Here is a 72,089-nt window from a genome sequence, read left to right on the forward strand (position 1 = left end):
GCTAGGCTGATAGTGCTGTCTCTTTTCTCTAAACTAAAACCAACCCACCCCCCCACACACCACCCCCACCCCCCCACACACCACCCCCACACACCACCCCCACCCCCCACCCCCCCCCCCCCCACACACCAACCCCACCCCCCACCACACACCACCCCCACCCCTCACCCCCACACACCACCCCCTCCACACACCGCCCCCACCCCCCCACCCCCCAAAAAAAACATGTCTACCGTCCCATTCAACGAAATATAATTATTTACTTTTTCCAGTGTCCGCCCCCTCCCAGAAAATTCTACCCCCGCCCCCGAAAATTTCAAGTACCCCCACCCCTCTCCGGGGAGGAAAAAGTCTGAAAGAAACACTGAAACCAACCCACCCCCCCCACACACCACCCCCCACACACCCCCCCCCACACCACCCCCCCCCCCCCCACACCACCCCTCCCCACCCCTCCACCACCCCCCACCCCCAAAAAAAACATGTCTACCGTCCCATTCAACGAAATATAATTATAAACTTTTTCCAGTGTCCGCCCCTCCCAGAAAATTCTACCCCCGCCCCCGAAAATTTCAAGTACCCCCACCCCTCTCCGGGGAGGAAAAAGTCTGAAAGAAACACTGAAACCAACCCACCCCCCCACAGACCACCCCCCACCCCCACCCCACCCCCCCCCCCCCCACACACCCCCCTCCACCCCCCCCCCCCCCCCCCCCAAAAAAAAAAACATGTCTACCGTCCCATTGCAAGAAAACCACTTTTTAGATTAGACACATTAATTAGGCGGTAATTTTATTATAGAGTATCGATGAGGAAATTTCTTTTGAGTTGGGGAGGGGGGGGGCTCAGACGTTCTTACGCGGGGGGTGGGGCTTCGCCCCTACCCAAAGAATTGTATGCAAGAAACTCTTCACGCAAACCATTTAGATTAGACAAAATCTCCTTTTTTTCAATGTTTACTTACGCGAGAATCAATGACGTCATTACATTACTGTGTGCACTCTCTGGTTTGAGATTATGTTCTACTCTACGCTAAATGTGTCGACGTCATATTTCGTTTTTCGAATTACTGTGCATGTTTTTAAATTGCTTGTGTTTTCTCTAGAGCGTTCGTGTCAGACAGAGCGTTCTTGTCAGACAGAGCGTTCTTGTCAGATAGACAGACAGCGAAACTATTATTATAGACGAGAAAAATGGCCCGTTGAGGAAGGGTACAACGGGCGCTAGGCTGATAGTGCTGTCTCTTTTCTCTAAACTAAAACCAACCCACCCCCCCACACACCACCCCCACCCCACCCCCACACACCAACCCCACCCCCACCCCCCACCACACACCACCCCCCACCCCTCACCCCCACACACCACCCCCTCCAACCACCGCCCCCACCCCCCACCCCCCCCAAAAAAAAACATGTCTACCGTCCCATTCAACGAAATATAATTATATACTTTTTCCAGTGTCCGCCCCCTCCCAGAAAATTCTACCCCCGCCCCCGAAAATTTCAAGTACCCCCACCCCTCTCCGGGGAGGAAAAAGTCTGAAAGAAACACTGAAACCAACCCACCCCCCCACACACCACCCCCACCCCCCCCCCACACACACCACCCCCCACCCCCACCCCCCCACACCACCCCTCCCCACCCCTCCACCACCCCCCACCCCCAAAAAAAACATGTCTACCGTCCCATTCAACGAAATATAATTATAAACTTTTTCCAGTGTCCGCCCCCTCCCAGAAAATTCTACCCCCGCCCCCGAAAATTTCAAGTACCCCCACCCCTCTCCGGGGAGGAAAAAGTCTGAAAGAAACACTGAAACCAACCCACCCCCCACACACCACCCCCCACCCCCACCCCCCACCCCCACCCCCCACCCCCACACACCACACCCCCCCACACCCCCCCCCCCCCCACCCCTCCACCCCCCCCCCCCCCCCCCAAAAAAAAAACATGTCTACCGTCCCATTGCAAGAAAACCACTTTTTAGATTAGACACATTTATTAGGCGGTAATTTTATTATAGAGTATCGATGAGGAAATTTCTTTTGAGTTGGGGAGGGGGGGGGGGGGCTCAGACGTTCTTACGCGGGGGGTGGGGCTTCGCCCCTACCCGAAGAATTGTATGCAAGAAACTCTTCACGCAAACCATTTAGATTAGACAACATTTCCTTTTTTTCAATGTTTACTTACGCGAGAATCAATGACGTCATTACATTACTGTGTGCACTCTCTGGTTTGAGATTATGTTCTACTCTACGCTAAATGTGTCGACGTCATATTTCGTTTTTCGAATTACTGTGCATGTTTTTAAATTGCTTGTGTTTTCTCTAGAGCGTTCTTGTCAGACAGAGCGTTCTTGTCAGACAGAGCGTTCTTGTCAGATAGACAGACAGCGAAACTATTATTATAGACGAGAAAAATGGCCCGTTGAGGAAGGGTACAACGGGCGCTAGGCTGATAGTGCTGTCTCTTTTCTCTAAACTAAAACCAACCCACCCCCCCCCCACACACCACCCCCACCCACCCCCACACACCACCCCCACCCCCACCCCCAACACACACCACCCCCACCCCTCACCCCCACACACCACCCCCTCCACACACCGCCCCCCCACCCCCCACCCCCCCAAAAAAACATGTCTACCGTCCCATTCAACGAAATATAATTATATACTTTTTCCAGTGTCCGCCCCCTCCCAGAAAATTCTACCCCCGCCCCCGAAAATTTCAAGTACCCCCACCCCTCTCCGGGGAGGAAAAAGTCTGAAAGAAACACTGAAACCAACCCACCCCCCCACACACCACCCCCCACCCCCCCCACACACCACCCCCCATCCCCCCCCACCCCCCACCCCACACACCACCCCCCCCCCCACCCCCTCCACCACCCCCCACCCCCCAAAAAAAAACATGTCTACCGTCCCATTCAACGAAATATAATTATATACTTTTTCCAGTGTCCGCCCCCCTCCCAGAAAATTCTACCCCCGCCCCCCGAAAATTTCAAGTACCCCCACCCCTCTCCGGGGAGGAAAAAGTCTGAAAGAAACACTGAAACCAACCCACCCCCCCACACACCACCCCCCACCCCCCCTCCCCACCCCTACACACCACCCCCCCACCCCTCCACCCCCCCCCCCCCCCAACCCCCCCAAACAAAAAAATATCTACCGTCCCATTGCAAGAAAACCACTTTTTAGATTAGACACATTAATTAGGCTGTAATTTTATTATAGAGTATCGATGAGGAAATTTCTTTTGAGTTGGGGAGGGGGGGGGGGGCTCAGACGTTCTTACGCGGGGGGTGGGGCTTCGCCCCTACCCGAAGAATTGTATGCAAGAAACTCTTCACGCAAACCATTTAGATTAGACAACATTTCCTTTTTTTCAATGTTTACGCGATAATCAATGACGTCATATTACTGTGTGCACTCTCTGGTTTGAGATTATGTTCTACTCTACGCTAAATGTGTCGACGTCATATTTCGTTTTTCGAATTACTGTGCATGTTTTTAAATTGCTTGTGTTTTCTCTAGAGCGTTCTTGTCAGACAGAGCGTTCTTGTCAGACAGAGCGTTCTTGTCAGATAGACAGACAGCGAAACTATTATTATAGACGAGAAAAATGGCCCGTTGAGGAAGGATACACCGGGCGCTAGGCTGATAGTGCTGTCTCTTTTCTCTAAACTAAAACCACCCCCCACCCCCACACCCCCCACCCACCCCCCACCCCCACACACACCACCCCCCACCCCCCACCCCCACACACACCACCCCCCACCCCCACACACCCCACCCCCCACCCACCCACACACCCCCCCCACCCCCCACCCCCACACACACCACCCCACACCCCCACACACCCCACCCCCCACCCACCCACACACCCCCCCACACCCCCCACCCCCCCCCCTCTAAAAAACATGTCTACCGTCCCATTCAACGAAATATAATTATTTACTTTTTCCAGTGTCCGCCCCCTCCCCGAAAATTCTACCCCCGCCCCCGAAAATTTCAAGTACCCTCACCCCTCTCCGTGGAGGACAAAGTCTGAAAGAAACACTGGTGTCGCGCATAGCCACTACGCGAACAATTGCATTAAAGAAATTGCAAGAAAACCACTTTTTAGATGAGACACATTAATTAGGCGGTAATTTTATTATAGAGTATCGATGAGGAAATTTCTTTTGAGTTGGGGAGAGGGGGGGGGGGGGGGGGGCTCAGACGTTCTTACGCGGGGGTGGGGCTTCGCCCCTACCCGAAGAATTGTATGAAAGAAACTTCACGCAAACCACTTAGATTAGACCAAATTAGACCAAATCAATGACGTCATATCAATGTGTGCACTATCCGGCTTGAGATTATTTTCTACTCTGTGCGCTAAATGTGTCGACGTCATACTTCGTTTTTCGAAATACTATGCATGTTTTTATTTTCCTTGTGTTTTCTCTAGAGCGTTCTTGTCAGATAGATAGATAGACAGACAGCGAAACTATTAGTATTAACGAGAAAAATGGCCCGTTGAGGAAGAATACACCGGGCGCTAGGTTGATAGTGCTGTCTCTTTTCTCTAAACTAAAACCAACCCACCCCCCCACACACACACACCACACCCCCCCACACCCACCCCACACACCAGCCCCCCCCCACCCCACCCACCGCCACCCACCCCCACCCCACCCCCACCCCCCAAAAAACATGTCTACCGTCCCATTCAACGAAATATAATTATATACTTTTTCCAGTGTTCGCCCCCTCCCCGAAAATTTTACCCCCGCCCCCGAAAATTTCAAGTACCCCCCACCGCTCTCCGGGGAGGAAAAAGTCTGAAAGAAACACTGGTGTCGCGCTTAGCCACTACGCGAAGAATTGCATTAAAGAAATTGCGAGAAAACCACTTTTTAGATTAGACACATTAATTAGGCGGTAATTTTATTATAGAGTATCGATGAGGAAACCACCGCCCCACCCATCCCCCACTCACACCTCCCCCCCCCACTCCCCACCCCCACCCCCCCACTCCCAAAAAAAACATGTCTACCGTCCTATTCAACGAAATATAATTATATACTTTTTCCAGTGTCCGCCCCCCCTCCCCGAAAATTCTAACCCCGCCCTCGAAAATTTCAATTACCCCCACCCCTCTCCGGGGAGGAAAAAGTCTGAAAGAAACACTGGTGTCGCGCTTAGCCACTACCCGAAGAATTGCATTAAAGAAATTGCAAGAAAACCACTTTTTAGATTAGACACATTAATTAGGCGGTAATTTTATTATAGAGTATCGATGAAGAAATTTCTTTTGAGTTGGGGAGGGGGGGGGCTCATACGTTCTTACGCGGGGGGTGGGGCTTCGCCCCTACCCGAAGAATTGTATGCAAGAAATTCTTCACGCAAACCATTAAGATTAGACAACATTTCCTTTTTATTCAATGTTAACGCGAAAATCAATGACGTCATATAACTGTGAGCACTCTCTGGGTTTGAGATTATTTTCTACTCTGTGCGCTAAATGTGTCGACGTCATACTTCGTTTTTCGAATTACTGTGCATGTTTTTATTTTCCTTGTCTTTTCTCTAGAGCGTTCTTGTCAGACAGATAGATAGATAGATAGAGAGACAGCGAAACTATTATTATAGATGTTTTTTCTAATATACCGAAAAGTATGTTTTTATACCAACTCTGATTTTAAAAACTTTCATTATGCTGTAAAACTTTAGCATTTATGATGACGATAAATTAAATTCTAATTATAGACAAAAACATTTTGTAAACACGAATAGTGTTAAACAATTTCATTATATTCTAAAGAATTTATTTATTTGTTCTGACATTTATAATTAAATGTGTAGATATATACATATTTATATTAAGAGAGTGATTATTTCCCCTATTTCACTTGTCTTAAATAATTTCCCAGGAATTATTATGTAAGAAATTTTTTTACAAGAATTTCAAAACAGATTGTGTTACGTTCATTGTTTTTGGTTGTAGTGTGTGTATATTTTTTGTTGTTGTTTAGATTGATATAATTTTTGTTTTGTCGGCCTACTTTGTGTGTTTTTTCTTATTTCATCAGAGTGCTACTTTCAATTTATTTTACATCATAGCGAAGTAATGACATACAGCTAGTAATTATATATATATATATATATATATATATATATATATATATATATATATATATATATATATATATATTTCCTTCTGAGCTTGTTCAGCTGTGATGTGAGTTTCCTTTTTTCTGGCGCTTTTTGTTTTACATAGAGCTGTAATAAAGCTGTTGTCAAGGCGTCTTTTTTTGGCGTCCTTCACTGAGTCTTCGACTATGGTTTCCTTCTTTTGACAGCAATGCCATAGCATGCATGGCATGGGTCCAAAATTGAATTCTGCTATCGTAGTAAGGTAGATAACAAAGATTTTAAGAACACATTCGCAGTAACTACCCTTTTCTACGCTCTTCTGTTACAGAATCCAATATATGAATTAATGGCCGACCATTGTTTTCAATTGAGGAAAAAATCTGCTGTTGATTTAGAAAGCATGAGCAACTATTCATAGATCTTGATTTAACTCTATTTAAAAAAAGAGAGAGAATGGAAGAACAGGGGTGTCCACGGTGTAAAACGACAAAATACAGAAACCCTTCACTTAAGTTGATGGTTAATATTTGCGGCCATTCTTTGTACGGACAAAGTTTCATTTTTATTTTTTATTTCATTGTTTTAGTTCTTTTTTTTTTTTAAGCATACAAAACAAAATTTTGAAAATTAGTTAAAAATTTCTTTAATTTGTATAATCAGACATGTTTTAAGACCCCCACAACATTAAACTTTTTAAAAACTATAACCTAGAATCTAAACTTAAGATCAGAACTAGAGTAAAGTTCCACAGCCTATCTCTGCCGATTTTCATCAGGCGAAAATACTGTATTATTCAGCTGCCATTCTACTGTAATATATACGAGTCATTTTGTATTCCTACGCATAGTATTTGAGATATTCATGTTTTAGTGACGAACATCTTTGCGATATTTTTTCCCCTGCGGCCACCTGCACCGGCTAGCGTAATGATCGTATTTTATATGTTTTAATCCAATTTTAATAACTAAAATACATATTTTACACTTTTAAGGGTGTTGATTGTATTATTAATTAATAGATTGCAAAACCAAATAAAAAACACTTCAATTAAATTTATTAACTGCACATCACGGATACCCAGTGATGACTCAAGGGATGCAATTATAATAATCATAACACAAGGGACGTAACAATCACTAACAAGACAAGACCCTAGCATTTGCTTAGACATGCTTGTATGTAGAGACATAAACTAGATCTAGTTCTAGAAGAAGTAGATGATCGAAATAATTTAAAACAACAGAAAAATGTATAAACTATACAGATTCTAGACTTAGCTTGAAATATAGAGCATCTAGATCTAGGCTAGTCTAGCTAAAGTCGTTGGTGACGCAGCGAGGTGAAACCACCCTAATCGTTACCCAAGCTGCGGCCACCCCCATTTCACCTCTCAGGTTGCTTCAATAGCCTTAGCTATACTATTTACAGGGCTCCGCATATGTGTATAAGCTATTTATAGTTAACCTAGTTATAAAAAGCTTTGATTGGTTGGTTTTAATCGTCTCATCCCGGACCTAGTTTTTTCCATTCGGGGGAACTCGGATCACCGGCTGACGTCATACCTAAACTTTAAAAACTTGTCTTCCAGAAGGAGAAAACAAACTTTCAATTTGCACCCCCCCCCCCCTTCCTCAAACTTTCTATTTGCACCCCCCCCCCCCCCCCTCAAACTCTTTCAATTTGTTTTTCCAACCCATTTTGGCGCCCCCTAAGGTTGGCGCCCGGGGACATGCCCCCCTCCCTCGCTACGCCTCTGCCAGCCTGGCCTCTGCAAACCAGCAGGCTTGTTGCATTGATTTAAATATAAACTCAAAACTATAATTTCTACAATTGATTTTGGCATCCGAAATTTCCTCAAGCAACTATCAAATAATCATTAGTACTAGGCCTATTGAATTTCAAACAATAAATAAATAGATCTAGATCTATTAGGTTGAAACTTAAAAACCCGCCAGGTTTAAAATTACTAATTATAATTTATGAAGTAGTGTAAAAACTCAGCAAATAGCTTGGTTTATCAAAATAGAATCAGATAGACTGAGTTCTCATTAATGTTTCTACAAACATTTTGTTATCGCTTTCTAAAAAAAAAAATCCAAGGCACAGTTTTTATTTCTCTCTTTTTCTAAATATCATTGCAATCATTTCACAAATGAAAAGAAAAAATATATTACACCTTTAGGTGTGTTGTAAAAAAAAATAAGTCACTCTTTTTAATGGGCACATTTCTTAATAGTGGAGGATATCCCATGTATCCTAACCCAGGATTTACATATTGACAGTCATCAACTATTCCATCCAACCACACTGTACATGTCACTCGATATTGATAGCAATTCTGACTGGGAATAGGAAGGCCTATGGGTTATTCCCAGCTGACTGGAAAAAATTTTAGTTTATAGTCCAGACTTCAAGGTAAAGTTAAGGATTGACCTAATATTATAGCAAATCCTTAATAAATTTCAAATTAAATTAATTCCTTATTTAAACCATTCCATTGCATTGCTAACATATCCATTATAAGTTAATCCAAATTTAAGGTCCAAGGAACTGAAATAATTGAGTTTAAAATAAATAATTTGACAAAAATGTGAAAAATGACTGGCAGTCATCAGTTTTTATTAAGCCTTTAGAGTACTGACAGTGTTTGGCTTCATAGAGATATAATAAACTAGCTTATACCTGTGCTTTGCCACCCTAACAAAATTGACACAACAGTCTAACAATGTCCACAAGGTGTACTGTAAACCGCAGACAAACGTTTTCTCAGGCATCCATGGCCATAGACAGCCCTCCTCATGCATGAAATGCTCGACTCACACCACCCCAGCAACGTTGACAAAGTGGCTATTTTGAACGTTGACTAGTCCAATAGAATCTAGTTATGTAAGTGGTAATGATTTGATTTAGACAAACACTTTGCCTTTCTCCCCAGATGTGAGAACTGTGTTGAGCTTTTGTTCGTGAAGGGTTCAGGCTCATGTCCTGATTGTGGTACAGCTCTGAGAAGACAAAACTTCCGGCTACAGATATTTGAAGATGCCATTGTGGAAAAGGAAATAGATATCAGAAAAAGGATTCTGAGAGAGTATGTAGTTCTATAGTTGAGAAAAGGTCAATTTATGCTAAATGTTCACTTTATGTTGCTGTTCAATTTTATTTTTCAGTATCTTAAAAATGTCCCTTTTTGACTGCACATATAAAGTCTAAAATGTGTACTTTATTTTGTTCCTGCTTTCTGGTGACAGGGCTTATTATACATGGATTTATAAAGCACTTCACTTTTGTATGTTAATTATATATTCCATTTTATTCAAAATTCATCTTTTATAATGTATATAAACTTAATGCAATCAAGTATAAGCTATTGTGTTGTTTTTCAGTTTTAATAAAAAGGAAGAAGATTTTCTCAACTTGAAGGAATATAATGATTACCTAGAGATGATAGAAACAATAGGTACTGTGCACCTTAACACTGTTTTATTTTACTGCTAGCCATACAACTGATACTTGACAATAGGTAACATACACCTTTAACATTCATTCTAGGTGCTTCATTTTACTGCTAGCCATAGAACATACTTTTAAGGGCTACAGGACATTACCCCCCTGGATATTTCCCCCCGGACATTTCCCCCCCCCCCCGTATTTACCCCCCGGAGCAATTACCCCCCTGTCAATTACCCCCCTGTCAATTACCCCCCGGGGAATTACCCCCCCCCCCCTCTCAAGTCAAAATCCTAACTAGAATTTTATACCTATATACTACTTTAATCCAAACCTTAAGAAAAAGACCAAAACCTAAGCATCCACCTTAGCCTGAAACTTCACACAAAACCAAAACCAAAGCTAGACACAACCCTAACCCTAACACTAGCTCTAACCCTAACCCTAGCCCTAAACCTAACCCTAATCTTAACCCTAACCCTAGCCCTAAACCTAGCCCTAATCCTAATCCTAGCCCTAACCCTAGCCCTAAACCTAACCCTAAACCTAGCCCTAACCCTGTCCGGGGGGGGGGGGGTAATGTCCTACTGGCCGGGGGGGGGGGGGGGGGGGGGGGGTAATTGACAGGGGGGTAATGTCGGGGGGGAAATATCCGGGGGGTAATTGACAGGGGGAAATGCCCGGGGGGGGGGGGGGGGGGGTAATGTCCTACTGGCCGGGGGGGGGGGGTAATTGACAGGGGGGTAATGTCGGGGGGGAAATATCCGGGGGGTAATTGACAGGGGGAAATGCCCTGTTCCCCTTTTAAGTCTGGTGTAACTCTTTGTGTTTTTTTGTACTTCAACAGTCAAAGTATGAGTCAATGAAGCATTTATGTGGTTTTATTGTGTGAAAATTTAGCTTTACAACTGCTACATTGATAGTGGATTTAAAATATCTTTTAAATGTCATTGGATGATATTTGCTTTCAGTTTATAACCTCAGCAACCATCAGGATGTTGATGCCACAAAGAGAATGATAGAACAATACAAGAAAGAGAACAAAGACCAAATCAGGAAAAACCAGTCTAAACTAGTAATATATTTTTTTACCCTAGTTGGTTTGCCTGTTCTGCAAACCCAGGCATGGTAGATTTGAATTTTCTCCCTTAGAAAATTGTTTCATGCACATCACCAAGATTCAGATACCAGTTTTATCCTTTTGCCTGCTGTTATTTATCAATACTATCATAGTAGTATTAGTAGTATTGGTCGTGTCTCGATTCTATTCTAATGAAAGTTGTTAATATAAAAAGGCAATGAAAATAGTGTTTACTTTCTATTTCACAGAGTAAAGATGAGGAGTACCTTGAAGCTCTGATTGAAAAAGAGCAGCACGATGCCACTGTGAGAAAGATAATGAGTGTGGAGGATGAGAAGAGAGAGAAGGCAGCTAAAAGAAAACACAAGGAAGCTTTGATTGATGATCTTGTAAGTTCTTTCCCTTGGCCTATCTTTCTTGTTTCTACTCTACCATAAATTGTATAATTCAGCTGAAAAATGAGTAACTGTAACCTTTATTTTATGCCAATAAAAAAATGATTCTAGCTTATGCTTCATCAATTTGGGCAATAGCAAAGTAAAAAAATGTATCCCAATTGTCCATGCAGTAAATTCTTTACTGATATATTTTACAATATGACTAAATAGTCTTTATCATGAATTTGTGGGTTATTTTCAGATGTTCTCCGACATGCCAGCCCATCTAATCATCAACACACACAGGGAAACCACTCAACATGAGGAAACAGAAGCAAAAATAGCTGCTGCTACAGCATTTTCTACAGGAATTAAAATTGTGAGTCATCCCCCTTGTTTACATAATTGATGTTTGAATACTGTGTACTAGAACCATAGAAAGATTTTAATTGTAAGCAAAATAGGATAAAATATTGTGCACTTGAGACAAGTTACCATCAGACTGATAATATTTTACACACTAAGTGTTGACCTTTATAACCATCACCACAATAGGCATGAAAAGTCTATGTAATTATAGTACATTTCTGAAAAAATATTTTTAAAAATATGGCAAGCACCTTATGTCACAAATATTAATCATGTCACAGATACTCCTTGTCAAATACTTCCCATGTAACCAAACATTTTCCTCTTGAACTTTTAGGGACATCAGAACGAGATAATTCCTTTAGTCAAGCAAGACCAAGGACAGTTGTACAGATATTGTCCAAACATAATGGACTGGTGCGGACCTGAGCCACCAACCATGGACGAGCTTTACACTGATGGGTATGTGTTTACAACTTGAAACCAATAGCAACAACAAATCTGCTTGCATGGCAACAGGGGGTTAGTCCTAGTGAAAGTGGGAACTGATAAGATATCAATTTTGGGATTTTAGTTATTTCTAATTTTTTATTTGTGTATGCATACACGTTTGTGTGGAAGTTTTTAAAAATCTAATTTTACAGTAATATTCTTTGAAAAGTAACAAACTTATAAGAATGGTAAAAAGGTGCTGGTTTTAAATTTATCAGAATGAGATTTTGGGTCATTTTTATAAAAAAAAAACTATCATTACTCAGGCATCATTGGCCAGATTCATAAAGAAATGTTGAAGTCATGTATTGGCCACATTAACTCATTTGCTACAAATACCAACTCCATTACTGCCATTTACCCATCATGTTTCTATCATTTTATTATCATCTTAAAGGGCTTCTATGCTATTTGTGCTTAATAAATATAGTACAAGAATGCATACAAAAATTTTCCCAAAAAAAACCTGGTTTCCAGCTTTTTTATCACTATTTTATTCCAAGTAATTTGTAGAAAATTTTTACGCAAGGTTGTTTTCATTATACATTACAAGAATCAGATACAGGATCTCTAGATATTTTAATTATTAGTAATGTTACTGAAGCACTCCATGGTGAATTCGAACCACATACTTGCATCATTAAATTAGCTCTAAATAATAAATACTGCTAGAAAACATAAAATATATATGTTCTTTGAGTTAAAACTTTTTTTATATTTTAATAATTACATTTTGTGGCTTTTTAATAAGTAGGCAAAACAATTCTTTTAAAAATAAATTCAAACAAAAGTTGTTATGGGTTGTCTCCCTTAGTTTAGGATCTTAGCAAAAAGTTGAACATTGAAGTTATAAATAACTTGAATACAGATGTGAAGTGTAGATTGTCGCAAATGTACTATTTTAACCATTCTATGGGCTTTGTGACATTATAATCAACAAAAGTTGTGCTTGATGTTATGACCAACATATGCCCTTAGGTGTTTTAACCAGCAGCATATGTTTTCATGTTTAAATCCATAATATAGGCTTCCTCCCTAGTTAGATGTGAACAAAATTACCTTTTTTAACAAAACCCTCATTCATCCATGGTTAAGCATGTATAACAAAAAAAAACTTTTTTCTGTACAGGTAGATGTTTAATAAATTAAAAACCCACCCTCCTCCCTCCCCAGCTACCTCAAGAACATCAGGTCAGCCAGTGATGCCGAGAGAGCTGGAGGATTCCGTGAGGCCCTAGCCTGCCACAGAGCCCTGCAGGATGCCTTGTGTGGGCTCTACAGCTTCCCTACTGTACCTTCTCCATCCAAGAAGCTGGCCCTGGGGTCTGCTGCCTCACACCCCCTCCCCATGGTGACATCCTGACAGCACGCTGTGTGTTAGAGCAACTGATCTGATGGGTAGAACCAGTCCAGCTTGGCCCCTCCCACCCAAGGATGTAACCACAGCATCAATCTAGTGTCAAACCAACATGGAGGAAATCTTTTGAGGAAGATCACAGAATAGTCTAAGCCAAGACTAGATATACTGATGGTCTTCTGTAAAATGACTATCTTTCCCACATAATTCTTCTATATGTATAGCATATCTGACATGTTTTCACAAGATCATGTCGAAATTGTACATAGGTCCAGTAGAAAAAAATTCAGCAAATGATTTGTATTTTTTGTTAGCATAAAATAAAAATGTGTTGATATAATTGAAGTTTTTTTTTAGTGTTCAATGAATGTCAGTATGCTTTTACAGGTCAGAAGTCATGAAGGTCAGTGGGTTATAAGTTCAAAACTTTGTAAAACCAGACTAATGGAGTGGAACATTAAAAACCAGACTATTGGTGTGGAACATTAAAAACCAGACAAATGTAGTGGAACTGTAAAAATCAGACAATCGTTGATGATAAATGTTTTATTTTAAGCATTGCACAGCCACAGATGAGACAACAATTATCATTGGATACTACAGACAACAAGCAATGTTTATCAACCAATAGTAACACAGGATCCTGGCTTTAACACAATAGACTACACAATACCCAATTGTACCAAACTACTTTTTGTAGCTTACATGGTAACCAATAAAAGAAATCCATTTGTACAGTAAAACTTTGTTCAATAGATGCAAGAATAACAAGTAAATGTAAAGAATTACTACACTAATTGTTCAAAATAAATCCTACATACAGTTAATAGAGCCTGTCTTATTTTTCATTTATTGAGAGAGAAAAAATTATTTAACTTTGGTTTCTACTGCTAATGTTACAAATGATTTATTAATTGTAAAGGTAATCTCAGCTTTGTGATACATAAACTATTTAATCTGTAATGTTTTGATCTACTGGCTGAAGATTTCAGCTGTTTACCCCAAACTACTAGAAATACAACAAAAATTTAAACAAGACGACAATGCTACATGGGTAGCAGTTTTAATAAGATAACATTGCTAGATGGGTAGCAGTTTAAACAAAACAAGACTGCTACATGGGTAGCAGAGTAAACAAGATAACAATGCTACATGGGTAGCAGTTAAGTACAGCGTCACAAAATATAACCTTTGGTGTACTTTTGAATTGTTGTATGCATTAACTCCATAGTATTTTTTGTGTTGAAAAACAATACAACAATTAGCAATTTGAATAGATAACAAACTAATTACCACATCATTATATATATTTACAAGAAAAGAAATTTTCTACATGAAATTTTTGGTAAAGAAATCACATAACCTACACACAGAATTAACTTTTACTGGACCATTAATTTTTTTTTCCTCAGCCTACAAAAAATAACCACCAGAAAACCACATTGGGAAAGGTTAGAAACTACACAGATATTTAGTAAACAAACCTGGCAAAAATTCCTTCAAATTTACAAATCAACTAGATTTTAAAATCATAAAAATACCCAAAAATATTTTTATTAGTTTGTTAAAGCATGAAAATGTCATTAAAATACTACAGAAAAGACCTCTACATATTGTATTTTATGTTAAATTCATAATCTCCCAAAAAATTTCTATAAATGTTGAGGCATTTGGTAATTCTCAATAAATTAGCATTATTTACCTCAACAATTTGTGTTCATTAAAAACTTTTAAATAAAAGTTTTGAAAAAAAATAATATCAAAAGAAAGGCTGCCAAACTTTTACATTCAAATTTAAAATATACATAAATCAGTTTGCTCAAAAACAACCAAGAATCGTAAAGTACATGAAACAAATTGCAGGAGTTGGAATATAATAAAGTATTAACACTCACAACAAACACGATTTTACTTTAAGTGTGGTAACAATCTTTTTTTTTCTTTTAACTTTATGGTTTAAGTTTTTTTTAAAACTAGACATATACTACATTACTGTTGAAACTCATGGGTTACAATCATTTTTAAATAATTCCATGCTAATTTAAAACTTCAGTTGAAAATTTCTTTTTATATTTTAAAACTAGCAAAAAAAAGTTAGCCTATTCTAATGAAAAAAAAATCTCAAAAATCTCTCACTAAAGAAAAAATAATGCGGGTTTAATGTTTTAGCAAGAGGAAAAAACAGCAATGCACCATACTTTGAACTATTACAATACAATTATTTAAATTATGTTGGAAATTTCCCTGGAAGTTAGAGACTAGTCTCCCTTGAGTTGAAGGTCAAGTATTTGTTCCTTCCCTTGAGTTGTTCTCTGGTTGCTGTCCCTTTACTGCTCTTCTTCTGTTACTGGTGTTTGAACGTCTTGCTGGTAACTATGAAACTCTCCAGATTTAATGCTTTGTGTATCATCGATCTGAAGATTTCAATTTTCATATTAACAGGATTTTTAAATAGCTTTTATCACTTTTTTTAAATACACATCTTATCTTAATAAATTTCCATGTGTTTATTTAAAAACGAGTTTCAAATATTGTGATAGGCAGGTGTTTTTATGTCATAGTTTGATCAGCTGAGAAACATTTTCTGCTGTTTGATAACACTTTTGGGGGGAAAACTTTACAAGTTCTGTGTGATTTAAATTGTTATCCAAGTTAGGTAGGGGGGGGGGGGGAAGATTAATAATTCTTGGCTGGTTTGATACCAGACCAAGCGGTGCACCAAACCTTAAACCATCCTGTTTGCTACAAACCACATATATGTAGTGAATAACATACAGAACAACAGGCACCAGCATTATATCAAATCTTAATAAACAACATTAACACTGAATCAAAGATAATAACTTTTTCATCTATTTATATGTAGACATACAAATGGAGTCGTCTACCAACCTGCTTGGTATATTTGTTGCTGTTTCCAGTCTCAGCAGGCTTGAGTCTAGTGTTCTCCTCATCGGATCGATTCATTTCGTCATTCTTTAAGTAGAAGTGGTAGCCGAGATTCAGCTCCGGGATGTCATAGAAGACGGTAATTAACAGAAGTAACATGGTGATGCCAATTAAAAGATAAACTGAGGAAAAAATGTAAACAAAAAATTTTCTAATATTCTAATAAGGTTAAGATAAAACTTTCAGTCAGCTGATGAAATGGAAGGCAGTTAGATTCAAATTAACTCAAACTTAACAAAAACCTGGCAGTAATACATTTCTTGTAAAAACAAAGTGAAATTATTTAACAAGAGATATCAATTAAATTTTAATTAAGTATATTCTTATAAGACTGTTAATCAACAATCTAATCAACAAAATTTACATACTCAGAATCAATATTCATATGATCAAAACAATTGACATACACGCCAGATAGGAAAAACACTAGACTGGTGTTAACAAAGAGAAAAAGATAGCTCATCATTTGATTAACTTTGTTTTTCAACTGTAAATATCATGGGCTGATGACACTTCTGCCAGCTCAGCATAAATCTGAAAGTCTGGGAACTGCTAAATTTTTGGGTAATTTGAGTATTTTTTTTATGTTATGTGGGCCTGTAGATTCTGTTTATGTAACATTGTGACAGGTTTATGTATCATAACATGGACTTATTAACTTCAGGACAAATGGTGTAACATTGGGGCAATTTCTTTTTAACTTTGTGGGTTGATATAACAGGAAAAGCCAGTTTTATGGAATATAACTTTATAATAATAATGTTATAATTTTATAACAGTTTTAAGTAATAATATAATAGTAAAATAATTTTAAAAGACATAAAAAAAAGAAACCTAGAAAACATTCAGCACTTTTACACAATTTAATTTTCAGCACAAACAATCTTTTCAAACCAGCTGTCACATCTAGATATATTAAAAAATCAATTTTTGTGTGTGAAGGAAAAATCAATACATATATGTGGAGGAAAGAGATCAGCTTCACAAAAATGTATACGAAAATTGAATGATTTGAGGCAGTGAATTCTAGAAAGGATTTTTTTTTAAACAATGTATGTCAGCCACATGTAAAAACAAAGTATGTAAAAATGTAGAAACTAGACGGACACAACCACTTACTCTACAAAAACCTAGTATGTTGCAGCTACTCTAGTAAAGACTTACATGTTGTAACTACTCTACAAAAGACTTACATGTGGTAGCTACTCTACAAAAGACTTACATGTGGTAGCTACTTTGTACAAAGCTCTATGGGGCTGGTCTGAGTTGTCACCTGTGAATAAAACATGAGTGATGAAACAACCAAAGTCTACCCTAAAATAATCATGAAATTTGTTGTCCACTTTCACACAGTTTAGCTTTTAATCATTGTTCATCAATTATGTGATTAGCTAGCTGTTGGGTCATTAGCTAGCTGTAAGGTCACTGGTCAGCTGTTTGGCCATTAGCTAGCTTTAAGGTCACTGGTCAGCTGTTAGGTCACTGTTGTTATGATGTAAGCTGTAAGGGCGCCTACCTGGAATGTAATCACCTAAGCCTATGGTAGAGAGTGATATGAAGCAGCACCTACCTGGAATGTAATCACCTAAGCCTATGGTAGAGAGTGATATGAAGCAGCACCTACCTGGAATTTAATAACCTAAGCCTATGGTAGAGAGTGATATGAAGCAGTACGTACCTGGAATGTAATCACCTAAGCCTATGGTAGAGAGTGATATGAAGCAGCACCTACCTGGAATGTAATCACCTAAGCCTTAGGTAGACAGTGATATGAAGCAGCACCTACCTGGAATGTAATCACCTAAGCCTATGGTAGACAGTGATATGAAGCAGCACCTACCAGGAATGTAATCACCTAAGCCTATGGTAGACAGTGATATGAAGCAGCACATACCTGGAATGTAATCACCTAAGCCTATGGTAGAGAGTGATATGAAGCAGCACCTACCAGGAATGTAATCACCTAAGCCTATGGTAGAGAGTGATATGAAGCAGCACGTACCTGGAATGTAATCACCTAAGCCTATGGTAGAGAGTGATATGAAGCAGCACCTACCTGGAATGTAATCACCTAAGCCTATGGTAGAGAGGGATATAACGCAGAACCTACCTGGAATGTAATCGCCTAAGCCTATGGTAGAGAGGGATATGAAGCAGCACCTACCTGGAATGTAATCACCTAAGCCTATGGTAGAGAGTGATATGAAGCAGCACATACCAGGAATGTAATCACCTAAGCCTATGGTAGAGAGTGATATGAAGCAGCACATACCAGGAATGTAATCACCTAAGCCTATGGTAGAGAGTGATATGAAGCAGCACATACCAGGAATGTAATCACCTAAGCCTATGGTAGACAGTGATATGAAGCAGCACCTACCTGGAATGTAATCGCCTAAGCCTATGGTAGAGAGTGATATGAAGCAGCACCTACCTGGAATGTAATCACCTAAGCCTATGGTAGAGAGTGATATGAAGCAGCACCTACCAGGAATGTAATCACCTAAGCCTATGGTAGAGAGTGATATGAAGCAGCACCTACCTGGAATGTAATCACCTAAGCCTATGGTAGAGAGTGATATGAAGCAGCACCTACCTGGAATGTAATCACCTAAGCCTATGGTAGAGAGGGATATAACCCAGCACCTACCTGGAATGTAATCACCTAAGCCTATGGTAGAGAGGGATATGAAGCAGCACGTACCTGGAATGTAATCACCTAAGCCTATGGTAGAGAGTGATATAAAGCAGCACCTACCTGGAATGTAATCACCTAAGCCTATGGTAGAGAGTGATATGAAGCAGCACCTACCTGGAATGTAATCACCTAAGCCTATGGTAGAGAGTGATATGAAGCAGCACCTACCTGGAATGTAATCACCTAAGCCTATGGTAGAGAGGGATATGAAGCAGCACCTACCAGGAATGTAATCACCTAAGCCTATGGTAGACAGTGATATGAAGCAGCACCTACCTGGAATGTAATCACCTAAGCCTATGGTAGAGAGTGATATGAAGCAGCACGTACCTGGAATGTAATCACCTAAGCCTATGGTAGAGAGTGATATGAAGCAGCACATACCTGGAATGTAATCACCTAAGCCTATGGTAGACAGTGATATGAAGCAGTACGTACCTGGAATGTAATCACCTAAGCCTATGGTAGAGAGTGATATGAAGCAGCACATACCAGGAATGTAATCACCTAAGCCTATGGTAGACAGTGATATGAAGCAGCACCTACCTGGAATGTAATCACCTAAGCCTATGGTAGAGAGTGATATGAAGCAGCACCTACCTGGAATGTAATCACCTAAGCCTATGGTAGAGAGAGATATGAAGCAGCACCTACCTGGAATGTAATCACCTAAGCCTATGGTAGAGAGGGATATGAAGCAGCACGTACCTGGAATGTAATCACCTAAGCCTATGGTAGACAGTGATATAAAGCAGCACCTACCTGGAATGTAATCACCTAAGCCTATGGTAGAGAGGGATATGAAGCAGCACGTACCTGGAATGTAATCACCTAAGCCTATGGTAGAGAGTGATATGAAGCAGCACCTACCTGGAATGTAATCACTTAAGCCTATGGTAGAGAGTGATATGAAGCAGCACCTACCTGGAATGTAATCACCTAAGCCTATGGTAGAGAGTGATATGAAGCAGCACCTACCTGGAATGTAATCACTTAAGCCTATGGTAGAGAGTGATATGAAGCAGCACCTACCTGGAATGTAATCACCTAAGCCTATGGTAGACAGTGATATGAAGCAGTACGTACCTGGAATGTAATCACCTAAGCCTATGGTAGAGAGTGATATGAAGCAGCACATACCAGGAATGTAATCACCTAAGCCTATGGTAGACAGTGATATGAAGCAGCACCTACCTGGAATGTAATCACCTAAGCCTATGGTAGAGAGAGATATGAAGCAGCACCTACCTGGAATGTAATCACCTAAGCCTATGGTAGACAGTGATATGAAGCAGCACGTACCTGGAATGTAATCACCTAAGCCTATGGTAGACAGTGATATAAAGCAGCACCTACCTGGAATGTAATCACCTAAGCCTATGGTAGAGAGGGATATGAAGCAGCACGTACCTGGAATGTAATCACCTAAGCCTATGGTAGACAGAGATATGAAGCAGCACCTACCTCGAATGTAATCACCTAAGCCTATGGTAGAGAGGGATATGAAGCAGCACGTACCTGGAATGTAATCACCTAAGCCTATGGTAGACAGAGATATGAAGCAGCACCTACCTGGAATGTAATCACCTAAGCCTATGGTAGAGAGGGATATGAAGCAGCACGTACCTGGAATGTAATCACCTAAGCCTATGGTAGACAGTGATATGAAGCAGCACCTACCTGGAATGTAATCACCTAAGCCTTAGGTAGACAGTGATATGAAGCAGCACCTACCTGGAATGTAATCACCTAAGCCTATGGTAGAGAGTGATATGAAGCAGCACCTACCTGGAATGTAATCACCTAAGCCTTAGGTAGACAGTGATATGAAGCAGCACATACCTGGAATGTAATCACCTAAGCCTATGGTAGAGAGTGATATGAAGCAGCACATACCTGGAATGTAATCACCTAAGCCTATGGTAGAGAGGGATATGAAGCAGCACCTACCTGGAATGTAATCACCTAAGCCTATGGTAGAGAGTGATATGAAGCAGCACCTACCAGGAATGTAATCACCTAAGCCTATGGTAGAGAGTGATATGAAGCAGTAGTAGAAAGCATCCAGGTAGTTCCAGTTGGGCTCCAGCACTGTGTAGATGCCAGCTGGGATTAACATGAAGAAGATGATGTGGATGCCCAGGATGATGCACAGGTGGAGTACCTGGATGTGGAACACCTGCAACAGAAGAGTACAGTTGTCTGGTACAGTTGGTTAAAGTTGGGCTGTCTGATACAGTTGGGTTAAAGTTGGACTGTCTGGTACAGTTGGTTAAAGTTGGGCTGTCTGATACAGTTGGGTTAAAGTTGGACTGTCTGGTACAGTTGGGTTAGAGTTGGGCTGTAAGGTACAGTTGGGTTAAAGTTGGGCTGTCTGATACAGTTGGGTTAAAGTTGGACTGTCTGGTACAGTTGGTTAAAGTTGGACTGTCTGGTACAGTTGGGTTAAAGTTGGACTGTCTGGTACAGTTGGTTAAAGTTGGGCTGTCTGATACAGTTGGGTTAGAGTTGGGCTGTCTGGTACAGTTGGGTTAAAGTTGGACTGTCTGGTACAGTTGGGTTAGAGTTGGGCTGTAAGGTACAGTTGGGTTAAATTTGTGTTGTCTGATACAGTTGGGCTGTCTGGTACAGTTGGGCTGTCTGGTACAGTTGGGTTTGAGTTGGATTGTCTGGAACGGTTGTTCTAAGGTGACCATAGCTACACTTGTGTAGAGGTTAATATGGCTACTGTGACATGGCTAGCTACCTTGTATAGATGGCCCAGCTTGCCGTAGAGCCAGTACAGCAGGTTCCGTGTGGGGATCATCAGCCTCTCCACACAGGCGGTAAACAGCACCAGTGTCAGGGGAATCCCCAGGATGGCAAAGAAAATACAGAAGGCTTTGCCAGCATCAGATAGGGGCGTCACCCGACCGTATCCTGGGGAAACAATAACTGATGTCAGTAAGCAAAGTTATAGTGGTGTCATGAACCACTTTACCTATAATGGTGACATGACCCACTTTACCTATAATGGTGACACGGTCCACCTTACCTATAGTAGTGACATGGCCCACCTTACCTATAATGGTGACATGGCCCACCTTACCTATAGTGATGTAATGCCCCACCTCACCTATGGTGGTGACATGGCCCACCTTACCTATATTAGTGACATGGCCCACCTTACCTATAGTGGTGACATGGCCCACCTTACCTATAGTAGTGACATGGCCCACCTTACCTATAATGGTGACATGGCCCACCTTACCTATAGTGATGTAATGCCCCACCTTACCTATATTAGTGACATGGCCCACCTTACCTATAGTGGTGACATGGCCCACCTTACCTATAGTAGTGACATGGCCCACCTTACCTATAATGGTGACATGGCCCACCTTACCTATAGTGATGTAATGCCCCACCTTACCTATAGTAGTGACATGGCCCACCTTACCTATAATGGTGACATGGCCCACCTTACCTATAGTGATGTAATGCCCCACCTCACCTATGGTGGTGACATGGCCCACCTTACCTATATTAGTGACATGGCCCACCTTACCTATAGTGATGTAATGCCCCACCTTACCTATAGTGGTGACATGGCCCACCTTACCTATAGTGATGTAATGCCCCACCTCACCTATGATGGTGACATGGCCCACCTTACCTATATTAGTGACATGGCCCACCTTACCTATAGTAGTGACATGGCCCACCTTACCTATAATGGTGACATGGCCCACCTTACCTATAGTGATGTAATGCCCCACCTCACCTATGGTGGTGACATGGCCCACCTTACCTATAGTAGTGACATGGCCCACCTTACCTATAATGGTGACATGGCCCACCTTACCTATAGTGATGTAATGCCCCACCTCACCTATGGTGGTGACATGGCCCACCTTACCTATAATGGTGACATGGCCCACCTTACCTATAGTGGTGACATGGCCCACCTTACCTATATTAGTGACATGGCCCACCTTACCTATAGTGGTGACATGGCCCACCTTACCTATAGTAGTGACATGGTCCACCTTACCTATAGTGGTGACATGGCCCACCTTACCTATAGTAGTGACATGGCCCACCTTACCTATAGTAGTGACATGGCCCACCTTACCTATAGTAGTGACATGGCCCACCTTACCTATAGTGGTGACATGCCCCACCTTACCTATAGTGATGTAATGCCCCACCTTACCTATAGTAGTGACATGGCCCACCTTACCTATAGTGGTGACATGGCCAAGCTCACCTATAGTAGTGACATGGCCCAGCTCACCTATAGTAGTGACATGGCCCAGCTCACCTATAGTAGTGACATGGCCCACCTTACCTATATTAGTGACATGGCCCACCTTACCTATAGTGGTGACATGGCCCACCTTACCTATAGTAGTGACATGGTCCACCTTACCTATAGTGGTGACATGCCCCACCTTACCTATAGTAGTGACATGGCCCACCTTACCTATATTAGTGACATGGCCCACCTTACCTATAGTGGTGACATGGCCCACCTTACCTATAGTAGTGACATGGTCCACCTTACCTATAGTGGTGACATGGCCCACCTTACCTATAGTAGTGACATGGCCCACCTTACCTATAGTAGTGACATGGCCCACCTTACCTATAGTAGTGACATGGCCCACCTTACCTATAGTGGTGACATGCCCCACCTTACCTATAGTGATGTAATGCCCCACCTTACCTATAGTAGTGACATGGCCCACCTTACCTATAGTAGTGACATGGCCCACCTTACCTATAGTAGTGACATGGCCCACCTTACATATAGTGGTGACATGGCCCACCTTACCTATAGTAGTGACATGGCCCACCTTACCTATATTAGTGACATGGCCCACCTTACCTATAGTGATGTAATGCCCCACCTTACCTATAGTAGTGACATGGTCCACCTTACCTATAGTGGTGACATGGCCCACCTTACCTATAGTGGTGACATGGCCCACCTTACCTATAGTAGTGACATGGTCCACCTTACCTATAGTGGTGACATGCCCCACCTTACCTATAGTGATGTAATGCCCCACCTTACCTATAGTAGTGACATGGCCCACCTCACCTATAGTAGTGACATGGCCCACCTTACCTATAGTGGTGACATGGCCCACCTTACCTATAGTGGTGACATGGCCCACCTTACCTATAGTAGTGACATGGTCCACCTTACCTATAGTGATGTAATGCCCCACCTTACCTATAGTAGTGACGACTGTACTGGCGAAGAACATGGCCTGGCCGAAGCTCCAGTTGGGCTCTGACTGGGAAACATTTTTGACTGCTGAGACTCCCCTATTGGCGGCGTGGACGATCTCCTCGATAAACTTCTCTAGCTCGGCGTCTGCAAGTAAAAACACATTCCTTTATACTTTATTACAAGGCCGCCTATCTAACATATCAGCTCTCTGTCAAACAAACGTACAACAAAAGCAATGGGGGGGGGCACTCCGGATATATATATATATATATATATATATATATATATATATATATATATATATATATATATATATATATATATATATATTACATGTGTGTGTATGTATATTTGTGTTTGCACGTTTCTAACGTCAATCTCATATTGACTATCCCATCAAAGAACAAAATCGTACATGACAAGACCGAACGAGGGAGGTAATAAAAGAACGCTGACTCAGGTTGCGACAGATGTTGAAATGTACACAGTTAAACTCTGTAGTTGAACAAAACAACAGTGATTTATTAACAGGTTAATCCGCATGGTCTAATCCAGCATGGTCCGAGTTATCGCTCTTGGTGAACTCACTAATGCTGTCCCTGCATCATGTCGTCATATGGTTTGGTGTCGCCAGCTTTAGATTAGATCACTCGAACATCCAGTGGACCCATTGATTTGGTGGGAGTTATTATATATATATATATATATAGGCCTATATATATATATATATATATATATATATATATATATATATATATATATATATATATATAGGCCTATATTTATATATATAGGCCTATATATATATATAGGCCTATATATATATAGGCCTATATATATATATATATAGGCCTATATATATATATAGTCCTATATTTGTACTATTCCGCTGAAACGTTAAACGGAAACCGAAACACTTCTTTGAGGTTAGGTTTAATTCTATGGTTAAGGAAAAGGGGGTGTAGGTTACTGTTTGGGGGGGGGGGGGGGGGGGGGGGGAGAGAGAGATTTTGATCCAGTAATGCTGAACACGTACAGGATCATAATTTACTGTTATAGTTTTTGTTTTGACACGAGTGTTGCTAGACATTGTTTGGACACACTTTAACACATGTGTAGCAATTTACGGTTTAAACAAATTTATTAGGTGAACTTGCTTTTCAAGCTAAGTATTTTAGTATTACGATTATGGTAAGGAATAATATATAACACCACAAGAGAAAGTGCACCATCATTGTCTGATACTTTAGTGTCTTAAATAATTATAACTAATGTGATGGGTTGGATTCAGTTGGTTTTTTTAAATAAAAAAGGAAGGTCTATGTATAACTGAGAGGGAACATTGTGTAGGTCTATGTATAACTGGGAGGGAACATTGTGTGTCGCCCGACCAAGTGACGCCACAGTAACAACAAAGTACCGAATGGGAAACGAACCCTAACCGTAACCCTATACATGAACTTTAACACAAAACTAAAACCTTTAGGTTATGTATTTCTAATCTTCATTAAACCTTTTGTAATGACAAAACTTTTAAAATCGTTCTGCATCGAGATCGAAAAATTGTTTAAATACTTCTAACTAAAACTCCTTGTTTTTTTTTTTTTTTTTTTTTTTTTTTTTTTTTTTTTTTTTTTTTTTTTTTTTGGTTTTCATTTTTTTTTATTTTGAGCTAAACTGGCGCATTTTTAGCGCAATTTCCATTCTGGAGAATTGCGTTTATTAACTCGTCATTTCTGGGAATGGATGAATGAATGTATGGATGTATGAATGTGTGTCCGGGCTTTAAGTCGTATCTCCTCCTCAACGAAGCAATATCGATGACTAGTTACAAAAGCAATTATGTTAAGCAAGTTACGAGGATGAACATAGGCCATAAAAATTACGGGTTTCTTTCATGGATTTCCCGAAAAAGCCAAAAAACCTCGAAAAAATTCAGTTTTTGGCCCATATCTCGGCAACCAGACCACTTAGCGACTTGAAACATGTACCAATCGATTCCTGCCATAATTTAGAACAATATTGCCGAAGAAAGTTTTCAAAAATATCCTTTCGTTCGGTCACAAATTATTTTTTGAATTAATTAAAATTTGGACCGAATTAGTAGGCATTGTATGCAACCACACCACACGCGTCATCACGTTCAATAGCTGCGCCATCACGTTCAATGGCTGCGACGCCACGTTCAGTAGCTAGGCGCGCAATGGTTTTTAGTCATGTTACTCTATTGTAAATAAAACATGTAAAATACTGAAACATTTTTTAATAAAAAACGTTTTAATAACTAACCAATGGTTTTACTAACCCTGCTCTTGATTTACGCTACGACAGAGCTATTTTTAGATAACACAAGGAAATTGCGCTAAAATTGTCACTAGACTTTTTTTAATTACTTGTTTTTCTATCTAAGTACAAACTTAGGTCAGGGGAAATAAATTATAGGACGTGTCGTGTTGTGACCTCCCTTTGTCGTGTGTTAAAATATTGACATCGATTATAAGATTACACCGTCGATTTACGGGATGAGGTGGGGGGAGGCTTCTGAAGCTTTAGAATGTGATATTGGTGAACAGCTGTGAAATAATTATTTTAGTCAATATAAGTCATCACATTATTATTTTTAATGAATCATGGCTGGCTGTAAAATCACATAGTAGAAACTGATGTATACCGCATAATGTAAAAACGTGGGTATAGGAACGTCTATCGTGAATAGAAAAACATGTGAAACTTTCGGTACCATGTACGGAACAAACTGTATTTTAAAATGTAATAAAGTTTTTGGTATCTAGGCGGTTCTTCTAGACCTTATAATGGAAATAGATTTCAAAATGTAATAAAACTCTCGGCAACCAGAAGGAAATTTTGTACGGGGGGGGGGGGGGGGGGGGAATTGAGAAAAACTGGCCTCAATACCAGCATTTATTACAAGCGGGGGGACTATCAACAAGACTATTTATATCCACATTAATAAGCTGGTCGGGGTGGGGATGAAGACACAAGCCACACGCAGAAGACATTCATTAGCGGGGACAAAGGAGAACTTGAGCCGATAGTCCGCTTCGGTATTTGCCTCGACACTTGGCTGCTAACGAGAAGGTCCTAACTAGTGTGCTAGTGTCTCTCAGCCTGATGGTCTCGCTGGGTATCTTTGCTCTGCGGTAGAGACCCATTGGGCCACAGCTTGTTATGTGGTAGAGGGCCATTGGGCCACAGCTTGTTTTGTAATACAGGGCCATTGGGCCACAGCTTGTTTTGTAATACAGGGCCATTGGGCCACAGCTTGTTTTGTAATACAGGGCCATTGGGCATCCAGTGTTAGAGGGCCATAACTTGTTCTGTTAGATGGCCAGTTGGCCCAATCGTGGTTTTCTGCGTTTGATTGCCAAACATCCGTCTAACATTTAGCGCATCAATAATGACACCATGATTGATCCAGTGTGTGTTGTGCTGATCAGAGTTAGCCAACCTGTCAGTCAATGTTTGCTAACACTGTCAGTCTAAATGGCAGGTACAATTTATTTATTTTAAAACTATTTAGCGCAAACCACATACGTCTACATAATGGGGATAGGAAAACCACACACGTCTACATACTGGGGATAGGAAAACCAAGCCATGGTCAGTATAAGTGGACTGCCTCAACATGACACCTCTGGATATGACAAGTATAATGACACTGGCATGACAAGAAGATGACATCAATATCACACAGATATGACATTAATATAACGACTTAATGTGTGTCGTAGATGAAGCACTGTGATGACAATCTATAGCGAATTTTAAATGAACATGGCATTGACATGACATGCATATGACACTGATATGGCATGATTATGACATCGAAACTACATTGATATGACATCCAGACGATAATGATACAACAATGGATGACCCCACAACGTGAGCACATTCACAAAACGGCAAACAAAAAACCTGTCGAGCAATCGATTGTGATCATCAAAAGTCGACATTAAAATGACATTAAAGGCTAGAGAAGAGATTGTATTTAAGTCACGCATTTCTTTGTTAGGATTTGCTATCTGGTCAGCGTTTATCGTCGGGGTGGGGGGGGGGGGGTTGAACTGAAGTGAAATCTGGGGCGTTGTTTTTACAAAATACACCCCCGTTGTTGTCACACCCCGCCACAAAAATATCCTACAGAAGCCATAAGTAGATCACAAAAAGCAGCCCGGGTCACGTGATTGTGGCAGCAAGGTCAACCCAAAAGAAAGTGTCCATGTTTATCATGTGGAAGTCCAAGAGAAGAAGTTAAACACCACAGATGAAGAGTTACGATAACAGGACTTAGTATAGAGCGTATTTATTCACATAGCAGCTTATATTACACGTGCGAGACTCGACCCCCCCCCCCTCACATTTTATTACACGCGTGACTCGACCCCCCCCCCCCACATACATTTACTTACACGTGTGACTCGAGAGCCGCCCACACACCCACATACATTTCCTTGCACGTGTGACTCGAGACACGCCCCCCCCCCACACACACACTACACAAACCACCACCCCAACCATGCTTACGATCGCTTGCAGTCAACAATTATTATTGAACTTCAATAACAGCAACAGTCGACTATTATTACTGAGCTGTTTAGATCTGTTACAGTCAACAATGATTGAACTAAAGATGGTTGTGAGAACTGTGACACAGGTGTGGTTGTGTGAGAAAACTTTACCTGTTATACTGGTGTGGTTGTGTACGATATCCTACCTGTGATACAGGTGTGGTTTTAAGAAAACTTTACCTGTGATACAGGTGTGGTTTTAAGAAAACTTTACCTGTGATACAGGTGTGGTTTTAAGAAAACTTTACATGTGATACAGGTGTGGTTGTAAGAAAACTTTACCTGTGATACAGGTGTGGTTGTAAGAAAAGTTTACCTGTGATACAGGTGTGGTTTTACGAAAAGTTTACCTGTGATACAGGTGTGGTTGTAAGAAAAGTTTACCTGTGATACTGGTGTGGTTGTAAGAAAAGTTTACCTGTGATACAGGTGTGGTTGTAAGAAAAGTTTACCTGTGATACAGGTGTGGTTGTTTAAGAACGAGCTCCTCATCTCTCGGAGGTTCGCCACCAGGCTTGCTTCCTTAGGGCTCTCCAGGTGCATGAAGATGGCCGCCCCTCCACACAGGTAACAGAAGAAAATGGCGATGTGTGTGAACAGTCTGCAGATGGGGTGCGTGGTACACCAGGACAATTTTTTTCTGGACGCCATTCTCGTCAAAGTTCAAAGGTCAGCACACGGGTTACACGTGTGGCAATGTCTTACGTCACCAACAAATAAAACGTGTCCGTGATACTTGTATCCATGGATGTGACCAGGGACTTTATTTATATATCCAGGAATATCCCACTATCCAGTTTGTTGTGTATGTGTGTACAGTTTTGTTTTGATAATCCACAGTGCTGTTTAAATCAACACAAATTGTATCTCTGTGTTGACAGCTCCAACCCCACAGAATCCCAGTCGATCTACTCCCCCGGGCCAACGACAGGATGATCCTACATGATCAGCTAACGGGACACTCGGGTTTCCTTCGAAATGAAAACAGCTTAGTCATTACTTTGGTTATCTACAAGTCATTTACGTCTTTTAACTCTACATTTTCGTCTTTAATCATCATCCGTTGAATTTTGTACTAATAAAATAATTTGACCTCAAACTTAAAGCACTCCCAACATTTTTTTTTAAAATACGACTGTCTTTATTTTACTGAATAACTGGGAATAGTTTCGTTAAAAACGGTCTGGCTAAATTTTGAAAGCGCCAGCAGCTATGGGGATTCAAATTGTAACTCTTCTACGTCCAATTAACAACTGACCAGAGGCAAAGGCATTAAAGAGATATTATAAGGTGTAGACGTCCCCAGCAGACAGATCAATACAAGTTCGATGTGTGATTGGCCGGTGGAGAGTTCCAGGTCGCGACTTGTCAAAGTTGGTTTACATAGGCTTAGGCAGTAGGTGATACAGCTAGATTAATGGATGGGACAGCTAGATTAATTGATGGGAGAACTAGATTAATTGATGGGAGATCTAGATTAATTGATGGGAGATCTAGATTAATTGATGGGACAGCTGGATTAATTCAAGGGACAGCTGGATTAATTGATGGGACAGCTAGATTAATTGATGGGAAAGCTGGATTAATTGATGGGAGAACTAGATTAATTGATGGGAGAATTAGATTAATTGATTGGACAGCTAGATTAATTGATGGGAGAGCTAGATTAATTGATGGGAGAGCTAGATTAATTGATGGGAGATCTAGATTAATTGATGGGAGAACTAGATTAATTGATGGGAGAACTAGATTAATTGATGGGAGATCTAGATTAATTGATGGGAGAACTAGATTAATTGATGGGAGATCTAGATTAATTGATGGGAGAACTAGATTAATTGATGGGACAGCTGGATTAATTCAAGGGACAGCTGGATTAATTGATGGGACGGCTAGATTAATTGATGAGAAAGCTGGATTAATTGATGGGAGAACTAGATTAATTGATGGGAGAATTAGATTAATTGATTGGACAGCTAGATTAATTGATGGGAGAGCTAGATTAATTGATGGGAGAGCTAGATTAATTGATGGGAGATCTAGATTAATTGATGGGAGAACTAGATTAATTGATGGGAGATCAAGATTAATTGATGGGAGATCTAGATTAATTGATGGGAGAACTAGATTAATTGATGGGACAGCTGGATTAATTCAAGGGACAGCTGGATTTATTGATGGGACAGCTAGATTAATTGATGGGAGAGCTAGATTAATTGATGGGAGAGCTAGATTACTTGATGGGAGAGCTAGATTAATTGATGGGAGAGCTAGATTAATTGACTGGACAGCTGGATTAATCGATGGGAGAGCTAGATTAATTGATAGGAGAGATAGATTAATTGATGGGAGAGCTAGATTAATTGATAGGAGAGATAGATAAATTTATGGAGCCGCTGGATTTAAGAGTTGGGTAGCTCGATTAATTAATTTGGACAGCTGAATTAAGTTTTGTTACAGCTATATTAATTGATGACGCATCTTGATTATTTAATGAAATAGCTAGATTAATGTTTTGTACAGCTGGATTAAGTGTTGAGGCATCTGGATTAATTAATGGGACATCTGGATTAATTGACGCGACCGCTAGATTAATAGATTATACATTTAGATTAATTGATTATACATTTAGATTAATTGATTATTCAGTAAGAATAATTGATGAGACGGCTAGAGTAATTGCTGAGAGGGCTGAATAAAATGGAGGCATACACTATAGTCAGAGAGGCAAGGACTAGAGTGAGAGAGCCACACACACACACACACACATATATATATATATATATATATATATATATATATATATATATATATATATATATATATATATATATATATATATATATATATATATATATATATATATATATGGGTTGAGAGACGTCTGGGGTTGGCTTTTTAAAGGGAAGCAAACAGATAGTTTGGATACCGCTGGTCTAAGCCATGCACTATAAAAACCATATGACCAGCGTTGTTGGCGCAATATTTGTTTTAACGTCAGAAGTTTAAACTTTACTATTCAGTTACTTCTATTTTTTTTATCTGTTATCGCTCATTTTTTGTATGACTCCATTTTTTTTAAATTCTCAAGTTTAAAACTAAATGGGAGATAACCGTACAGCCGAAAACAATAATTAGAATTAACATAAATGCCACCGATGGCGTGAGAGGTAGAGACTAAGAACGAATAAGCCTCAAAGTTTTAAATAATACAATGGCTGCTGTTTAGAGTGTGGTTAGTTATCTACATCTGATGCGGTACCATCTGCTTATAAGCTGGGGTAAATGTCGATAATAACAGCGATTAGCTGCCATATTTAATTGACAATAAAAGGAACAGTGTAGTAGGAATAACGGCCGTGTTCTTGGTGGTAAATGTGTGTTTAGGGTTGTATTGGTGATACAGGGAACATCGTGATACAGGGGACATCGTGATACAGGTGATACAGGGAACATCGTGATACAGGGGACATTGTGATACACGGGACATCGTGATACAGGTGATACAGGGAACATCGTGATACAGGGGACATTGTGATACACGGGACATGGTGATACAGGTGATACAGGGAACATCGTGATACAGGGGACATCGTGATACAGGGGACATCGTGATACAGGGGACATCGTGATACAGGGGACATCGTGATACAGGGGACATCGTGATACAGGGGACATCGTGATGGGGGGGGGGGACGTCGTGATACAGGGGACATCGTGATACAGGTGATACAGGGGACATCGTGATACAGGGGACATCGTGATACAGGGGACATCGTGATACAGGGGACATCGTGATACAGGGGACATCGTGATACAGGGGACATCGTGATACAGGGGACATCGTGATACAGGGGACATCGTGATACAGGGGACATCGTGATACAGGGGACATCGTGATACAGTGGACATCGTGATACAGGGGACATCCTGATACATTGTGATACAGGGGACATCGTGATACAGGGAACATCGTGATACAGGGGACATCCTGATACATTGTGATACAGGGGACATCGTGATACAGGGAACATCGTGATACAGGGGACATCCTGATACATTGTGATACAGGGGACATCGTGATACAGGGGACATCGTGATACAGGAACATCGTGATACAGGGGACATCGTGATACAGGGGACATCGTGATACAGGGGACATCGTGATACAGGGGACATCGTGATACAGTGGACATCGTGATACAGGGGACATCGTGATACAGGGGACATCGTGATACAGTGGACATCGTGATACAGGGAACATCGTGATACAGGGGACATCGTTATACAGGAGACATCGTGATACATGGGACATCATGATACAGTAACAAGGGAGTTTTATGACCTAGGGGACAATGCTGGGCACTTGGGGACAGGGGTGGACAACTGCAACTAACTTTTATTGTACCCCCACTCCCTCCCCCCTCAGCCCATCGCCTAGGTTACCAACACATATTGTGGCACACGCCCAAAATGGATACACCAGCCCACACAACTACTACTAGGATTACGTTTACTACAGGGCATCTGTAAACATAGGGGTGAGAGGGGTATGGGGGGGGGGAGTGGGAAATAATCAAACGGCTACTAAACCCCACCGTTACATAACTATTCTACTGTAAAATCTGACATGACATGCAACAGATTGTCCCAGCTAGATTAAACTAGGCTCCCCACGGCAGCCCTCCTGGTGGAGGCAACACCCTACAACACAGTGTTGTAGTGGTGTTGACCGTGATAATATGGTATGGTTTGTGTTAATATTCTGGTGTTGTTCATATTAATATTCTGGTGTTGTTCATGTTAATATTCTGGTATTGTTCGTGTTAATATTCTGGTCTTGTTCGTGTTAATTTGTGGTGTTGTTCATGTTAATTTTCTGGTGTTGTTCATGTTAATATTCTGGTATTGTTCGTGTTAATATTGTGATGTTGTTCATGTTAATACGTTGGTGTTGTTCATATTAATATTCTTGTGTTGTTCAGTATTACACCAACAGTATCCCAAGTATAGACCCCAGTATTACACTAACAGTATCCCAAGTATAGACCCCAGTATTACACTAACAGTATCCCAAGTATAGACCCCAGTATTACACTAACAGTATCCCAAGTATAGACCCCAGTATCCTAAGTATAGACCCCAGTATTACACTAACAGTATCCCAAGTATAGACCCCAGTATTACACTAACAGTATCCCAAGTATAGACCACAGTATCCCAAGTATAGACCCCAGTATTACACCAACAGTATCCCAAGTATAGACCCCAGTATCCCAAGTATAGACCCCAGTATCCCAAGTATAGACCCCAGTAAATGCCAAGCCTGTACATCACGAGACCTGGTTTGTTTACTGAACCTCAGCTAACACAAACTAAGATAAGATACGGGCCACAATTGGCTCAATTATATCAAGGTAAATATCAGCGATGATGTCACTTCCGGTCTATTGTTATGTCATATTCCGTAATTTTTATAATCAGTCATATTCAGTCTATTGTTATGTCATATTCCGTAATTTTTATAACCAGTCATATTCAGTCTATTGTTTTAACCAGTCATAATCAGTCGTTATATTCAGTCATATTCAGTCTACTGTTAAAATCCGTCCTATTCAACCTATTGTTAAAATATCTAAGACAGCCTGCGCTCTGGAATGAAAAAAAAATGCGGTGAGCATCACAAAAACAGTATTTGTTCAACGGCCGAAATCAAAACTGACATATCAATTCCCGGCATTACGCAACACTTTCCCTCGCGCGCTGGCTAACCAGACCGTAACAGCCGACAATGAACAATATTTGGCTGGTGTGATAAAAACACCCACCCTACACAATAATGGCCTATCCACACGAAACAATCCGACTTAACAAAACTGGACTGTTACACAACAAAGAATGCCGTTGTATGGACTGCTGTTTTGGGGGTCACGAGTTTTCAAATCTAGGTCATGTTGTCACGAGTTCGCGTTTTTTAAAGGCATCCCGAATAAAGAAAGTGGGAAAGGGTGGGAGTCGGATGCATTCGCGGGTGACCTTCAGCACTGTTGCCAGCGAAAACTTTCAACTGGCCAACAAACTGGGGATCTGTTACACCAGCAAAAAAAAATGAAAAATATTCTGAGGGAACAAATTTATTTTTTAGTGAGATTTATTCATGTATTCACATTTCACTGTGGCAGAATGAATTTGTTCACAGTTCACTGTGGCAGAATGAATACGTTCACCAGAAGGACGGGCTAGTCAAAAGATCACCCCGGCATTTGTTTTGTGTTGGCGTGCACAAAGTGAACATTTTACCTACATGTTACAAAATGGTCACACATCATGTCCAGAATTGTATGGTCCAGCAAGCTAACCAATTAGGCTTTTGTAGAGAACACGTTCACGAATCATTAAATAAATTGTAAATGTCTGTCATCAAAAATCGTACTTAGATCTTTTTATTGAATTTCAGTCCACATTTTATGGATGGAAAACGTTACATTTAGAGGGGTTGAAAATATCTAATAAAATGCGTCAATTTGGAAGGAAATAAAACTTAATTTACTAAGAAAAAATGTTTTATCGACTTTTAAAAAAAAAAAAAACTGAAGTACAGCAGCACCATTTTAACACGAACGCTAACGGTCGTTTTAAGTTATGTTTATAGTCGAGAAAGAAAGCCAAAACCCAGGCATCAAAGTGTCAGAAGTTGAGGACGTCTGGTGCTTGGGCTACGTTTGGTGAGAACCGCTGGTTATAATACAGTCTTTATGACGGCTGACATTTCGGTTTTGGAAATTTTTAAACTATTTCTGACTTTAAGACAGCGGACATTTTCTTAAAACACGGCACAGATTATTGTCTTTAAAACAGAAGAAATTTGTCTTGAAAAACTTCTGAAGTTGCAGTCTCCAAAACCAACCGAGACATTTATCTCGTGCATATTGTGCAGAGCAGAGACGCAAAGTATCACGTCAAAAGAACGGTTATATCAGAGTTTCTACCAGGCATCTCTTCGGGGGGGGGGGGGGGGGGAGCTTCGGGTCCCCCCCCCCCCCGAAATTTTTTTACCGCCCCCCCCCCCATCGAAATGAAATTTATATAATTTATATAGAAAATATATACTTTTAACAGTGTCCGCCCCCCCCCCCGGAGAAAAAAGTCTGGAAGAAACACTGGGTTATAAGGTCTAAGATCACGTCAATAGAACGGTTGTATGGTCTAGTATCACGTCAATAGAACTGTTGTATGGTCTAGTACCACGTCAATAGAACGGTTATATGGTCTAGTATCACGTCAATAGTCTAGTAGACTAGTAGTAGTATCACGTCAAAAGAACGGTTGTATGGTCTAGTATCACGTCAAAAGAACGGTTATATGGTATAGGATCACGTCAATAGAACGGTTGTATGGTCTAGTATCACGTCAATAGTCTAGTAGACTAGTATCACGTCAACAGAACGGTTATATGGTCTAGTATCACGTCAATATTATAGTCCAATATCACGTCAATAGAACGGTTGTATGGTCTAGATCTAGTATTATATTACCAGAACAATAGAATGGTCTAGTGATTATCACATCGCCTGTCACTTGTCATTTGATAAAATAACTCCAGTCACTTTATGTCGGTTAAACTCCCGAGTCGGGACCGGTGACGTCAAAGTAATTAATCTCCAATGAATTAATTAGTTATCAGCACGGACCTACCAATCAACGGATAATCGAATAGTCAGCACCATCACAGACCTACACCACAACACACAGCACACAAACACGGCTATCTCCAGCCGGCAGACGGGAACACAGTACGTCCTGCCGCAGCACGGATTGTGATTTTTGTTCGGACACCACCTGGCGTCCCGCGTCACGGCGGGCCGGTGAACTGTGTTGCGCCATATCTCTCACAATGCGACGTTCGCGTAACGCGAGCGTCGACACCCGTTGCTCCCGTCAGATGATTTAGCCAAACATTGATAAAGTAATTTGATAAACAGACGACACCGGATGTGATTTGATTATTGTTTCACTCATCGCGAGGTCATCAGCTAAAAATAGAACTATGGGGCCAGCACTCTGTCACCTACATAATGGAAGGCGGTGTGTCCATTAATTTAATGGAGCTACTGGTTTTTATTCCCGGCAGAGTTTTCAAACCACAGCTCACATGGGCCTGGTCGTACATCAATCAGTCTTCTGGTGGTTAAGGGGGAGGGGCTGACTTTGGTGGTGTGTGGCTTATGGGGGGTAACTTTGGTGACAATGTGTTACGTGTGGGGGTGGCAAAATTTTACGTGAAGAGGTGACATTGGTGACAATATGTAAAATGTTACGTATACGGGTGACATTGGTGACAATAAATTAGTGTGGGGTGACATTGGTGACAATGTGGAACAACAGGTGGTGTTGAGATGGGGGCAGGGGCGGATTAAGCTTGGGCGGGGCCCCGGGCTGAAACTTTTTGGGGGCCCCTGATTGTATATATATATATATATATATATATATATATATATATATATATATATATATATATATATATATATATATATATATATATCCTAATCAGCATACCATTCAAGATATTAATGGTTTATTTATAACTTATAGGAACATTCGACACAGATATTTACAAAACTGCTAATTTAAAAAGCTGTCAATTGTGTTCAATGAGCGGTAAATTGGATACAAACATCTAACCTTCTTCTTCTTCTCTTCTTCTTCGATCATAATTTTAGTGTTGGAAGGGATCCCCTCCAATACAATTAAGCATACGTGTCAACTGGTTAGGCGCCATTGAGACCATTGACTCTGATTTCAGCCTGCTTTTCTTTTTTACTTTCTCGTATATACGAAGCATAGAGAAAGTCTTGTAATTGTGCAAAAAAAAAATCGAGATTTTTGCAAATCGCGACGTATTACACCTCACTGATACGGAAAAACATAATTTTGCAATCTTGTCCGTATATCTGTGTGTCTGTGTATCTGTGTGTCTGTGCGTGTGTAGCCACGATAACTTGAGTACCGTTAAAGCTAGGTTGATGAAATTTCATATATAAGTATTATATAAAATTTGTAGATCCTTTTCAACTTTTCAGCGATTTCCGATAACCGGAAGTGGTACTTTTTCTACTTTGAATTTTTTAAAAGCCTATAACTGGAGTACTTTTTTAGATAGATAAATGAAAATTTCACATACAAGTAAAAGATATAAATTTTAATAATGAAATAACACACGGGAACAACTACGTTTGTCTTCGTTCAAAAATACGCTATGATAAAATAAAACTGCTGTTACCAGATCAAACTAATCAAGTCTCAATGTTCATGTGCTATTGATGGAACAGAACACATTCAACTGTAAATATTGGTAATGCTCAATCTATCACTGTAATACAAACTGGGATGCACACCATGAGTCCAGGGACAATGGGCAGGGTTCAGGGCACTTGTATCTCAAGTCATGTGGAATGATTCATTCTTTGTTGAAATAGAAGCATGTCGAACAGGCAAGGTATGAACTATTGCATTCAAATTATAGCAAACCTAAATGGCTATCTGTTTGCTAATATTAAAACTGAAACAAAATAACCTGCTCACAGTTAAACATTGAGCCACTTAATTCAAGACTATCGTACCTCGATTAACGAAAGCCCCAACTTCTACTTTAAGCAATCACTTTTATTTTATTTTTACTTTCTCGTATATACGAAGTATAGAGAAAGTCTTGTATCCGTGCAAAAAAAAAAAAGATTTTTACAAATCTCGACGTTTTACACCTCACTGATACGGAAAAACATAATTTGGCAATCTTGTCCGTATGTCTGTGTGTCTGTGTATGTGTCTGTGTGTGTGTGTGTGTAAACACGATAACTTGAGTACCGTTACAGCTAGGTTGATGAAATTTCATATATAAGTATTTTATCAAAATCGTAGATCCGTATCAACTTTTATGCGATTTCCGATAACCGGAACTGGTACTTTTTCTACTTTGAATTTTTCAAAAGCCTATAACTTGAGTACTATTTCAGATAGATAAATGAAATTTCACATGTAAGTACAAGATCTAATTCTCTACCATCTGTCAAATTGTGAGTAATTTCTGTTGACCGGAAGTAGTAACTTATGCTATTTCCGATTTCTCAAAAAACGCATGTAAATGTATAAAGTACTAATAATATTGCGCACTATTATGCGCATTTTATTTGGCCTTCACTTGGTGTGCAATCCTTTTTTTTTACGAGATTTTATTCTATTTTAAAAACTTTAAGTATTTAAAATAGAGTTCCCATCCCCTGTTGTTTTATATAAGAAAATTCGAGAAAGTTTAGGGGAGATCACTCCCGGTTTATTTTAATTTGTTTCCACAGCCTTTGCCCAACCAAGAACAAACTATAGCAGATGTTTGATTTTGGAGTTATCTCTCCTAGAATAGTGACTACCCCCAGCTAACGAGCCTCATCTGCCCGAGGATTTGAACTCGAGACATTTCGGTTAAGCATCCACGAGCTTTACCGACTCGACCACGCCGATCCCCAAACATCTAACCAATATGTACTCATTTTTATCATGATTAAATGTTGTCCCCCACCCACTACCACGACACACACACTAACAACACCCAGGCGAGATCCATCAGCTACGTCAGTAGCACTAAATTTATGACTGTTTAGTTTAGGCCTGTAGAAGTTTCCGACCTCTGTCCCGCGATCTAGCCGGGTACCAGACGGTAAGACGATGTCCTGCGTCTGGTGGTGGGGGAAGTAAAGCCTGGATAGAGCCTACAGATGGATAAGCGACCATCATGTAGTGTTTCAAACCAACATCTCAGTGAGACTGATTCAGTCCACAATTTGCCATTTAGTTGAAGTTCACTACGTCGAGACCTCCCTGGCTAATGGGAGTCAAACTCCTGAGCCTGTATATCCGTGTCACGATAGTTATTGAACTGTAATTCAAGTTTTTATATTGGGCATGAGGAAGCTGGAAATGCAGACTAACCTTGAACAAACGTAAATATCCATGAGAATATTATGTCGTTACAGAGCAGACGATAAAGACTGGTGGCACTTGTTTGATTATAGACGCAAAAAGAAAACAAAGAATATCAAACCACATTATGTAGGAAATTATCAATAACATACAGGGGTTAAACTAGGCCCAACTAAAACAGTAAGCACGGTATTAGCGTAAGAAAACCCACACCTCCACCCTCTTAGGTGTCATTCATTTATGAGGCCCACAAAAAGTTGGATTTCCACTGGCGTCCATTTAAAGAACGTCATCCCTGGCATGTAAACGCCATATTAACGTTCACTAAAAGTAAAGGCCTATAAATGTTTTTAAAAGTTTAAATCATACAGTATTCACATGTCATTTATGTGTCAGAATTCGACCGCTGTTTTTGTTTTTGATCTCTAAAATCAACCCAATTTATTGTTATAAGCAAACGCTGTCTGGGCGGGTATTTATACTAAAGTGTGTGCTCGAGTTTGATATTTTGATCAAAAATTGAAATAAACTTGTCATTCAGATGTTAAAACATTGGCTTTTATAGTAAAAAACTCCAAAAAAAAAAACCCAAAGATTTCACGTTAAAGGGAAATTTACTATGATTGAAAAAGGAAATTTGGGGGCCCCTAAAAATCGGGGGCCCCTGGCTGCAGCCCCCTCAGCACCCCCCTTAATCCGCCACTGGGTGGGGGGGTGATTAAATAACTTTGTCGGTTTCAAAGATGAGAATAGTTCATTTTCTTTAAAATAATTGGGTGTTTTTTTTTTTTTTTTTTTTTTTTTTTTTTTTAATGGAGATGCTTAAGCGTTGTGACGTCGTTTGGTGGACAATAATTGCAAAACGTCACTTCTGGGCACCATAAATAGCAGCAGGGATCGTAAGAAAAAGAAAAAAAAAACTGCCCTTGCTAACAATTAAAATGACGATGGCTCAGTGCAGTACAGTAGTTGCTGTGATGGCAATATGCACACTTATGGGGTTTTCTTTTTTTTTTTAAATAATTTTTAAACAAGTGTTTCCACTCGGTTACATCCCTTGTGATGTATTACTGGAGTTCTCTCCCTTGCTGTAACAGCGGGAACAAGACACAGCTCCGGTCGATTCACTAATGGTGATTTCAATCCACAGCTGGTAGCAGGTTGTTGTTTTTTTAACGGTTAATATATTAATGTTTAAATTTAAAATTAATCAACGGTAAAAGAGGTGAATCGTGTGCGGGACAGGAGTAATGACCTCGTATTTTTAAGTGATTAATTTAACCACGGTAATAAGGATTTGTTCAGGGGAATGGGGATAGCAAATAAATACTTTATTTTTATATAAGTGGTTGATGAAGCATTTATAACTGTATGCCTACTACTGTAATTTATAAAATTCTTATTTATTCAACGCGTTAAATTATATATATATCTATATATATATATATATATATATATATATATATATATATATATATATATATATATATATATATATATATATATATATATATATATATAGCCTGTATATATATATATATATATATATATATATATATATATATATATATATATATATATATATATATAGCCTGTATATATATGCTGTACATGTCCTAAAAAATGTGGAAACCTCGAATGTTTATTAAACTTCACCTTCAGATTTGTTCCATTAAAAAGGAGTTCTTGTGTGTGTGTTTTTACCGTTTTAAAACATAAAATCTGAAGACACATAATTGATATTTCAATGGCAAAGATCAATAATATTGCCAGAGCCGAGATGACCATTGAACGAAACAGCAAGGGCTGGGGGAGAAGTCTCATCAGGGCCTCTCCACACAAGCGAGACGTCATGACGTCATGACGTCCTTTACGTTTGTGACGTCAGTCTCATCTGGGCCCCTCGACACAAGCGGGACAAACAGCTAATGAAGGGCTACAAACACTTAAAAACCAGTTCATGAACGGCTACAAACACATAACAAACAGTTCATGAAGGGCTACAAACACTTAACCAACAGTTCATGAAGGGCTACAAACACTTAACCAACAGTTCATGAAGGTCTACAAACACTTGACAAACAGTTCATGAAGGGCTACAAACACTTGACAAACAGTTCATGAAGGGCTACAAACACTTGACAAACAGTTCATGGAGGGCTACAAACACTTGACAAACAGTTCATGAAGGGCTACAAACACTTGACAAACAGTTCATGAAGGGCTACAAACACTTGACAAACAGCTTTTGGAGGGCTACAATAAAATGGTAGCAGTGAGTTCTAGCTAGAAATGTAATGGCATGTATATTTAAATCGACTGGTCCATTAATTACCATCGAGGCCTTAAATACGCGGGCGAAGGCGGGGGCTGCGATGGTAAACAGGTCAAATTATCAATTCACCTGTCGTTTGTGTGGGCTTAAAATAGAATGTGACCTTAATTTCACGTCAGTAATTAATTAAAAACTAAGGCCAGCTTAGACGTTAATAGGGGAAAAAACGTTCAATCGTTAACCCGAATGAATGATGCAATCTAGCGATGTCAGTTGTTAGTGATGTTATCTACCAATGTCAGTAGTTAGTGATGTTATCTACCAATGTCAGTAGTTAGTGATGTTATCTACCAATGTCAGTTGACATCCGACGATACACTCACCCGGGTACACACGCACACATACACAGACATGCAACATTTGATCCCCGACCCCCAAATCTGAGACGGGACACACCCGACCCCAAATTTGGGACTGGAAATAGCCGACCCCAAATTTGGGACTGGAAATAGCCGACCCCAAATTTGGGACTGGAAACAGCCGACCCCCTGATGCGAACAAGCCATCAAACGCCGTGAAGAAACCCATCTGCTGTTCCCATAGACAGGCTTTGACCTTGACCCTACTGGCGCTGGACACAAGACTTTAAAATTATGTATCCAGTTGCGCAATTTTGCTTGGGTTTCTTAAGTGTGTGTGTGGGGTGGGGGGATGTTGGGAGGCAATATAGGGTTAGATGGGCGGGGATGGGAGGCAATATGGGGTTAGATGGGCTGGGATGGGGAGGCAATATGGGGTTAGATGGGCTGGGATGGGAGGCAATATGGGGTTAGATGGGCGGGGATAGGAGGCAATATGGGGCTAGATGGGCGGGGATGGGAGGCAATATGGGGTTAGATGGGCGGGGATGGGAGGCAATATGGGGTTAGATGGGCGGGGATGGGAGGCAATATGGGGTTAGATGGGCGGGGATAGGAGGCAATATGGGGTTAGATGGGCGGGGATGGGAGGCAATATGGGGTTAGATGGGCGGGGATGGGAGGCAATATGGGGCTAGATGGGCGGGGATGGGAGGTTGGTGGTAATAAATAGGCGGGGTGGGGTTGAAAGGTTTGAATAATAATGCACGCCAGCCTAAACACTATGCAAACTATGCACTGACCATAAAAAACACTAACCATAAAAAGTACTGACCATCAAAAACACTAACCATAAAAAATAATGACCATCAAAAATATTGACCATCAATAACAATGGTCATCAAAAATACTGACCATAAAAACACTGACCATCAATAACACTAACCATCTAAAACACTGACCATCAATAACAATGACCATCAAAAACACTAACCATCAAAAATAATGACCATCAAAAATACTGACCATCAAAAACACTGACTATCAAAAACACTGACAATCAAAAACACTGACCATCAATAACAATGACCATCTAAAACACTGACCATCAATAACAATGACCATCAAAAACACTAACCATCAAAAATACTGACCATCAAAAATACTGACCATAAAAAGACTTACCAACAACATTCACCGTAAAAATACCAGTAACAAAAAACTATCCATCAAAGACTGATCTACAAAATCACTGACAATCAAAGAAATTGACCATCAAAAATGACCAACAAAATCACTGACAATCAAAGAAACTGACATCCAAAAACTGACCACCAAAAACTGACCAGCCAAAACGGACAACCAACCAAGTGACTACCAATAGACTAGCTCAGTAGCTTTAGGCAGAGGTGGAAATGATGGTACTCCAGACCATCACGGGAGATAATGGCAGGGGAGGTAATATCAGGGGGGGGGGGAGATATCAAGGGAGATAATCTAGCAGACAGTGGGACCCGCTCTAAGTGTGCTAATGATGGCTACACTTAAGGAGAAATGAGGTAATAGAACCTGGCTGGCAGCACAGAGGACGGGAGGAGATGGATTGGAAACTCTGACAGCTTAATTGTGACAGTTGACTCACGACAGTTGAATTGTGACAGTTGACTCATGACAGGTGAATTGTGACAGTTGAATCATGACAGTTGCATTGTGACAGCCGCATTGTGACAGCTAAATCATGTGATTTGAATTGCGACAGTCAGCACTTTTGTAGCATCACATTTGTGATTAACAAACATCTACGTAAAATATTAGTCGTGTAACGGTGAAGGGAAGAGGAGGGGGGGGGGGGTAAACAATGATCAAATAGCTTTTTGTATATGAGGGGAACTTCAATGATTTATAAATTCATTAAATAGCTGATCCTTTTCTATTATAACTGCTCCTAGTAATATAGTTTCAGTTTCAACATAGTGTTTTTTTCCCAACGTGCTAATTAAAAGACAACTACTGTGGGGGCAGACAACTTGTCCTGAGGACTGCAATAGAAATATTGACTTACCTCCTAATAACCTCCCTTAGCTGTGTCCTTCTCTTCGGGCAGGTTCTTAATGAGCTAAAAATAGACGGTTTTACTATGGAGCTAAAATAGGAGGTGAGCTTAAGGGTAAAAACCCCAATATCAATCTCCTGCTAGTTTCGCAAGACCGCTTAGCGTCTACGGTAGTCGTGTGTGTAGAAAATGGAGAAGGAATTATCATCCAAACCCCGTTATCAGCTTTTCTCGCGGTATCGCCGTCGATAAAAGGGATAGTTGTCATGAATTATGTCCCCCAGAACCACGGTGATGGATGGCGTCCCTTGTGCAGCTCGCCATGTTTAACAGATGGATTTTACTGGGAATCTTGGTAGTGGGCACGGCTAAAGACATCACGGCGTCTGATACAACTGATGATACAAGCTAATTGTGAGTCTGTTAAGTCACGGACCTTTGGTTCATCAAATGTGTCGAACATTTGCAGGTAATATGTTCGATAGTCTGAATTAAATCATTTGGATATTTCAAGAAAATAAGTTGGACATTTAGAGAATATTTCAGACATTGCTTTCCTTCCTAATTAAGACATTCGTATTTATGGGACAAATTGATCACGTGATCAGAACCTTCCAACCAGAGCTCGAGATAAATTTGGCTAATCATAAGGCTTTACATCATATGAAGAGTGGCGTTTTATTCTTGTTGTATGTTGTATGCGACATTATGTGCCTGCTAAACGTGCCTTATGTCCCAATGTGAAGGCCGACACAGCTCCAATATTCAGGTGTGAAGGCCGACACACCCCTAGAAATATATTCAATATCTCGAGGTGTCCATTCACAGCCCGTGTTGCCAGCCCTCCCACGTGACCGGCCCCGTGTGTCAAACGTGGGCGGGGACAAGATGTCTGATTCATTAACGTGCTACCAGTCCGCCGGGAATTTCCCCGATCTTGTTTTCCTCCAGAACTGGCCGAATCCTGCCCTTTGACCCCTGCCAGAATTTGATTCTACTGTTGTATAACATTACTCGTTACAGAGGCTCATGCCAGGCTGTGTTATGTGTTACTTCCTACAATCTGTATTTGTTTATAGACACTAACAATAGTGCAAGCTCTGAAACTCTCAACCTAACACTAAACCAAATCAACTGGTTTTGGTGTGTGTATCTCTCCCCACCAGTATTATTCCAGACTTTTTTCTCCGGGGGGGGGGGGGGGGCACTTGAAATTTTCGGGGGGGGGGGGGGGGGGGCGGTAGACTTTCTTAGAGGGGGGGGGGGCGGACACTGTTAAAAGTATTTTCTATATAAATTCTATAAATTTCATTTCGTTCGGGGAGGGGGGGGGGCGGAAAAGTCCCGTGTTATTATGGGCCCCCTACCCTGTTATTGAATACCACCCGGCCAAGGACATTGATTATCTCCCTTCCCTCCATCCTTACTTACTGAGCCCTCCATTAGTGGCTTGTACTAGGATAGGAGTGTGTGATGGTTGAACTAGCGGCGCACCCAGGCTCTGTGTTACCCGATAACAAATTGTACCCTAGCAGGGCACGAGATGCACGTCTTGCAGTCTGTAGTGCGCCCCCCCCCCCCCCCCCCGCCCGAAGAGATGCCTGGAAGAAACTCTGCTCCCCACTGTCATGCAATCAATGGACGACGGTGATGTTAGGGTTAAAGATATGTTTAAGGTTAGGTCTAGCGCTGATATTTGCTGAGTATATTAGTGAGTAGATTACAGACACGAACAATCCTCTTTAGGATCTTTAACAACATCAACTCTGGCCCATTTTTATTTTTTTTAGGGAGGCAACTCGCCACAGATCTAGAAACTATACAGGGAGGCAACTCATTTTAGACATAAAAGGTCACTTTATGGAGAAGCAACTAAGACAAGAGAGCACACTTGGAAATACGTTATGTGCTAAACAAGAAATTTCATAAATTTTAGAACATAGATAATTCATAAATTATTTAATGTCGTGGGGGATGGGGAGGAGGGGGGAGAGGTGTCCAGTTGACACACTTGACCACGTGACGGATTGATGTTAGGCTGATGCCCCCGTTATTTTGGGGGTTCTGAAAACTCAACCATTTGAAGATTCGACCAACTTCGACTGAATTACTCGTGTACATGCATGTTGGAGACATGTGAGTTGCTCTAAATAAGATCGTGCCTAATCAAGGTCTAATTGTACTGCAACAGATGACATGTGTCACAACATGTTTTTATGTTGACTCAATAGGCGAGTCACTCCGTATATAATGACTTAAGTCACAACATGCCTTTGTGTTAACTCAATAGGCGAGTCACTCCGTATGACTTGAGCAACACGTGTTCGGCCATTGATTCTTGTCGCCGTGTGTTGCGTGTAATAAAGTGATCTGATAAGCACAGGTTATATTTACAGGTGAATGTTTTCTATTCTATAAATATCAGGTCACACTCTACACTTGACTGATGTGACTTGGTTACATATGGTTTATTTTGGTCTAGAGTATTTAGAAAGAACTGAATTTAAACTCTTGTTCCTGTTATATTTTTAAAAAAAAATACATTTTGAAAAAATTCTGTTACTTTATTAATATGGCCATGTTTTGCACGTTCAGTTTATAGTAAAGTTTACATATAACCCAGTGTTAAATTGTACCACCCGCACAGTGCTGACATTTACTATCAAAAAATGTTTTTATCCAGTTATAAAATACAATAGTAGGGTGAGAGGTGATACCAAACCGAAAATTGTTGGAGGGAAGTTGGGGTGACACCCCCCAATCACTTCACATTGCGACACCCGACCTCGTGACGCCTTTCCCTGGGTTTATCGCAGGCCTCCAGAAAATATTCACCCAAGGTCGTCGCCCCCCCCCCCCCCCCCCCCCCACTCCCCCAGCTTAATCCGCCTCTGGCTTGACCTACACAGCACCCAAGCTCTGAGCCCACATTTTCTTCTCCCCTGACATTGATGTAACGCCCAGGCCTCTATTCCGGCCTGGTATGAAAGTATTGAGGTCAACAACAGCTCAGCTAGGTATGGAGTCCAGCTCACGTAATCCCTTAAGCTCCAAGGGAAATAACCGCCCTTTTCAGGAAATAATTAAGTGGTTAGAAAATATGACTAGTGTTGGTGCTCTCATACTAAGGGAGTTAACGTAGAAAAAACAGCTGTGCTTGTGAGATTGTGTCCCTTGTATTGTCTTTCCTCACTGTATAATTTTTGTTTCAGTCAAATCCAGAGGTTCTTTCATAATTTTTTCTCGGGGAAGCGCGCGGGGGGGGGGGGGGGGGGGGGGAGATGGGAGGGGGATATATATTTTCTAGTTAAATTCCAATTATCTTTTTTTTTGGGGGGGGGGGGGAGGGTCGTTTCTTAAAATTTCACCAAACCATGTTAAAAAATGTCGAAAACAGTTTTAATTTTCTGTTGCTTTAATCTCTTTCGATACAGGGGAGGGGTCACAAAAATGACGTCACGGGGAGAGTGATGTGGGAGGAGATTGGGGTTTAATGAGAATGTGCTGTGTTTGGTCACGAGAAACATATTAGATTTAGTTTGAATTCTGATTGTAATAATGTAATATGACTAGGGTGGACTTTGTGACGTCAATTTAGAGAACGCGTGACGCTAGCGTGTTAGTAAACCTACGTCACAGAATTACCTGAATTCTCAATGGACAACTTCTGAAACAAAGTTGTCAAAAAACTTAACCTACCAGATGTATAGTGCTTGAAATTACCAGACATATACAGTGCTTGAACCTACCAGATATACAGTGCTTAAACCTACCAGATATACAGTGCTTAAACCTACCAGATATACGGTGCTTAAAACTACCATATATACAGTGCTTGAACCTAACAGATACAAATTGCTTGAACCTACCTGAAAAGATTCTTGAACCTACCATATATGCAGTGTTTGAACCTACCAGATATACAGTGCTTAAACCTACCATATATGCAGTGCTTAAACCTACCAGATACAAATTGCTTGAACCAACCTGAAAAAAATCTTGAACCTACCATATATGCAGTGTTTGAACCTACCATATATACAGTGCTTAAACCTACCAGACATACAGTGCTTGAACCTACCAGATATACGGTGCTTAAACCTACCATATATACAGTGCTTGAACCTAACAGATACAAATTGCTTGAACCTACCTGAAAAGATTCTTGAACCTACCATATATGCAGTGTTTGAACCTACCAGATATACAGTGCTTAAACCTACCATATATGCAGTGCTTGAACCTACCAGATACAAATTACTTGAACCAACCTGAAAAAAATCTTGAACCTACCATATTTGCAGTGTTTGAACCTACCATATATACAGTGCTTAAACCTACCAGATATGCAGTGCTTAAGTAAACCTACCAGATAAGCAGTGCTTAAGTAAACCTACCAGATATACAGTGCTTAAGTAAACCTACCAGATATGCAGTGCTTAAGTAAACCTACCATATATTCAGTGCTTAAGTAAACCTACCTGATATGCAGTGTTTAAGTAAACCTACCAGATGAAGTGCCTGAACCTACCAGATATGCAGTGTTTAAGTAAACCTACCAGATATGCAGTGCTTAAGTAAACCTACCAGATATGCAGTGCTTAAGTAAACCTACCAGATGAAGTACCTGAACCTACCAGATATGCAGTGTTTAAGTAAACCTACCTGATATGCAGTGCTTAAGTAAACCTACCAGATATGCAGTGCTTAAGTAAACCTACCAGATATGCAGTGCTTAAGTAAACCTACTAGATGAAGTGCCTGAACCTACCAGATGAAGTGCCTGAACCTACCAGATGAAGTGCTTGAACCTACCAGATGCAGTGCCTGAACCTACCAGATATGCAGTGCCTGAACCTACCAGATGCAGTGCCTGAACCTACCATATATACAGTGCTTAAACCTACCAGATATACAGTGCTTAAACCTACCAGATATACAGTGCTTAAACCTACCAGATATACAGTGCTTAAACCTACCATATATACAGTGCTTGAACCTAACAGATACAAATTGCTTGAACCTACCTGAAAAGATTCTTGAACCTACCATATATGCAGTGTTTGAACCTACCAGATATACAGTGCTTAAACCTACCATATATGCAGTGCTTAAACCTACCAGATACAAATTGTTTGAACCAACCTGAAAAAAATCTTGAACCTACCATATATGCAGTGTTTGAACCTACCATATATACAGTGCTTAAACCTACCAGATATACAGTGCTTAAACCTACCAGATATACAGTGCTTAAACCTACCAGATATACGGTGCTTAAACCTACCATATATACAGTGCTTGAACCTAACAGATACAAATTGCTTGAACCTACCTGAAAAGATTCTTGAACCTACCATATATGCAGTGTTTGAACCTACTAGATATACAGTGCTTAAACCTACCATATATGCAGTGCTTAAACCTACCAGATACAAATTGCTTGAACCAACCTGAAAAAAATCTTGAACCTACCATATATGCAGTGTTTGAACCTACCATATATACAGTGCTTAAACCTACCAGATATGCAGTGCTTAAACCTACCAGACATACAGTGCTTGAACCTACCAGATATACGGTGCTTAAACCTACCATATATACAGTGCTTGAACCTAACAGATACAAATTGCTTGAGCCTACCTGAAAAGATTCTTGAACCTACCATATATGCAGTGTTTGAACCTACCAGATATACAGTGCTTAAACCTACCATATATGCAGTGCTTGAACCTACCAGATACAAATTACTTGAACCAACCTGAAAAAAATCTTGAACCTACCATATTTGCAGTGTTTGAACCTACCATATATACAGTGCTTAAACCTACCAGATATGCAGTGCTTAAGTAAACCTACCAGATAAGCAGTGCTTAAGTAAACCTACCAGATATACAGTGCTTAAGTAAACCTACCAGATATGCAGTGCTTAAGTAAACCTACCAGATATACAGTGCTTAAGTAAACCTACCAGATATGCAGTGCTTAAGTAAACCTACCAGATATACAGTGCTTAAGTAAACCTACCTGATATGCAGTGTTTAAGTAAACCTACCAGATGAAGTGCCTGAACCTACCAGATATGCAGTGTTTAAGTAAACCTACCAGATATGCAGTGCTTAAGTAAACCTACCAGATATGCAGTGCTTAAGTAAACCTACCAGATGAAGTACCTGAACCTACCAGATATGCAGTGTTTAAGTAAACCTACCAGATATGCAGTGCTTAAGTAAACCTACCAGATGAAGTACCTGAACCTACCAGATATGCAGTGCTTAAGTAAACCTACCAGATATGCAGTGCTTAAGTAAACCTACCAGATGAAGTGCCTGAACCTACCAGATGAAGTGCCTGAACCTACCAGATGAAGTGCTTGAACCTACCAGATGCAGTGCCTGAACCTACCAGATATGCAGTGCCTGAACCTACCAGATATGCAGTGCTTGAACTGGTTGAAGAACTCGTGCCTGACGTCCTTGACATGCTCCACCAGACGAGACTCGTGCGGGCCCTCTATGGCCGCGAACACCGCCGCCCCCACCACCAGGAACAAGACGTAGAAGATGGCAAGGACGAATAACCGAAAATTACTTCGGTGGATGAGTCGAGAGCTGTTTACCGCCCCTTGTGCCGCTAGAGGAATGGTGTCGGTTGCCATGACGATGAGACTAGTTGTAGTTGTTTCACTTTGATAATGAAAGAGTCGGTGCTAAATGTACACAACACGAAACTGATATGGTCTTATAAAGTTGACAAGTTTTGATTTTAAATGCTCCAGATGTTTAAAATTGGACGTGGCAGATTTTGATTCAGGCTCGATCTCAAGCTGTTTATTGGTATAGACCAGGGAAGGCAGCTGAAAGTAAAAACACAAAATCATTTTTTAACAGAATCCAAATTCAATGCAATGAAATTAAAAAAAACAAAAAAAACAAAAAAAAAAATAAAAATAAAAATAAAAACCCAAGCATTTTTAAGCACTCGTGGGACGGGGGGGGGGGGGGGGGGGGGATGGTAGAAGGTGTTTACATGCATGTGTAAAAAATATTAATGATATGAATAAGTAGTAATGGTAATATTATCCTTGTAACGAACTTTATCAAAAATAGTATATTTTTTAAAACCTATGACATTATAATGTGTTTAGTGCGTCAGTATAACATTAGCCAGCACCATGACGTTATTCTAGTGATATTATCTGGCACCATGACGTTATTCTAGTGATGTAATCAAGCACCATGACGTTATTCTAGTGATGTAATCAAGCACCATGACGTTATTCTAGTGATGTAATCAGGCACCGCGACGCTATTCTAGTAATGTCGTTATCCGGCACCACGACGCTATGCTAGTGACGTCGTTATCTGGCACCACGACGTTATTCTAGTGCAGCTACCTTCACGACCCCCATGAATCATGTACAATGTAACTATATATTACCCCTTAGGTCTAAATGCAACTGTTTGAAACTTGCGATGACTTTTCAAGCAGTTGTTGGGAAATAGTAATCAACCCCCACCGACCATTACTCCACCCCTCGAACCCGTTTTTTTTTATCCTTGATTTTTTACTTATCCTACATAAGATCACTTCAGTATAATGCGAGTTCACAACAGCTAGGGGAGATCACTTTTGTACGGCTGTATAGAATAATATTGAATTTCAGTAGCGACAGTTAGCTTGTCAACACGGGCAGTCTTCCACTGATGTCAGGCACTTACCGATATGGAGAGCTACATTAGTGGCGGTGTGTGGGAGGGGTGGAACTCTGTGATGTCATTTTCATAAAGGGAAAAGATTCTGGCATTTTGTGGCTATGTTAGCTGCGGGCCGCACTACAGACTGCAAGACGTGCATCTCGTGCCCTGCTAGGGTACAATGTGTTATCGGATAACACAGAGCCAGGGTGCGCCGCTAGTTCAACCATCACACACTCCTAGTGCAAGCCACAAATGGAGCGCTCAGTAAGGATGGAGGGAAGGGATGGAGGGAAGGGAGATAATCATTGTCCTTGGCCGGGTGGTATTCAATAACAGGGGACTTCTCCTTCGCCTTTTGTAGGATTATAAAATTAGTGTGTGGTGTAGCTTTTAGACATTTTCCTACGGGGGAGGGGGGTGGTGGTTGACGACACGACGACAACACTGGTTAAAGTATAAATTTTCTATATTTTTGGTACTATTTAACTAGGGGGAGGAGCTGGATGTGCAACTGGGGGTTGGGAAGTGCCGTCCTCCCTTCCCACCCCCCACCCCCCCCCCCCCCCCCCCCGAGAGAAAGAAATGTTAGTGCTGTGCGATCAAGTGGTGCTAACAGTCACAAGTAACCCGTTCAAAGATTCTACCAGAGCTATGGTCGTATGGCAAGTGTTCAGTGTTTCTTCCAGACTTTTTTCTCCGGGGGGGGCACTTGAAATCTTCGGGGGGGGGGGGGGGGGGCGGTAAACTTTCTTCGGGGGGGGGCCGACACTGTTAAAAGTATATATTTTCTATATAAATTATATAAATTTCATTTCTTTCGGGGGGGGGGGGGGGTAAAAAATTTTCGGGGGGGGCTTGGTCCCCCCCGAAGAGATGCCTGGAAGAAACTCTGCAAGTGTTGGTGCTAACACAAGTAACCAGAGCTGTAGTCGTATGGCAAGTGTTGGTGCTAACACAAGTAACCCGTTCAAAGATTCTACCAGAGCTGTAGTCGTATGGCAAGTGATGGTGCTAACACAAGTAACCCGTTCAAAGATTCTACCAGAGCTGTAGTCGTATGGCAAGTGTTGGTGCTAACACAAGTAACCAGAGCTGTAGTCGTATGGCAAGTGTTGGTGCTAACACAAGTAACCAGAGCTGTAGTCGTATGGCAAGTGTTGGTGCTAACACAAGTAACCCGTTCAAAGATTCTACCAGAGCTGGGGTCGTATGGCAAGTGTTGGTGCTAACACAAGTAACCAGAGCTATAGTCGTATGGCAAGTGTTGGTGCTAACACAAGTAACCAGAGCTGTAGTCGTATGGCAAGTGTTGGTGCTAACACAAGTAACCAGAGCTGTAGTCGTATGGCAAGTGTTGGTGCTAACACAAGTAACCCGTTCAAAGATTCTACCAGAGCTGGGGTCGTATGGCAAGTGTTGGTGCTAACACAAGTAACCCGTTCAAATATTCTACCAGAGCTGTGGTCGTATGGCAAGTGTTGGTACTAACACAAGTAACCCGTTCAAAGATTCTACCAGAGCTGGGGTCGTATGGCAAGTCACTATTTCTGCTTTGGAACTTTGACATTTAATTCTTGCTTGAGTTGCTGGAATTGTGCATTTATCACTGTAGGGTGTGCCACCATGGTCACACATCTTTGTAAATCGATTTAACTCACACGCCTGGGGGGGGGGGGGGAGGAGACTACATTTGCACTATTCAGTGGCAATAATGCATGAATGGAAGAAAATAAACATGTTGTGATGCAGGTTTTTTTTTCTGGCAGAAGTTATTTCCTGCCCCCCCCCCCCTTCCCCACTCCCCTGGAATGAGAAAATAGAGAATACAGAGTCAGCTGTTATTGATTGTTATGACTGTAGTTGGATGATAGCTAGTGGAGAGGTAGTAACAATAGGAGTCAAGCTAGTTGTTGGACCTGGAAAGGATGAATAGAGTACACAGTGAGTACACACACCACACAAACCATCCCACAGCCGCGTTTAAAATGGTGTCTTATATCATGAACACCTTCATCTGAATAACAGTGGCATAGAGAACGTTTTTTTTATACAAGTCCAATAAAAAACAATTTTCTCAATTGTTGTAGGAAACATTGATCTCTAGGTTTTGCAGTAGAAGAATAACAACAACATGAACGGCTAGAACAATAAGGACACCATTGGCTAGAACAATAAGGACACCATTGGCTAGAACAGTAACCACATGAATGGGTAGAACAACTACAGGAATGACTAGAACAATAACAACAACATCAATGGCTAGAACAATAACAACAACATCAATGGCTAGAACAATAACAATAACATCAATGGCTAGAACAATAACAACATGGATGGCTAGAATAATAACAACAACATGAATGTCTAGAACAATAACAACATGAATGGCTATAACTAGAACAATAACAACAACATGAATGGCTAGAACAATTGCAATAACACGAGTGGCTAGAACAATAACGACGACCAACATGGATTACATTGCTAGAGCATTGACGAATGTGGGAGAAGGGGGCAGAGCTTCTTCCAGGCATCTCTTCGGGGGGGGGGGGGGGGGTGAAGCCCCCCCCCCCCACCCCCGAACGAAATGAAATTTATATAATTTATATAGAAAATATATACTTTTAACAGTGTCCGCCCCCCCCCCCCCCCCCCGATGAAAGTTTACCGCCCCCACCCCCCGAAAATTTCAAGTACCCCCCCCCCCCCCCGGAGAAAAAAGTCTGGAAGAAACACTGGAAGGGGGCGAGTGCCCAATAATCCAACGTTCAGGGTTGTGAGTGGTACAGGGAAACTACAACAGCAGCAAGGATTAAACCTGGCATGTGAGAAGATTGCGGTGAATAACGGTCAAGTTGTAGATAACTGCGGTGATTTACTGACTGGGGTGTGGATGAAAACACGATGTAGATGTTTTTCATGGGAACATTGGCACAGACTTTTGTATGGGAACATTGGCACAGACTTTTGTATGGGAACACTGGCACAGACTTTTGTATGGGAACACTGGCACAGACTTTTGTATGGGAACACTGGCACAGACTTTTGTATGGGAACACTGGCACAGACTTTTGTATGGGAACACTGGCACAGACTTGTATGGGAACACTGGCACAGACTTTTGGATGGGAACACTGGCACAGGCTTTTGTATGGGAACACTGGCACAGACTTGTATGGGAACACTGGCACAGACTTTTGGATGGGAACACTGGCACAGGCTTTTGTATGGGAACATTGGCACAGACTTTTGTATGGGAACACTGGCACACACTTTGGATGGGAACACTGGCACACACTTTGGATGGGAGAATATCATTAGACATAAAAGATTTGAACTAAGACAAGACAACAGTAGTCAACCAAACATGTGCCTGATGTTTGAACTAAGACAAAACAAAAGTAGTCAACCAAACTTGTGCCTGATGTTTGAACTAAGACAAAAGTAGTCAACCAAACTTGTGCCTGATGTTTGAACTAAGACAAAAGTAGTCAACCAAACTTGTGCCTGATGTTTGAACTAAGACAAAAGTAGTCAACCAAACTTGTGCCTGATGTTTGAACTAAGACAAAACAAAAGTAGTCAACCAAACTTGTGCCTGATGTTTGAACTAAGACAAAACAAAAGTAGTCAACCAAACCTGTGCCTGATGTTTGAACTAAGACAAAAGTAGTCAACCAAACTTGTGCCTGATGTTTGAACTAAGACAAAAGTAGTCAACCAAACTTGTGCCTGATGTTTGAACTAAGACAAAAGTAGTCAACCAAACTTGTGCCTGATGTTTGAACTAAGACAAAACAACAGTAGTCAACCAAACTTGTGTCTGGTGTTTGAACTAAGACAAAAGTAGTCAACCAAACTTGTGCCTGATGTTTGAACTAAGACAAAAGTAGTCAACCAAACTATGTCTGCTTGAATTTTGAAGACGACAAAACTAAATATAGACTGATCAATACTGTATGACAAGACGCCAAGACTGTGCGTGTTAGAGAATGTTGGGGAGGCTATGATTGATATTCCTATTTAAAATGTGGAGTCATGTCTTGATTGTGTTATGTACTTGGATGAGAGCAATGTTCTGTAACCCTGCCATCAAAACATTTTCAGTCACACAGAAAAAATCAGAAGGCTTGACTAAATTAAATAGGTGTGGAAACCTAGAAAAATACTAGTTTAATTGAATATTGATTTTAATTTAGTTCATATTGTTTCAGTTAACAGAAATAAAATACAACTTAAAGAGCTGTTTTCTATAATATATTTTCAGATACAAATTACACATTGGCTCTTTTTCCGCAATAAGATAATGTTGCCCTGTTCCCTTTCTAAACTTTTTTTGGCTAGAGAATAAAACATAAATTGTACAGGGTTTGAGTTTAGGAACATCGTTAATTATGCTAGGTTTAAGCATGGCATGGGAACATCATAAATTGTTCCGGGTTTGAGTATGGGAACATCTTAAATTGTCTGCCTTGGTAGTAGGAACATCAAAAATTGTTTCAGGTTTAAGCATGGGATATCACAAATTGTTCCGAGTTTGAGTATGGGAACATCAAAATTTCAGGAAAATGAAATCTGAAAAATAATGATTATTTTTACAGAAATTTAATACCTAGAAACTGAGCTCACGACTTTAGAAATCAAGTAGATATAAATCTAGGCTACTTAAACTTGTTCCACAGTACAAAAATAGACTAAATTGTTTTTCTCCTGATGAGTAGGCCTAGAGTAACAACATTTTAATCAACTATTTTTCAGTCTTTATTCCCAGAAATATATTCAATTAAATAAGTCTCAAGATTGGATATCCTGAAGTTGCTGGTTGTTTATAGGCCTTCTAGATCTTGTAGCTCACTTTTGGAACCTGACAGACTAAGGAACTTATCAAGTGAAGTAGAGCTCACCTGTTTCTGTGACCTCAGCATATGGAGGTATAGTGTGGTGAACACTATGGCCAGCCGCCTTTATTTTCCCTACTTTGAGTTAGGTACCCATCACAGCTAGGTGGACTCAGGGGCATTCAAGTGGTAGCGCTTTACCACTAAGCCATGCCATACTCTGCTGTTTATACTAAGGGTGGTTAATTGAGCAAATGACTTTTTAGAATCTTATGTTCAAAGTTATGAGATAACTTCCCACCAAAAAAAAGTGTGTGTAAAACATATGTGTATGTGTATTTTAAAACCATCAAAAATAATATCTCCAAGCCAACTACAATATTGTCTCACGAATGTTTTAATATTTTTTATTCAAGTAGGCTATTATTATATTTCTAGATTCTAACTAGTAATTTTTTTTATATAGGCCTACCTATGACCTATGTGTATTCATTTTTCTCTTTTATGGATTTTTTAAAAGATTTTCATGTCACTGAGCTACATTAGTAAATTAGTTCTAGAAATCTATGCAGTCAATGTTAACATAAGTAGATTTATATATTGTTACATTTTACAACAAAAATGGGTGTATCAAATAAAAGGCTGCATAATTTGATTAAAATGTGGCTTTATTAACACTTACTTAAGTACTTATAAGCACTATTAAGAAGGCGCTTTGGCCTACTATAGAATATAGTCAATATAGAGATCTACAATCAGATGATCAGTAGCAACCAGCTTTTGCTACATATTTACTTGATTAATCTATTTATTATTAATGTTCTACCAGTGGCGTCGCTATGTCGGGTGTCACCCGGTGCGGCACTATGTGGTGTCACCCACCCCCAAAATATAAAGTGTATATATATATATATATTTATTTTTTTTAGTGGCGTCGCTATGTCGGGTGTCACCCGGTGCGGCACTACGTGGTGTCACCCCCCCCCCCCCCAAGCAGTGTTTCTTCCAGACTTTTTTCTCCGGGGGGGCACTTGAAATCTTCGGGGGGGCGGTAAACTTTCTTCGGGGGGGCGGACACTGTTAAAAGTATATATCTTCTATATAAATTATATAAATTTCATTTCGTTCGGGGGGGGGGCGGTAAAAAATTTTCGGGGGGGCTAAGCCCCCCCCGAAGAGATGCCTGGAAGAAACTCTGCCCCCAAGAAATAAAGTGTATATATATATATATATATATTTATAGGCCTATATATATATATATATATATATATATATATATATATATATATATATATATATATATATATATATATATGTGTGCTTACATAAGCACAAAATTTTAATATATGCTACATACGCGTACATGTATGTGTATAAGCTTTAATCACTGTAGACTTAATAGTATCAATTTTTTTATCAATAGTCTGTTGATAACAGTTGGGTGTAGCATTGTTTTCTCTAAAGTTAGCACGTTTACGCCATGGTGTCACTTCTCCACCATGTAATTGTCGATTTGTACTTAATAGACTATTTAACTTTAATTAATCATTAATGGAACTGGCAAAAAAACATTTTTCTTCTGTAAATTTTGCCTTGGTGTCACCCCTATAATTGGTGTCACCTGGTGCGGTCCGCACCCCCCGCCCTGCCCTCGCTACACCTCTGTGTTCTATATATCTCTAGATATAGTTATAGAATATAGATAGATAATAGATAGATAGGAATTGATTTGTCATGTTTAATTAGAATTAGATCTAGATCTAAATTGATCTAGATTCTAGTCTTAGTGATTCTAGATCTAGATCTAGATCTAGAGTCTATCTAGATCTAGACAAATTGCAAAGATGATGCCACACTGGTTATCTCATTAATTTGGAAAAGAATGTGTGGGTATAATTACTAATAAATGATTAGTCAAGCTTCAGCTTTTTTTATTCTTTTGTAAATTGCAGAACTAGTAGATCTAGATAGTAGATATCTATTCTAGATTCTATCTTTAATTGTTTTATTTTAAAGATTCAATTCATTTAATTAAAATTATTAGTTAGGCCTATTGATCGTTTGGTTGAACTTAATATTTAATAAACTATGAATCTAGATCTAGACTTCTAGATCTAAACTAAAAGTGTTACTATTTGTATTATCATTTAGATTTAGATTCTAGATCTATTAAATTAATAGTCTCTCGATCTAGATCTAGAAATTTATTATGAATTAATAACGGCCATGGCAAGCAGACTAGTTCAGTAGGCCCTAGTTGACTGTTTCTAGACTAGACTAATGAATCTGATCAAGAAACTCTTGATCTAGGATCTAGATTTCTAGATCTATTGTAAAACCTTAAAGCAGGACAAATAAAAAGCAATTAGATCTATATGTTATTGTCAAATCTATTTTAATGCTATCCAAAACTATGTTTCATAATTTAAATGTGAAAATACATAAACTCGATCAACTCTAGATTCTAGATCTAATACATTTATCAACAACCCCTCAGCTTCGGTAGGAAAGTGAAGAGGGAAGATGGCGAGAATATTCAGTTTTAAGGGATTTATTTGGCGAGATTTATGATGATTTTTACGGTTGAAAATAAAATAAAATGTTTATTTCAAAGAATAATATTTCATCTGTATCAATTCAAAACACTTATTTTTTATTCCAATCATTCTAAATGCATTTAATCTAAAACTATACTCACTAGAAGCAAGGAATCGACACTCTGAACTTGGTTAAAATGTGCACAAGAGGGCTTGAAAATTATTATTTTAAGCCTATAATTATTTGCAAATTACTAAAAGGTCTAAAATTTCTTAAAGAAATAACATTAGTACATCATTTAAAGCAACAAAATCATAAGAAACATTGTTTTAAACTAATTATTTTTAATTTTTATTAAGTTTACCACAAGGCTCACTGGAAGTTTACCTTGAGTAAATTATTCTTTATAATTCTAAATGTTATAAAAACACTATGTTATTTGATATCAAATGAAAATTCATGAAGTTTTCTAAATTTCTCACTAGATGCGATTTAGTAAATGTAAACTGTTAAAATGTTATTAATTTTTTAGATTCACGACTTAGCACATAAACGCCATTTGTTTAGAAAAAACGGACACGGGAAGCGACATTTTTCCTCTTGTGACGTAGTAGCTCTCCGCTATGTTCGCGCTGCACTATAAAAGCTGGAGCGTTGCAGACCGCTGTCATTCTAACTCTTACTTCCGTACAGAGAAGATCGTCACTCTCCGCGCTCAAAATTTTATAATGTCTGCCGCCGCTACTACCGATGCACCTGCTAAGGCACCCGCTAAAGCACCCAAGAAGGCTGCCGCTAAACCCAAGACACCAGCTGCTCACCCACAATACAAAGTGATGGTTGCTGAAGCTATTTCTGCATTGAAAGAACGCGGTGGTTCATCTCGCCAAGCCATCTTGAAATACATTGTGGCTAACTACAAAGTTGGTGACAATCAGACTGCCGTCAATGCAAGACTCAAAGCCGCCCTTAAAGCCGGCGTAACAGCTGGAGGATTGAAGCAGTCTAAAGGCTCTGGAGCAGCCGGTTCTTTCCGTCTGGGAGATAAGAAAGAGGAAAAGAAAACCAAGGCCAAGAAAGTAGCTGAGAAGAAACCAAAGGCTACCAAAGCAGCAGCTAAACCCAAAAAGGCCGCAACTGCCGTCAAGAAGCCTAAATCACCTAAGAAAACTGCGGTTAAGAAACCAAAATCTCCCAAGAAGACTGCCGTCAAGAAGACTGCCGTCAAGAAACCCGCTGCCAAGAAAGCTGTGGCTGACAAACCAAAGAAAGCCAAGTCCCCAAAGAAAGCTGCACCCGCCAAGCCTAAAGTAGCAAAGCCCAAGGCAGCTAAGAAACCAGCAGCCAAGAAGGCACCAAAAGCCGCAGCAGAGAAGAAATAGACGCGGTATCCTGCTACCACTGTCAAAATTAACTGGCCCTTCTCAGGGCCACCCCATTGTTCCAGAAGATTCTTTTCGAGACTTATTATAACCAAATACTACTGTTTGTCCTATTCCTGTCGCTTACTGTCCTAGCTACTTTTACGAACTGTCGTATTTCTGGTCTGGGTTTTATAATAATTGCCTATTTCAGCATTTGTCATTAAGCTAGTTAAATTTCAGCCATCTCGTAAGTACTTGGTTTCCATTTTTATTTAGATCTAGATGAGATAGAAATTAATAGACACGTTTTCAAGAAAATCTAGGCCTAAGTAATTTTACTTTTATTTATATAAATCGCGAGTTTTAAAATATTCTCTTGCTCTAGAATTAGAATGAATATTTTAAAAGATTTATGCTTTATCAAATTTTCTTGTTTGGGTGTCATATCGGTTTATAGTATCATACGCATTGCTTATATCTTGAACTTTATTGAAAGTAGCCTACTATTCAAATAGCTTGTGCCTTCTCTTACTTTCAACAAGACTCATGAGTAACGCGGCCGATTACCCTCATTATGCAGATAAGTTGTGATACTATTTTTGACTTGTATTTAAATTTTAAAAGTGGAAATCATAAAAGTAAGGTAGGGACAGTCCGATTAATTCTGGTACATTGTGCGTCTTTAGTTTGTTAAAAATTATAAGGTTCCGGGCAAAACGTAAAATTGGACGCTTTTTTTTATATAAAAAACGTTTTTTTTTTGGGAGTAAGCTCGCAATAAACGTTACCAGTCCACGACAGGAACGATCGCTTGTTTGAACGTATTACTAGTTTGCTAATGATAGTACCAAGTAGCCATTTCCACTGATTTACAGGTACCATTTTTAAAACCTTCGATACTTTGACACCGCTTTTTATGTCACATTTTTTCTATTTTATTTTAACGTTATTTCTTTGCATAAAAAAGATGTGTTTGATTTATTTGTACGTTAGGCCAATTGCATACTAATGATGTGATATGGGGGATGTTCGTAAAAATAAACTTCTTGAAAATATTTCCGGGGAGGGGGATGACTACTTTAATGTCGATTGTTCTTGTGTGTTCCTGCATACAAGTAATTGTATTAAGATTATTAGATGTATTTGCGTAGATTTAGAGTAGCTTCCCTTTTATTTCCATGTTTACAAATTACTCTTCAAAACTATAGTCTGTTTCAGTTATATTGAGACTAAAGAAAATAAACAATTTAATACCAAGTAATGCATGAGTAATTTATTACACTCGTGTAGCATAGGAACGATTGGGAGGGAAGTGATAAATAGCGCAGGCAAGAGTTGGGATACAAAAGGTGGGGTTAGGAAAGTTTGAGGGTCATTCTTTCATACGCGTAAGAGGCTTATGTCCTGTACACGGACTTCGTGTTAGTTGGTTTATTGTCAAACGTTCTCAAGTGTCTATCCGTCCTCATCTCGTTTCGCAACAATAGGCATGAAAAGTCTTTGTAATCATCCTTAATTTAATTTTTAAAAAAGACGTTTATTTGTTTGACTATTAAAACCGGAAGTTATTTTGTACACAAATGTTAACAAATATTCAATTTTAGTTGAAAAATATGCTTTTTTGGCAACAAATTTGGAACCAGCTTTTCAAGAGTAAATGTCCACCCACTGAGATAAAACTAAATAAAAGTAACAATGCCTGATTGCTTAAAGGGCTAGGCAATCATCCGATAACGATTTGTGAGGCACACTGTAGGCCTACAGTTCAATGTTTGGGTTTCCACTGCTAGATTTAGCTCCACGCAAAGGTAGCATTCAGTTTGGCTCACGACACAGACCTACATTAGCGTGTTTTATTATAGCCATGCCTTCGGTAACTGTAGCCCACTTATTATCTCCCCTTCTTCGGTAGCTATAGTCGCTGCTATAGGCTACATATTAATTCTCGGGAGGGGGGGGGGGGGGTCACAAACGCTCTGGCAGGGTGTCAGTTTGAGAAAGAAATGGAATTTTTCAACCAGATTTGTCTGTCCTAGACTAGAGAATTGATTCCATGCCGAACATGCAGATTGATTCTAAGTGTTTTCCAATACATTTTTAAACAAATATGGCCTATCCACTCTCAAATAAAAAAAGAACCTCACCAAAGTTGTGTAATAAATAAGTGAATACGCTTAGGCCTACAACCTTCAACAACACACACACTTACCTATTTCCTCCCACAAGTGGTGTGTTATTGAAAACATCCAAGTAATCCAAGACTGAATAGGATTAATAAAACATTAAACATATAGAGCTATTAATAGCACGGCGTGTCAAACGTACAGAAAACGAGCTAGTCGCTTGTTAAACAAAAGATGACTTCCTGTTTTGTGACGATCCGAAATGACAACATTGGTGAAAAGCTTTAATCCTAAAATAACAAATTAACATCTATATCAAATTGTTTCCCGTAAAATTTAGAAGTTAAAAACAAACTCCTATACGGAGAATGAAAGAGGCTATCCCTCTACACTGGGCAGTTAAAAACACTCCTATCCTGTGGATAAACGAGGCTATCCATCCACACTGAGCAGTTAAAAACACTCCTATCCTGTGGATAAAAGAGACTATCCTTCCACACTGAGCAGTAGATGAAATAGATCTCAACGGACCGGTGTTTAACACTGCGGCGGTGATGTTTACTTTCAACTGGCGCACTACACACGTCATTATTTACAGGCATGGATTTAATAGAGCTGACATTCGCACGGGGCGTTAACTCAGCCAACAGGGTAGGGGAGGGTCATGGATAGTTACTTACAGAACTGGTTCAAAATGTGTATTAAAACAATACAATTCAGCCATTTTATGATTGATGGTAGCCTAATGATTTTAGCACTGACTTCTACCAATGAATTACTATGAATTAGATTTCGTTTCACCAAGTGAAGTGTGTCACGGCACACGTTTCTTTATCGACACCACACATGAGGCTAGCGACCCCTTCTTAACCAGGGGCGAATTTTAGCACTAGCAAGCAATTACATACATTCTCGACAGAAAATTCCACTAATAATTCTACACTTTAACGACATCATCAACATAATATGCCGCGTTTCCTTGATCTGACTGGATTTGTTGAATAAACAAATAACTGCACTTTTTTGTTGATTCATCAGCAATTTGCCAAAGGCTACCCCGTCCTAATCGATGTCTACGGCGTACAGTCAGGAGTTGCTTCCCCTTCTGGAAGAAATCAATCCATCGTTATTGTTTATTTCTGATTAGCAAGCCAAATTGGCCGCCCACGTGATCAGTATACAGACAGTTCAGGACACCATGTGATAAGTGGGCATACAGTCAGGGTGGGCATAGAGCTGGTCAGGGTGGGCATAGAGCTGGTCAGGGTGGGCATAGAGTTGGTCAGGGTGGGCATAGAGTTGGTCAGGGTGGGCATAGAGTTGATCAGGGTGGGCATACAGCTGGTCAGGGTGGGCATAGAGCTGATCAGGGTGGGCATACAGCTGGTCAGGGTGGGCATAGAGCTGGTCAGGGTGGGCATAGAGTTGGTCAGGGTGGGCATACAGCTGGTCAGGGTGGGCATAGAGCTGGTCAGGGTGGGCATAGAGTTGGTCAGGGTGGGCATAGAGCTGGTCAGGGTGGGCATAGAGTTGGTCAGGGTGGGCATAGAGCTGGTCAGGGTGACATGAACAAAACGACCACACTATCGATTTACTCGCGCGAGCTGGCGTGGGTGTCATAGCACCACTATAGAGCGGTCCACCATTTCAAGTGAAGCGGCGCCCATCACGATGACATTTTTTTTAGTCCCCAGCTGTATATTGTTTCCCCTCCACGCGAGTCCTATCCACCGGCTCCTGTGTTACCGGCAGCTTGATGCAACAATGTGAGTACAACAAAAGGAACGGACAACACTAAACACGCCGGCAGATGGCGCTGTGTCGCAATAACGGGTGACATTTTCTTCATATGCAAATCAGTTTCAACTCTGACACCAGGCTAGAGAACAGGAATAACCTTGAATAAATTAGGAATTGCTGACAGGAAACATATGGCGGGTGAACTTGTTCAGTAGCTGCGGCTATCTGATGATGGGGTTGGTCCATGCCTACATCAACTAGAGGCAATCCGTGTCAAAACATTTCATTTCTGTTGAGCTTTCAGTTCGGTTCTACTGCTGCATGTTTTATTTTAAAGTTTCAATAGTAACTATTTCATAGTTGAGTTTTTGTTTAATGTCAAGTCTTGCCTATGATACACGAGATAGCCCGACCGAACAAACACACTCATGCACACACATACATACACGTGCAATGTGTGGGAATAAACCCAAGATTTCTTAAAATTTAGCAAGCTTTGTTACAATTTCCCCCCCCCCCCCCCCCCCACCTGTCCAGTTACCCTCACTCTTGCCCAATAGATATGTAAATTAGCTCGTGTATTTAAGACAGATCCTCATATTGATTTAATTACCCAAGATGACGCACACGTCCATTGTTTGAGTAATCCATTGGAAGACATTCTATCACAACTAGGCTCCGCTGTATTTGTCGAGTGATACATTTAAGGCCATTTATATATATATATATATATATATATATATATATATATATATATATATATATATATATATATATATATATATATATATATATATATATATATATATATATATATATATATATATATATATATATATATATATATATATATTGCTGGGCTAGCTGTAGGGGTTAGGCTAGCTGTAGAGACTGGGCTAGCTGTAGGGGTTAGGCTAGCTGTAGAGGATTGGCTAGCTGTACAGTATGGGCTAGCTGTAAAGGTTAGGCTAGCTGTAGAGGCTGAGCTAGCTGTAGGGGTTAGGCTAGCTGTAGGGGTTAGGCTAGCTGTAGAGACTGGGCTAGCTGTAGAGGCTGGGCTAGCTGTAGGGGTTAGGCTAGCTGTAGGGGTTAGGCTAGCTGTAGAGGCTGGGCTAGCTGTAGAGACTGGGCTAGCTGTAGAGACTGGGCTAGCTGTAGAGGCTGGGCTAGCTGTAGAGGTTGGGCTAGCTGTAGGGGTTAGGCTAGCTGTAGAGGATTGGCTAGCTGTACAGTATGGGCTAGCTGTAAAGGTTAGGCTAGCTGTAGAGGCTGAGCTAGCTGTAGGGGTTAGGCTAGCTGTAGGGGTTAGGCTAGCTGTAGAGACTGGGCTAGCTGTAGAGGCTGGGCTAGCTGTAGAGGTTGGGCTAGCTGTAGGGGTTAGGCTAGCTGTAGGGGTTAGACTAGCTGTAGGGGTTAGGCTAGCTGTAGAGGCTGGGCTAGTTGTAGGGGTTAGGCTAGCTGTAGGGGTTAGACTAGCTGTAGGGGTTAGGCTAGCTGTAGAGGCTGGGCTAGTTGTAGGGGTTAGGCTAGCTGTAGCTGGGCTAGCTGTAGGGGTTAGGCTAGCTGTAGAGGCTGAGCTAGCTGTAAAGGTTGGGCTAGCTGTAGAGAGGCCTTGTTCTCACACGATCGATGACTATTGTATCACAAAGACCTGACGCTCCCAGGAAGATGAAAGTTTAATGACAGGGCGAGACTCTGTTATTAATGTGACGTATTGATACATTTATAAGGGTTTACATTTTAAACCAAGAAATTCTGATTTCTAGCGAAAAAAAAACCGAAGAGAAGAGGAAGGTTAATAAATGGCTTAACAGTGTGTGTTTATGGATGGGTGGGGGTTAGACTACTTGATCTGATATTTGAATACGACCTGGCCAGACCAAGGTCCACTTGCTGGGTTAAGTACACTGTGGGAGATCATCAGAGTTTTTTTAAGGAGCTCGCCACCAGAAGAAATTGTTTTCTGTCAGATAAGACGTTGGGGTCACTGAACATGAATGGGCCGTCTGTCTAGGGGAGCCCCAAACTATTCCTCATGGTCTCCCTTGTATCTCCTATCTTTCTACTGTCTTCTCTCTATCTCTCGCTTTCTACTGTCTTCTCTCTATCTCTCGCTTTCTACTGTCTTCTCTCTATCTCTCGCTTTCTACTGTCTTCTATCTCTCGCTTTCTACTGTCTTCTCTCTATCTCTCGCTTTCTACTGTCTTCTCTCTATCTCCCGCTTTCTACTGTCTTCTCTCTATCTCTCGCTTTCTACTGTCTTCTCTCTATCTCTCGCTTTCTACTGTCTTCTCTCTATCTCTCGCTTTCTACTGTCTTCTCTCTATCTCTCGCTTTCTCGGTTCTGCCTATCTCTTATTTTCTGGAAAAAACATACAAGCGCCAAAAGACGTACATGTAATAGCGCCATATGACGTACATTATTACAAAAAGTCAGATTAGATTTAACGGACATTTAGAAAGTTCGATGTCGTTAATATAATTTAAAGAACCGAGTTTGATGGTACGGGTATGTTTAAAAAAATATGTCTGATGTATCAAAACACAACGGACATACAAATCAATTCAGCATTTCCTGTCACGTGTTCACTAAAGTATACAAAACTTGCCACCCCTCGGACACACACGCCAATACAAAGCTACCATTTTCATATTTCCTACATTAAAAAAGAATCGTGTTAATCTAACGAGAGAGGTAGAGTTAGTCCTAGGGGCGGGGAGAGGAACAAAACGGTGAAAGCTTTGGATCATCCAAGTCAAATGGTCGAGTGGTTGGCAGTTTTAAAGAAAACCTAGATTGGTTTGGGCTCGTTTGACTTTATGTTGAGAAGTTAAGCACACATAAGACCCCTCGGGGGCGGGTATTATAAAACGTAAGGACGTGTTAGTTAGGTGGTGTATTAAGCAACGGGCGATGTTAGCTGCAACATGCAGTAAGCTCCTCCCATCACTCTACTCCTCCAGCCTCTCCACTTCCCCCACCACCACCACCACCACCCCCACTTGCCAAAGTCTCTTTTTCGTTAAAATATTGGGATGGGGATTTTCGTTCGGCAGTTTAAATATTTAGAATTGTAAAACGATTTTTAAAATCTAGTTTTTTTTTCTTCTGCTGCCTCTAAAATTGCATCTTAGACGTCATCTCGTGACTTTTGCTCTGTCTGGCATTTTCTTTTAGAGTTGGCTCCCCTGTGGTTAAGTCGATTATCTCCAGATGTGTCGTCAGCAGCAAACGTCCATTTCTCGAGCAACAATGGCTGTCCGGAGGAGATAACTGGCCTTGTGTGTCACGTGATTGCCGAAAGGTCATCGTTCAAGTCGGTCTGGGGCTAGAGTGGAACATTTCAAACAGATTTTCATCTCAAATTTATCTTTAAACTTCTAAACTTTCCTCTTGAAGGTTGCGCAGCACTTTACAATTTTTTACATCGGAAATATTTTTTTTTTAATAAGGAAATGTTAAAATTTGAAACTGGTGTTTACAGTTTTAACTAATTGTTTATTTCATACGTTTACATCACACTCTAGTACATAACGGCGTACAATACAATCTCAGTTGAAATTAGTTAAAAGGTTTTATCCGAGACCCCCCCCCCCCCCTCACTCTCTAGACGTCGCGCCTTTTGAGTGTAGCCCACTAGACACGGGCTTTATGTAGCCCACTAGACACGGACTATATGTAGCCCACTAGACACGGGCTATATGTAGCCCACTAGACACGGGCTATATGTAGCCCACTAGACACGGACTATATGTAGCCCACTAGACACGGGCTATATGTAGCCCACTAGACACGGGCTATATGTAGCCCACTAGACACGGGCTATATGTAGCCCACTAGACACAGGCTATATGTAGCCCACTAGACACGGGCTATATGTAGCTCACTAGACACGGGCTATATGTAGCCCACTAACAAAGCCTATGTGTAGCCCACTAGACACGGACTATATGTAGCCCACTAGACACGGGCTATATGTAGCCCACTAGACACGGGCTATATGTAGCCCACTAGACACGGGCTATATGTAGCCCACTAGACACGGGCTATATGTAGCCCACTAACAAAGCCTATGTGTAGCCCACTAGACACGGACTATAAGTAGCCCACTAGACACGGGCTATATGTAGCCCACTAGACACGGGCTATATGTAGCTCACTAGACACGGGCTATATGTAGCCCACTAGACACGGGCTATATGTAGCCCACTAGACACAGCCTATATGTAGCCCACTAGACACGGGCTATATGTAGCCCACTAGACACGGGCTATATGTAGCCCACTAACAAAGCCTATGTGTAGCCCACTAGACACGGACTATAAGTAGCCCACTAGACACGGGCTATATGTAGCCCACTAGACACGGGCTATATGTAGCTCACTAGACACGGGCTATATGTAGCCCACTAGACACGGGCTATATGTAGCCCACTAGACACGGGCTATATGTAGCTCACTAGACACGGGCTATATGTAGCCCACTAGACACGGGCTATATGTAGCCCACTAGACACAGCCTATATGTAGCCCACTAGACACGGGCTATATGTAGCCCACTAACAAAGCCTATATGTAGCCCACTAGACACGGACTATATGTAGCTCACTAGACACGGGCTATATGTAGCCCACTAACAAAGCCTATATGTAGCCCACTAGACACGGGCTATATGTAGCTCACTAGACACGGGCTATATGTAGCCCACTAGACACGGGCTATATGTAGCCCACTAGACACAGCCTATATGTAGCCCACTAGACACGGGCTATATGTAGCTCACTAGACACGGGCTATATGTAGCCCACTAGACACGGGCTATATGTAGCCCACTAGACACAGCCTATATGTAGCCCACTAGACACGGGCTATATGTAGCCCACTAGACACAGCCTATATGTAGCCCACTAGACACGGGCTATATGCAGCTCACTAGACACGGGCTATATGTAGCCCACTAGACACAGCCTATATGTAGCCCACTAGACATGGGCTATATGTAGCTCACTAGACACGGGCTATATGTAGCCCACTAGACACGGGCTATATGTAGCCCACTAGACACAGCCTATATGTAGCCCACTAGACACGGGCTATATGTAGCCCACTAACAAAGCCTATGTGTAGCCCACTAACAAAGCCTATATGTAGCCCACTAGACACAGCCTATATGTAGCCCACTAGACACAGCCTATATGTAGCCCACTAGACATAGCCAGCCTGTATGTCCTTAGCTCTCTCGATAATGCTGCCCGCTTGGCAATTACCATACATTACAATGATCCAGCATACAACAGCTGATTATTTTATCGTTTTATTGTTTATTTATATCTTATGTCGACAAGATCGTCAACACCCTCCCCCTCCCCGACTGCTCTCAATGACGTAGTAACATGTTGTCAGGCTATGTGCTAGACAATGAAAAGCCCCCCCCCCCCCCCCCCCCGCAAATAGCCATATTTATATATGGTACAGGTAAGCATAAGCGGATATAGCATTTTTATTTTGTAGTAGGAGGGTAGAAATGACTCAGTGTCCCTCTCGAGTAAAGCTCATAGTTTCATAAAATAAGTTAACACGTTATATCAATAGCATCACAAATGTATTAGAAATATGCAAACGGACTGATTAATTCCGTATAGGAATACAATCTTTGGGGAAGTGGGTCTACCAAGTCCCACCTCGCCACCACTAAACGAAAGTACGGTGCAGCATCTAACACACAAGCCGCTTTATAGCTTCTCCACACTTGGCCTTTACTACACATCACATCATATCACACCACACAACCACACATATTGTCCACACATCACCCCTCTCAACCACACATATTGACCACACATCACCCATCTCAACCACACATCTTGACCACACATCACACCTCACAACCACACATCTTGACCACACATCACCCCTCACAACCCCACATCATTGCTACACATCACCACTCACATCCCCACATCATTGCTACACATCACCCCTCACATCTTTGCTTAACATCAACCCTCACAATTACACATTCACTGACTCATTGTAAGGATGACATCACGCGTTCAATCGTTTCATTTCACTGGGATCCAAAGAAAAAAAAAACTGGTGTGTTTCTTCGTAGCATTTCTAGAGCACTTCACGCACTAAGTATTACATTAGTACTACACGCGTACAGTAGACCAGTATAGTGATGTGTTACGTAAAGTACAAGTACCATATTACCGCACACTCACAACAGTGCAGTAACAGAACGCGAGACACGAATAGTGCAGTTCAATTGATACAAATCAAAACCCCAAGAACATGTTACATTAGCAGACAACCTTGACACGGAAGAGTCGAGTAAGCTAATTGCTCCTCCCCCCCCCCCCTTACTTCGATCAATCAATTCGCATCTAGGTCTCACCTGAATATCAGAATCGCTTCACGCTGGCATCGATTGGTGCCGGTGCTCTCTGTGTGTTGGTGTGTCAGCCACTCACTCTCCAACTGACGGCACAAACACGTACCTAATGGTATCGATTTGTTGTTATCCTCTATCCCAATTCAACTCATTTAGCATGCAGAGTGTCCCTGACTTCCTCAGTAACTCAGTTCACACCGGCATACACCAACATGTAGAATTCAGCACGTAAGCGAATACGTCGTTAACTTGGTAACCATTAAGTGCAAACATTCACCAAAACAGAGCTATTTACACAACTGCCTACACCACAGCTTCAGTAACTTCACTAAACTAAGAAGAAATATGGTACACTGCTCGCCGTATATTGTTATGTACTGGAGCCGTATGAATAACCGCGTCAAGTATCGGTCCAAACACAAGGCTCACAACTCCAGCCAGCCTGCTGCCCGGACTTTATCGATTAGATTTTTCTCCCCCTTCTTTCACTTGGCTGGCTTTTTTTTTTTAACCAGAGACCTTAAAATTGTGGCCTTTATCGGACCCCGGCCAGTTCAGCACGCCAATAATTGGCTATTGATAACGCACACACTAGGTTAAGATGGGCATTACAACTCCTTTAAAAAAACAATTTTACTTTTATCTTTAAATTAGAAAATTATGTCTAAAAATACTTAATGAAACTAGCCTACGAACGAACACCAGCATAGCGTAAACAGAGTTTCTTCCAGGCATCTCTTCGGGTGGGGGTGGGGTGGGGGCTTCCCTTCCCCCCCTTCCCCGAAATTTTTTTACCGCCTCCCCCCCCCCCCCCCCCCGAACGAAATGAAATTTATATAATTTATATAGAAAATATATACTTTTAGCAGTATCCCCCCCCCCCCCCCCGAAAATTTCAAGTACCCCCCCCCCCCCGGAGAAAAAAGTCTGGAAGAAACACTGTAAACAATATGGTACTACTAAAATTATTTTAATGTGATTTTAAAAAGTAATTATATATTACATTA

General features: G+C 40.7%; 3 protein-coding genes across 5 annotated transcripts; 2 read left to right on the plus strand and 1 right to left on the minus strand.

Annotated features, from left to right (window-relative positions):
• Positions 1-6,467: 6,467 nt before the first annotated feature.
• LOC131941762 (CDK-activating kinase assembly factor MAT1) lies at positions 6,468-13,583 on the plus strand. Its single transcript, XM_059301241.1, has 8 exons — positions 6,468-6,682; positions 9,076-9,228; positions 9,524-9,597; positions 10,559-10,662; positions 10,917-11,057; positions 11,308-11,424; positions 11,752-11,876; positions 13,080-13,583. Exons 1-8 carry the CDS (start codon positions 6,594-6,596, stop codon positions 13,267-13,269), a joined length of 993 nt encoding a protein of 330 aa, XP_059157224.1. The 5' UTR covers positions 6,468-6,593; the 3' UTR covers positions 13,270-13,583.
• Positions 13,584-13,794: 211 nt separating this feature from the next.
• On the minus strand, positions 13,795-51,219 carry LOC131941792 (potassium channel subfamily K member 6). 3 transcript variants are annotated; one of them, XM_059301304.1, is made up of 8 exons: positions 36,419-36,579; positions 29,176-29,694; positions 24,132-24,275; positions 21,657-21,829; positions 20,915-21,089; positions 17,435-17,485; positions 16,156-16,334; positions 13,795-15,677 (listed from the first exon to the last, which is right to left on the minus strand). In XM_059301304.1, the coding sequence occupies exons 2-8, from the start codon at positions 29,372-29,374 to the stop codon at positions 15,591-15,593; spliced, it is 1,008 nt and encodes a 335-aa protein (XP_059157287.1). In that variant the 5' UTR covers positions 29,375-29,694; positions 36,419-36,579; the 3' UTR covers positions 13,795-15,590. The 3 variants fall into 3 exon arrangements, with proteins under 3 accessions (XP_059157287.1, XP_059157291.1, XP_059157286.1); XM_059301308.1 differs by having other exon boundaries at positions 36,415-36,579; XM_059301303.1 differs by lacking the exons at positions 29,176-29,694; positions 36,419-36,579 and adding an exon at positions 50,814-51,219.
• Positions 51,220-60,135: 8,916 nt separating this feature from the next.
• LOC131941793 (histone H1-delta) lies at positions 60,136-60,891 on the plus strand. Its single transcript, XM_059301309.1, has one exon. It carries the CDS (start codon positions 60,189-60,191, stop codon positions 60,840-60,842), a length of 654 nt encoding a protein of 217 aa, XP_059157292.1. The 5' UTR covers positions 60,136-60,188; the 3' UTR covers positions 60,843-60,891.
• Positions 60,892-72,089: the final 11,198 nt, after the last annotated feature.

This window comes from Physella acuta, unplaced genomic scaffold (genome assembly GCF_028476545.2).
Source record: "Physella acuta isolate Inbredline_101_S28 unplaced genomic scaffold, ASM2847654v3 ptg000373l, whole genome shotgun sequence".
Classification (NCBI taxonomy): domain Eukaryota; kingdom Metazoa; phylum Mollusca; class Gastropoda; family Physidae; genus Physella; species Physella acuta.

Bases quoted from the DNA above. Each gene is read 5' to 3' on its own strand.
- LOC131941762 (XM_059301241.1), top strand. From the start codon at position 6,594: ATGGAAGAACAGGGGTGTCCACGGTGTAAAACGACAAAATACAGAAAC. The intron at 10,663-10,916 runs GTAATATATTTT...TCTATTTCACAG, and splicing joins GGAAAAACCAGTCTAAACTA to AGTAAAGATGAGGAGTACCT. The intron at 11,425-11,751 runs GTGAGTCATCCC...TTGAACTTTTAG, and splicing joins TTTCTACAGGAATTAAAATT to GGACATCAGAACGAGATAAT.
- LOC131941792 (XM_059301303.1), bottom strand. From the start codon at position 51,042: ATGGCAACCGACACCATTCCTCTAGCGGCACAAGGGGCGGTAAACAGC. The intron at 24,276-50,813 runs GTAGGTTCAGGC...TTTTACTTGCAG, and splicing joins GTTCAAGCACTGCATATCTG to ACGCCGAGCTAGAGAAGTTT. The intron at 15,678-16,155 runs GTTGGTAGACGA...TGAAATCTTCAG, and splicing joins GCAACAAATATACCAAGCAG to ATCGATGATACACAAAGCAT.
- LOC131941793 (XM_059301309.1), top strand. From the start codon at position 60,189: ATGTCTGCCGCCGCTACTACCGATGCACCTGCTAAGGCACCCGCTAAA.